This window comes from Cibotium barometz, chromosome 5 (assembly GCF_041138505.1).
Source record: "Cibotium barometz isolate CiBa-2024 chromosome 5, ASM4113850v1, whole genome shotgun sequence".
In the NCBI taxonomy this organism is placed as follows: Eukaryota; Viridiplantae; Streptophyta; class Polypodiopsida; order Cyatheales; family Cibotiaceae; genus Cibotium; species Cibotium barometz.
Window position 1 is genome coordinate 15,569,359 of NC_141050.1, and position 72,089 is coordinate 15,641,447.

At 40.9% G+C, this 72,089-nt stretch overlaps 3 protein-coding genes and 1 pseudogene across 3 annotated transcripts in view; all 4 read left to right on the forward strand.

Moving 5' to 3' along the window:
• Window positions 1–5,377, forward strand: part of LOC147638112 (protein BREAST CANCER SUSCEPTIBILITY 1 homolog) — a 5,684-nt gene extending 307 nt beyond the window's left edge. Inside the window, exons 2-13 of the mRNA XM_086798022.1 lie at window positions 51–104; window positions 310–380; window positions 479–592; window positions 1,301–2,100; window positions 2,189–2,302; window positions 2,451–3,011; window positions 3,116–3,216; window positions 3,299–3,482; window positions 3,598–3,825; window positions 4,151–4,316; window positions 4,466–4,584; window positions 4,674–5,377. Of these exons, the coding sequence (XP_086654148.1) occupies window positions 51–104; window positions 310–380; window positions 479–592; window positions 1,301–2,100; window positions 2,189–2,302; window positions 2,451–3,011; window positions 3,116–3,216; window positions 3,299–3,482; window positions 3,598–3,825; window positions 4,151–4,316; window positions 4,466–4,584; window positions 4,674–5,009 (2,848 nt within the window). The 3' untranslated portion in view covers window positions 5,010–5,377. The remainder of the gene's footprint in view (window positions 1–50; window positions 105–309; window positions 381–478; window positions 593–1,300; window positions 2,101–2,188; window positions 2,303–2,450; window positions 3,012–3,115; window positions 3,217–3,298; window positions 3,483–3,597; window positions 3,826–4,150; window positions 4,317–4,465; window positions 4,585–4,673) is intronic.
• A 21,241-nt stretch (window positions 5,378–26,618) lies between these two features.
• Window positions 26,619–29,604, forward strand: LOC147638113 (ubiquitin-conjugating enzyme E2-23 kDa-like). Its single transcript, XM_086798023.1, has 6 exons — window positions 26,619–26,820; window positions 26,955–27,034; window positions 27,521–27,635; window positions 28,766–28,818; window positions 28,929–29,057; window positions 29,146–29,604. The coding sequence occupies exons 1-6, from the start codon at window positions 26,777–26,779 to the stop codon at window positions 29,277–29,279; spliced, it is 555 nt and encodes a 184-aa protein (XP_086654149.1). The 5' UTR covers window positions 26,619–26,776; the 3' UTR covers window positions 29,280–29,604.
• Window positions 29,605–37,803: 8,199 nt separating this feature from the next.
• On the forward strand, window positions 37,804–45,027 carry LOC147638114 (uncharacterized; annotated as a pseudogene).
• An 834-nt stretch (window positions 45,028–45,861) lies between these two features.
• On the forward strand, window positions 45,862–54,575 carry CYN (cyanase). Its single transcript, XM_086798024.1, has 4 exons — window positions 45,862–46,288; window positions 46,520–46,591; window positions 46,683–46,791; window positions 54,322–54,575. The coding sequence occupies exons 1-4, from the start codon at window positions 46,008–46,010 to the stop codon at window positions 54,376–54,378; spliced, it is 519 nt and encodes a 172-aa protein (XP_086654150.1). The 5' UTR covers window positions 45,862–46,007; the 3' UTR covers window positions 54,379–54,575.
• Window positions 54,576–72,089: the final 17,514 nt, after the last annotated feature.

Here is a 72,089-nt window from a genome sequence, read left to right on the forward strand (position 1 = left end):
ACTGCAAAATCTTACGGTCTTGGTCACTTCAAACTTTTTCCCCTCTGCAGCTTGAGTTTATTCAAACAGGCGGCTTCTCTCTCGTGCAACCATGCCTTCTGCACGTAAGCTCTTCAAATTAACGCATTGTTTTCTCCTTATTCCATAATTAGGCTTTCTTTTGAAAGCCCTTTACATCTGGAACCCAGAATATTAATCCAAAATTTAAAAAATTTATCCCTCATTTTACATCCAAAACACGTGAACTCTATCGGGAATAAAACCCAAAGTAAAAAAAAAAAAGATCATTTTACTTGTTTCTGCTTCCAGGTCCTGCATCCTACAATCTATGAAAAGCAATCCAGCTTGCCCAATTTGCAAAGTTCATACTACTCGGAGAGGTAGTGCCAAATTGAGGCCTTAATATCCTGTGAATGTAAGAAACTCAAATTGTTTCAGGATGACCATCTTCCCAAACCTTTTTGTTTCATGTCTGCAGAGGTGAGAGCAGCTCCTCAAATGGACAATTTGGTTGCGATATATGTTAGCATGGGAAGTGCTGCTGGTTTGGAAGTAATGGCATCTCAAATTGCATCAGCTAACATGAAGCCAGGTAAGTGAGCACCTGTATCAATAAGGTTTCCTAGGCTGTTTTGTTACATTGTCTGTTATCCGTTATCTCTTTTTCTTTTTAGCTGCAGCTTTATGTCCTGAAAGCAAATGCATGGTTGCACATGTAGTATTCTAGGTGTACATGCAGCTTTATGTCCTGAAAGCAAATGCATGGTTGCACATGTAGTATTCTAGGTGTACATGCACATGTTCATGTACATGTGTTAGCTTGTGCATGTGTGTATGCATGCATGCATATGCATGTGTATGATAATGTGCTTGTGGATGTGTGTGCGCGCTTTGCAGGTGTAAATGAATGTGTAGATGCACTCATGCTTGCTCTGCTTGCATGTACTTGGTTTTGTGCAGGTCTGCATGTGCTTTGCACAACTTCATACAAATGGCACGTGCATGTGTGCAGATTTTATTACTGCACCTGGTTCCCTATGGATGTGCATGCCTGTGCATGTGCCAACTTTTACATAATTGCCTGTGGGCTGCACATTCGTATGCATGCACAATTTGTGCAGGTGCATGCACCATCTTGCATGGCATGAATCCCATGGACTCCTTCCCAAACATTGCGTTGAATTATATTATAGTCATGAGAATATTTGATTCATTGAGAGATTTAGTTGTTTATTATCTGGTACTCTGCCATAGCTAGTCCCTGAAGCTAGACATCATACACCTTTTGCATTTTTGGCAGTGCATGCAACAGCCACAAAAGATAAAATTTCAAAAGGCAGAAATGCACTTTCAAACATCACAAACAGTGAAAAAAGGTCTCAAAGCAAATCAAAGCGAGTGCTGAAATCCCCAGAATACCCATTCGAAGGGTTCATCCCACCTAAGAAGAGGGTTCAAGTTCCTCAGCCCTCCTCTTTGAAAGGAGAATTTGGGTTAAACAAAGATGATATCCAATTTACTCCCAAGTCGCACCCATCTGGCACATTTGAATTTACTGCTTTCAGTGATGCTACCATACCAAGCAGCAGGAGAGATCAGAATGAAAAAAATGCTTCCCTAAATGTTCCAGCTGCAGCAGGAACTCAACTCTCTAAAGGCAGGAAAACATGTAGCAGAACAAAAGACTCAGAACTTTTAGCTGTGCCATTATGCAGTACTCAGGTCAATAATGCAGTTTCTGAAAATGGAAAACAAACATCAAAAGAAGCAGCTACTCAGGCAGAGATTAGTTTTCCTAACAGTCAGAAAGAAAGAAGGAAAGACAGAGATTCTAAGCCATTCGACTTGCCATTGGCATGCAGACCACATGCCACCACTGCTGAAATGGATAGCAGCAGAAGGGCTAGCATTGGTTTGCCTGAAAGAGATGAAACCAGCAGGCGAAAGCTCGATCCTTTCTTTTGGTTGCGAGATGAGAGCTCGCAGGACAGTGATTCTGTTCAAGTTGCCCAGCCGATGCTGACTCAATCAATGGAACAACCCAACTTCAGCGATCTCAAGGACAGTAATGAAGATCTGAGCCTGGACATTAATGACGAGGTACTCTGTTCCTTCCTCCCATAATCAGTTAATATTAATCATGGCACTATGTTGATCATGCTAAAGCAATGTCCCTGTGGATTCCCAGGAAGTTACCAAGGCTGGTGGTATTGGCGGTGCTGAAAGTTATGATAGCGATGACTTTGACTGGACACAGCAGCCCTGCTCCCCAGAGCTTAAATGCAGCCCAGCTAAGGACCAGGTACTCATTTGGAAAGCCGTAGTTCTCCTCTATTTGCCTCAAGCTATATTCTTTGTTGGGCTGGTTTGAAAGGACACTGTATATGATTTTTAATGCTCGAAGATCTCTTAGTTCTTTACCTTCTTATACCCACTTATTTGTCATGCAGGGTTTCTATGAGGATATTGTCGTTGACCTCCCACTGGAAGCTGCCCAACCTGCTACTGAAGGGCTTTTACGTGATAATCCAGATGCATGTAAAAGGCATTCTCAAGACAAGACCTTGAGTCCTCGAGAAGTTGCCTCTGTTGCCAAGAAATCCCGGGATACAGCTTTGAAAGAGAACAAAGAGAGGAGAAAATCTGGTAGAGTGAAGGCACACTCTGAGTCTAATGGGGGGCTTGAGCTTCCTGTAGGAGAAGTCAGAACCTCTAGAAATGTGACCTTGGGGTGGCAACAGGGTCTTGTAGATTCCTCGAGCCAGCATCAGAATTCAAGTTTCAACCTCATCCTTCCTGGTGAGACCAAAAGGACGGGAACTAGAGCTAGTTGTAAAAGAAAGGCTGAGGGGTCTGACAGGCTTCCCAAAAGGATGAAGTTTTCCGAGAAAAGTGAACCCAATGGTCCCAAAAGAGATAAAGTTGCATCCGAAGATTCTCGGAAGGATAAAGTCGCATCAGAGCCTTATCAGCTTGTGTGTGTTTTCTGCAGAACCTCAGAAGACTCTCAGGTGTGGTGTTATCATGGTTGAAGCCCAGCTTTTACTAAGTGGTTATTCCGAAGAGATTATTCCAGTCATCATGCAGGCTAACTTTGGTTTCTAATATAATGCAGGTTTCAGGTCCCATGATGCATTACAACCAGAGTGGGGTTCCTATGGCAGGACTTAAATCTAATGCACAAATAGTCCATGTGCATCGAAGCTGTGCTGAATGGTATGAATGTTCTAAAATGCTTTGTTCCATTCATGCTGTTTTCTGGTCTTGATTACTGATATTCATTGCAATTTTGGTACAGGGCACCTGATGTTTACTTTGTGGATGCTGTAGCCAAGAACCTTACAACAGAAGCTGCAAGAGGTCTCAAGATCAAATGCAGCAGTTGTGGCAACAAGGGGGCAGCACTAGGTTGCTGTCTAAAACGTTGCAGAAGGAGCTACCATTACCCATGTGCACGTGCCCTCTCATGTAAATGGGAAGAGGTAAGGTCTAGTTTGAGCTAAATACACTCGTTTTGCACTCAATGAGGTTTTTGGTCGTTGTCATGCTTCACTGCCTCTGAGAATACCACATTTTTTCTATGCTTTTTAACTGCAGGACAAGTTCATCATGTTATGCCCTGAACATGCAGCTGAGGATTTTCCCATCAAGCGCCAAAGAAAAGCATCACCAAGGGCTGTTCATAATCCTAGCAGTGGACACCAAGCTCATCATGCAAGTAACAGCCTAGATGTGGAAAACGGTGGAAAAGCCTGCACAAAATGGCAATGTGGGATAGCTTCTAAATGGGTCCTATGTGGATCAGCTCTAGACTCTGCAGGAAAGGTGCACAATGCATATAGGGCCTTAACATATCTTCAATGCTTTTCGGGCCTTAGCATTTGCTGATTCAAATAAATAGGGTGTAAGCGTCTGGCCTGACGTAGTGCATTGCTAACATCATTATGCATATAGGGTGTAAGGTGCACAATGCATATAGGGCCTAAACATATCTTCAATGCTTCTCAGGCCTAAGCATCTGCTGATTCAAATAAATAGGATGTAAGCATCTGGCCTAATGTAGTGCATTGCTAACATCATTATGCTGATGTGCATATATGCCTTTGTGGATGTGCATGATGAAGTTTTGCGAACCCATTTGTGAGTGCAGGAGCAGCTGGCCTCATTTGGAAGGCTCACAGGTGCTACAGTTACCAAAGCTTGGAATTCCAATGTGACCCATGTGATTGCTGGCACTGATCAGCATGGCGCTGCTCGCAGGACATTGAAGTTCTTGATGGCAATTTTGGAGGGAAAATGGATCTTGAAATTGGAATGTAAGAGCAGCCATGTACTCTGCTACTCTTCTTTACTGTTGAAACAAATCTGAGGCTGTAGAAACACATCTAGAATGTACCCAACCTGTTATCCTATGGGTTTGTCCACTCTGTTCAACTAAGAAATGGCTACTGCTTACGTGAAGCAGGGTTGAAAGCATGCACTGAAGCATGCAAACCTGTAATCGAGGAACCGTTCGAAATTAGCATGGACATCCATGGTGTGTCTGAAGGACCAAAACAAGGTCGATTGCTAGCAGCTGGCAAGGTTTGTCAGCATCTGGACCTTGTGTATTAGCTATCAAGAGTCCTTAGATATTGCACATTTAAAGGCATTTCCTGTGTTGCTCTGTGCAGGTGCCCAAGCTGTTTAAAGCTCTGCAGTTCTACTTCATGCCTGACTTCCTGGCCTCTTACAAGGTGGATCTGCAGGCATTGGTGGTGGCTGGTGGTGGTGTGGTTCTTCACCGAAAACCAGTGATCTCAGTGGCTGATGCAGGTCAAAAGCGCACTATTGTTGTGTACAACAATGAGACTCCAACTAGCACTGACAGTAAGGTTGACATAACAAAGGTAATGAATAAAAGGCAGACAGAAGCCAGAGAGGTGGGCACCCTGGTGGGTGCCTATGTAGTTCCCCATTACTGGATTTTAGATTCCATTGCTTCGTCTAAGGTGCATCCTTTGGGATGAACCCACCATTTGAACCATCTGCAATAGTCCCACCTCACTTTAGCTGCAGTTGGCACCCAAATTAGCTTGTTTTGTACCGCCACCTGTCTGATCTTTTGTACTCTAAAGGCTTATTACCATCCGCGAAAGGTTGTGCTTTCTACCATACAATGTTTGTTAGTGTTGATTGTTGGTTTCTATAATGTCCAATTACAAGGGATCTTGCCATTTCTGTACTTCTGAATATGAAATCCAATCTAGGACTAATGCCAAAATCCTCAAGAAGCCTGTCTTAATAGTAGTGCATAATAGAATATGGGAATTGCCCAATAGGCCACCAGAATATTGTTTTACATTTCCATTGAATTTATTTTGTGAGTTTTTTTAAAGAATAAGAGTGTTTTTATTTTAGTATCTAATGATAAATGCTTGAAAAAGTCAAAGAAATGATGACCCTCCTTGCCTTTTCTATTTGCATGCATTATGTAATATGATTAATGTTTAAAAAAGTCAAGAAATGTTGATCCTCCTTGCCCTTTTTTTTTGGGGGGGAAGTAGATATATATATATATAATTTTAACATTGAAAGATAACTATCTTCTTCCCAAATTTGGGCTTTATTTGGTGATCTTGTGGTCCCCTAATTTTAACCCTCCTTGGCCTTTCTGTTTGCATGCATTCATCCATTTCCTTCTTATGTAAGGTCTCACAATTCTCTATAAAAGGCCTCAAAGGCTCATTTTTTGAGTAGAGGGATCAAGAGGAGGGGGGGAGGGGGGCTTATGTACGAAGTATCTCTTAAAAGATACTTCGTAGAGGGATCAAGAGGAGGGGGGGAGGGGGGCTTATGTACGAAGTATCTCTTAATTAAAAGATACTATGAATAATTTGAGTGACTAGATCTCTACTAATAAATGGAAATAGAATCTCTTTAGTTTATTAATTAAAGAACCTCTTATTTATTAAATTGAAATCTAAGTTATGAAGAACGATCCACACTCAACCTTAGTGTGGGAATAAAGTAGATATTTTTATTAGCATAGCCTTTTATGTTGCATGCACATTTTCTTTGCTTTCTAGATTGGAGTGTTTTTGACACCCTTGTTTGTGTTGTATGTGGTTGTAATGCTTTGCTATGTTTATTGGATGGTTCAAAGATACTACGAATAATGTGAGTGACTAGATATCTACTAATAAATAGGAATAGAATCTCTTTAGTTTATTAATTAAAGAAAAACCTCTCATTTAATAAATTGAAATCTAAGTTATGAAGAACGATCAGCACTCAACCTTAGTGTGGGAGTAAAGTAGATATTTTTAATAGCATAGCCTTTTATGTTGCATGCACATTTTCTTTGCTTTCTAGATTGGAGTGTTTTTGACACCCTTGTTTGTGTTGTATGTGGTTGTAATGCTTTGCTATGTTTATTGGATGGTTCAAAGATACTACGAATAATTTGAGTGACTAGATATCTACTAATAAATAGAAATAGAATCTCTTTAGTTTATTAATTAAAGAACCTCTTTTTTGACACCCTTGTTTGTGTTGTATGTGGTTGTAATGCTTTGCTATGTTTATTGGATGGTTCAATTGTATGCTCTTCCCTATTTGTTGCATGTGATTGTTCCTATATTGGTTTACCTCTTGCACTTTACTTATTTATATTTTTGTGCTTTGCCATTTCATTATGTTAAAGTTTGGTGATAATTCTTCACTTATGCCTTCAAAGAGAAGGCTTGCTATTTCATTATGTTGAAGTTTGGTGATAATTCTTCACTTATGTGTTCAAAGAGAAGGCTTTTGGTGAATATCGTTAATGGTAATGGTGAAGTTGGTCCTCTTGTTTTGCCTCTCATGTTGTTATTGTTAAATTGAGTAATCATGTTGCATTATAGAACAATCTATGCATCATAGAAAGTGGGTAGCTATGGTTGATTATCCCAATATTTTCACGCCTCTTTATGATGATTTTGATATGAAGATTTTGCATGGAGTTAGGAAGGCTCAACTCATTTGGAATCCTTCTCTTTACATCTTTTTCCCTCAATTTTTGTCCATGTAATTTGTGGCCTTCTTTCATGTTGTAAAATGCTTTAATTAAATAGAAGCTTTTTGATTGTTTACTTTTTCTCTTTTTTTTTCTTGCCTTTGTTTCTTAGTAGATTCTTGTGAAGTACTTTCTTGTAAAATGTGGGTTTATCTTCTTTGAACTTGTCCATAGAAGATTGTCAAGATGGAATGCATAAAGGGATTATTCTCTTAATAGAGAAAAGGACTTTGCACCATTTGCACTTTCAAATGGTAAAATTAATGATCACATTGTTAATGGTCGTAGGTGAACTTGTAAAGGGATGTTTTTGTAAATTTGTTGGTGGATTAGTGATATGTCATGGGCTTAGGCAAATTTACATGCATAGGATATTGTACGAAGCATCTCCATAAGTCTCACTTTCGTTTTCCTTATTATATAGGATGCTATCAATTGTATGCACTCTATGGCTAGGAAAGCTTGACTAACTCTTGTTAATTTATTTGAAAGAGACTATGTTTACATAGAAAACTACATCAACTCTAGGTAGGATATTACCTTGAGTGTAACTTTGGTTCACTTGCTTCCAACATGGAAGTTTAACCCCATGACTTCTTGGATTATTCCCAAGATTGGGAATTGCATGGATAGAGCAAGAGAACCTAGTGACTCCATGGATATCGAGCAATTTTTCTATAAGAATATGGCACAGCGGAAAGAGATAGCAAGACAAAGCACAATAGACAACGCAATAGATACACAATGGAGAGAATTTAAAATTTTGATTATACTAAAGAGGTACAAGTGATGGTGTTGTCCACCCGTGGGCTCTCAAGTAGAGCTTAGATGGCAATCTAGAGACTCTGGATGGAGTATGTACGAAGTTTAGAAGGGGGTGGATACTTACAAGCATTGGATGCCTTAGCTCATGGCAATCATGTCCATATATAGTATTGTAGGCAGTGTGGTAGACGCGTATACAACGAGGGCGGTTACATTACATAGACACGATCATCGCCCACATATAAAAAACGTGGACCATCGACCATCGACCATTGACCATCGACCACTAATGATGGACTTGGTATTCGAGGGAATATTTTAGGGAATGTTCCTCCTACTGTCGCCTTGGGGGATCTCGCCCTCGTACTCCGGACCTTGGCTAACGCTTGTACCCCTGAGCATCTCCTAACCATCATCAATGGTCACAATAATGACCCCATCGGTTCTCCCACTAAAGACATGCACCATGGCTACTCCTCAATGGGGGCCTAACAAATGTGCATTATCCATCAAAGTGAGATACATGCTGAGAGGTGGGCATTGAGTGTATACTAACACCCCCCCTCAAATGTCCACTCGAAGATGAACTAGGTTTTTGGCCCAACGCCAAGTCGATGAAGAGTTGGTCCTTCCCAAAAGCCTTGGTGAAGATGTCGGCGCAGTTTTTCTCTGTAGAGAAATACTCCAGCTCCACTATCTCATCCTCTATCAACTCCCACACATAATGATACTGAATCTCAATGTGCTTCGTGCGAGCATGAAAAATAGGGTTCTTGGAGATAGCCATGCAACTCTGATTGTTGCACCACAAGATTGTAGCCTCCTTGATCTGAACTATTATGTCAACCAAGATTCTCCTAAGCCATACTACCTCACATGCAGCAAATCAAGCTGCCTTATACTTAGTCTCTGTCGAAGAAAGTGCCACTGTAGGTTACTTTTTGCTGGTCCAAGAGAAAGCACTGGAACCAAGCAAAAAACAATATCCAGAAATTGATTTCCTAGAATCACAATCTCTTGCCTAATCTGAGTCACAATAACTTGTCAAAGTGTCACCCATGTTGTAGGTGATGTCATTCTCAAGAGTACCTCTGATGGACCTAAGTACCCTCATCCCTTCCTTCCAATGACTCTCTCGTGGCTTGTTGGAAAACCAATGACTAATTGTGAAGCTGATATCAAGTCTAGTGCTAGTGGGGAAAATCAAACTCCCCACCAACTTCCTGTACTTCCTGATGTCAACAAGTGATGAAGAATTCTCTGCGGAAAGCTTCATGTTCACTTCCCCATTGGCGTAGACACAGGCTTGCAGTTTGTCATCCCAAATGCTTTGAGAATCTCCTAAGCATACTTTTGCTACGAAATGAAGATTTTACCTGGACCTCAATCCCCAAATACAAATACATAAGCCCTAAGTCTGTCATCTCAAACTTATGCCTTAGCATATCCATTGTCTTCTGGATCATCTCTTCATTGTCACCTGAAATGTTTAAGTCATCTACATACAAGACAACCAAAACAATCTTGCCATGACTTTTTAGAACATACAAGTTAGCATGAGAAGCACTTCTTATAAACTGAATCTTTTTGAAAAATTGGTCTATCCTGTGATATAATGCCTTTGGGGCTTGTTTCAGCCCGTACAATGTCTTCTTTAGCTTGTAAACTTTGTTTTCTGATTTGGGCATCTCAAAACCTGGTGGTTGAGCTACATATACCTCCTCCTTGAGATGGCCATTCAGAAATGTTGATTTGACATCCATGTGAAAGACTGGCCACTTTTTGTGAGTAGCCAAGGCAAATACCACCTTGATAGTTGTCATATGAGCTGTGGGAGCAAAGGTTTCATCAAAGTCCAAACCCTCTACCTGTGCAAATCCTTGTGCAACCAACCTAGCTTTGTATTTTTCAAGTGAGCCATGAGCCTTATACTTAGCTTTCCAAATCCATTTGGTACCAATTACCTTCCTGTTTGGTGGTCGGTCAACTAGCTCCCAGGTGTTGTTCTTTATGATGCTGTCATACTTAGACTGCATCACGGTTTTCCACTTTGGATTTTCTAAGGCATTATCTAAGGTGGCTGGCTCCTCAACTGTTCCCATTATCTCAGGCATCAAGGCCATATTGACACAATGAGATCAGATGCTATTCTCTACTCTATTCTCCTTGATCTGCGTGGTCCATTTGCTGAAGATTCTGGCTTCTCAAGTATTGGATTACGCTCATCAAAGAGCTGTTGTGCCCACTTTGGAAGTGGCTTTCCTTGTGGTGTAGCAGCATGCTGTTGTGATGATGATGGTGTAGTAGCATGCTGTTGTGATGTGTGAGAGTCTTCATCCTCTGAAAACTCCTCCTCTTTGAGAGAAATTCTGATTGGTGGGTTGGGCTCATGGTGGACTATTTCTCTGGTTGATGATAAAATGGACGGACCTCCTTCCCCCACTGAGTGTGGATGTTCTGCAAATACCACATCTCGACTGGCCACAATCTTAGGCTTTGCCTCTGTATCATAGAGCCGATATGCCTTCGACTCTTGACTATATCCGAGAAAGATACACTTCTTGCTTTTGGCATCTAGCTTGGTCCTGAATGCATCTGGAATATGCACGTAACATTCATAGCCCTATGTTTTGAAATGAGAAACTGAAGGTTTCTTACTAGAGTAGGCCTCTTGAGGTGCAACATCCTTGAGTGCCTTTGTGTAGCTCCGATTGAGGACATAAACTGTTGTGTTGATTGCTTTAGCCCAAAATGTATTAGGCAAACCGTTTGCCTTCAACACGAGCCATCTCCATGATAGTTCGATTGTGGGGTTCTACAACACCATTTTGCTACTGAGGTGTGTGAACAATGGTGAGTTGGCACTCGATGCCATTCTCCTGGTAGTAGCTGTCAAATTCCACATTGAAAGGAATTCGCCTCCTCGATTTGTACGAAACTTCTTCACCTTCTTTCCTGTCTCATTTTCCACAAGCTTATGCCACTGTTTGAACTTGCCAGAAGCTTCAGCCTTATCCCGAAGGAAATAAACCCACATCTTCCTACTGTAATCATCGACTAACAGTATAAAGTAAGAAGATCCCCCTAATGTAGTAGTAGACATTTTACCACAAAGTTCAGTATGTACCAGCTCTAGACGAGTCTTTGCCCGATTGTTGCTTTCCTATGTTGCTTGCCCATCATACAAGCTTCACATGGTTCTTATCTAATATACCCTTTTTTCTTCATCTCCTTTAGCATGACAAATCCAATGTAACTAAATCGCTCGTGCCAAAGCTTGCTTGTGCTCTTATCTGTGCAGACATACACTGTAAGGGCACTTAGCTCTCAGAGACATTGTTGCGCCTCGCTCCTTTGCCGACTACCTTGCCAACAACATCTAGAATTTCAACTTCAGTTTTCTTGAAGCGCACTTCAAGCCCAGGATCTGTCATTGCAGCAACTGATAGTAGATTTCTCCTTATCTGGGGTACATAGAGCACATTTGACAACTTCTTCTCTTCACTTATAGTTGCCACAAAAGACATGGTTCCAGACCCTTTGGCTGGACATTTAGCATTATTCCCAACAACAACACTGATGGATTCCTGTAGAGGCTTCCACGAACTATACCAGCCCTTCTTACTGGTCATGTGTCGGGATGCTCCACTATCCAAAATCCATGAATCATCAACTCGAGCTTGAGCAGATGAACATACCTCTTCAATGGCGCCCAAAGTTCAAGCTCGGTCTCGACATTGTTGACTGAATCCATTCCCTTCCATAAAGACTTGAAGGTGCTGTTCTTCTCATCAGCCTGCTTCTTTCAGTCTTCGACGGCATGACCCTTCTTGTCACAGTAATAACAGCTCCCTTGAAACTTCTTCTTCTTCTTCTTCTCATCATAAGATGCCGCGCCTTTGTTTTTAGAATTGGCCGAAAAGGTAGCATCACTACCATCGCGGGTCTTCAGCCGCATCTCCTCCTCAAGTAGCATAGCACTAAATTCTTCAAATGATAAAGATGGCACTCTAACTTGAGTGTTTAGTGATATAGTCAAGCCATCATACTTTTGTGGAAGAATTCGGATGCACCTTCGGGCCAACTCCTCATCACTAGTGTGTGTAATCTCTACAGCAGCCATTTGATCTCGCAGATTTTTGATTCGAGATATAAATGCTTCAGGAGCTTCTCCTTCAGTAAACTTTTTAGCAGCAAGCTGATTCTCCAGGTTCAAAATCCTGGTCTAATTGTGAGTCTCATACTGATTTCTCAGTATGATCCAAGCCTCTGTAGCCTTGGTAGTATGTTGAATCAGAGTGAGATTAGAATCACTTACGCTGGTGACGATGGCACAAAGTGCATCAGAATTGCGCCTTCTCCATGCCCGAAGAAGTGTAGCATCTGGCGGAAGCATGTTTGCAAGGTTGTTGGGATCGGGACTTCCCACTGGTTCTACATCCATTCCTAGAATAGTTTCTGGGAGCTCATAAGAGTTTAGAATGGCATTGATTTTGAATTTACAAAGAGTATAGTTCGTCCCATCAAGCTTAACTTCCGTGAAGGCAGGTGGACGAATGCGTAAGACTGGTGCAGCAGCATAGTAGAGGTAAAAGCCATCACTCCTAGGGTTCTATGTAAAGAAAGACTAAACTTTATGCACTATTCTTGCTTGTAAGATTCCTCCTCGGGCTGAATATTGATTAAGCCTCTACTTCAATCCCTTGTAATCATTCTATGTTTCTGAATACAAGAAAATATTATTTTTCCTTGTTTTACTTAGTGAGATAAAAAATTCTAGAGAGTGGTAAATCAATATTGGGATATTTTTGGATAAATAAATTCTATAAATATCAAAAAAATATTTTCCTGAAATAGAAAATCAAAATAGATTTTCTAAGGTGCAATTGGAATTAATTAAAAATGATTTAGAAGACCTTAGCCTAAGGGTCAAGATTTTTAAATTTTTTTTGATTATAGTCCAATTAAGGTTCTTATGGACTAATAAGATTAATCCAAGTGTTGGGACAAGATAAATCCAAAGAATAAAAGAAAATATCCAAAAATTAGTAAATGCCCACATAAGATGAAGAGTTGACTAAGTACTAGGTTTATTAGTTAAAAATTATGAAGTATTAAAAAAATTGAGATATTTTGGGGTAATCATTCATTTTTGACACATGGGTAAGGAAAAGAGGGCCCTTCAAAGAGGTGCCTATTTCACATGTGTGGATGAGTTTTTAACTCAAAAATAATAGGATATTTTTATCTCTCCTCTCTCCTAGATCAAACCAAATAAAAAAAGGAGCCAAACTGGTCCAAATCTTGTCCAGCTTCAGCCAAACTGAAGCTGAAAAATTCTAGAACTTAGTTGGACTCAGTTAGTGGCCTCCCTCACCTATAAATAGACCCTCATTCCTTTGTATCCTCATCTATGAACTAAACTATGCCGGTATTACTCTAAGTTAAGCTTATTTTCTATTATCCTCTAAAAACGCTCTATGAATTGAAGAGATTGGAGCTTCTCTCTCTCTTCAATCTTCCTTGGAGACTCCAACAACATACCAAACCAAGTGATTGGTTGGGGGCCTCTACTGTAATCAAAGAATCAAGTAATTTAGGGAGGTAAAGTGTAGATTATGGTCTTCTTTTTCTTAAATCTCCAAATGTTTCTCTTCTCAACTCCTCTCAAGCTTGAGAAGCATTAATTTGAATGGCTTTTGAATACTATTGAAGTTATTTAATATATTGTAATGAAGAAACACATAACTTTCCATTTATGCTTAATTTATAATGGTTTTTAAGCATTTCTCTCTCTCCCCCAAAGAATGGTCATTCCTATGACCTATTCTCAATTCGAAAATGAAGCTTCTCATGAAGCATTTCTCTAATCTAAAAGTAATTTCTATGCTTGTCAGATTGGAGGCCAAAATAATGGCTTTTTAATACTTTTATGCTATTTAACTTATGGTAAAACTAAGAATCAATCCATAATTGGATAATGATCCAATTAGTGGTTATTCTAATCACATGAATAATACTAACCTTTATTCTTTCAAATTTATTGAGAATTATCAGTAATAGCAGCGGAGCTATGGTAGAATTTCTGAAAAATAAACATATAAATTATTTTCATTTATATTATGAAAAGAGGACTTCCTACCATATTCTAGGATTAATCATCCTAGATTAATTGAGTGATTCTCATTATAATCATGAAAAATTAATTTTTATGTTTATGCATAAATACTTAATTAAGAAAAAGAGAAATTTCTAGTTATCCATTTTTATGTTAAAAGAGGAAATCCATGTATTTCAATGAAGTAAGAGAAAAATTGTGATGCTAATATATTTTATCTAAAAATTAAAGAAGGATTTTAGTTAACTTTATCTTTTTGTATAGATAAATTTAAATGATGAAAGAGAATTTTCTACCATATTGGAATTCAAATATTTAAATGAGGAAAGTGTAATTTCTAGTGTAAAGGAATTAATGGAGATTTTTATTTAAATTTTAAGAGAAAATTTAGTTAAATTTATCTTTTTATATAGATAAGTTTAAATGTTGAAAGAGGAATTCCCACCATATTGGAATTCAAATATTTAAATGAGAAAAGTGGAATTTTTAGCTTAATGGAATTAATGGATATATTATGTAATTTTTAGCTTAATGGAATTAATGGATATATTATGTAATTTTTAAGAAGAATTTTAAGTAGATTTAATTTATGGTAAAAGAGAAATTCCCATGATAATTGGATAATTTTTAGCTTAATGGAATTAATGGATATATTCTGTAATTTTTAGCTTAATGGAATTAATGGATATATTATGTAATTTTTAAGAAGAATTTTAAGTAGATTTAATTTATGGTAAAAGAGGAATTCCCACGATAATTGGATTGCACTCATTGAAATGAGAAAAAGAAGAATTTCAAGTTTATTAAAAAAAATAGGTATTGATATTTTAGTTAAAAGAAGAATTTTTATGATATTTAAGAAAAGATGGATTTGAATTAAATTTTAGTGTCAAAAGATGAATTTCCACCATAATTCTACCTAATGAATTAAGGCTGAGAAATTATGTGGCATAAAGAATATCATTGGATATTTTAATTGGTAAAATCACTAAATGTATATTTACCCAAAACTAGATGTTTATCTGAAGGGAATCCTTGTAGAACTAAACCAAATGAATTTGGTTAGACTACGTGAGGGAAGGACAGTAAACCTAATTGTCCTCTTGATCTGAATCAGACAAAAACTTCGTGACCAATTCTAGTTACTAAGTCCAAAGAATAGACTACCAAAACTAATCTAGTTTTCCCTTGACCAAACTCACCAAGAATCTAGTTAGACAAATGGACAAAATGATGGGTAGATTACCCTCATGAGAGATCAAGGATCCTCATTATGTAACTGGGAATTATGGAAAAAGGGTTTTCAGAACCGATCTCAAACTGGAATTTTACTTGCATTGGAACCTCTGTTTTTTTCATTCAAAGGGCTGTTTTACACCAGAATGCTGGAGGAAGCATTTGGCTTATGTTTTTCTAAGAGGAGGTTCGTTGGAACAACTGGCGAGGAGTCGTCAAGGGACGTTGCTCGCAGCAAGGTCTACCGAGGTCTTGAACCAGCCTCGGTATGGTTAAAATAGTGCGCTTCTGGTATGATGGGCGAGGACCGACGAAGCGGTCCCTGAGTGAAGTGCTAGGACACCTAAGGAGGATCCTAGAGGGTTCTGACCAGGCGATGCACGGGCTCGCGGTTGCTAGGACACCCATGCATACGTCGAGGAAGATTTTGGATGGACAAAAAGGAAAGATTCTTGGGAACCAAATTTTGATATTGGATCTCGTTGGTTGGCCAGCTGGTCTCTTCAACGGAGAGTTCAAAGGATACATTTTTGTAATACAATGGCCAGCTGGTCTTCAACGGAGAGTTCAGAGGATACTTTTTTGTAATACAATGGACTCGGAATTTTGGAAAATGATGATCAGAAATATTATGATTTCTATTGAAGGATTGTTTTTAAAGCCAGCCGAATTTGTTATAAATGGCAAGTTCATACAAAATGATGTTGGCCATAAATTACCTATATGTTGTCGGTGAGGAGAAGATAGCCTGTTGTTGTCGTACATTAACTCACACACTACCCCACTAAGGTCTCCCACACACAAAATAATAAAACATAAGAAATTAATGCAAAAAAACGATGTTGGGTGCCTAGCACAAACCCACAAGGAGAAGATATCCCACAGCCATGCATTAATTCACCCATTGCCCCACTAAGGTCTCCCCACACACAAAATAAGGAAACATAAGAAATTAATGCAATAAAACTGAAAGAAAGTAACATCGAGGTTAACATTTGATTAGCCTAATTAGCTTGGATTAAGAAAAGCTTGAGAGATTAGAACTAAGAACAATAGAAAGTAAGTGTAATGATAGTCTAAAGGTCAAAAGGTTCAAAGGGTACAATAGTCCTAGAGCACATGCCTTTTATAGTCCCAAGGCCCATGTGCCCTAATCCCACATGTAAATTATCCTAAGCCCATGTGCCTAGTCCCATCCCATGTGCATGTGCATCTTAAAAACACTGTGTTACAAACCATTCCCTCCTAACATGATTTGGTCCTCAAAATCTAAGGGTGGTCGTGCATGAAAATACACATACAAGAGGCTATATACAAAAGCAAAAAAAATTGCACGATCAAGGACTTAGATCTTGTGCCACTTGGTTGAAAGGGTAGGTCGTATCTCCCCTCACCACATGAGTGCGTGGCCACCTAGGTCAAACGTGAAGTAATGCCGCCCCACCATCAAAAGGTGATATCTGACAATGCCCGAATTGAATAGAAAGGTCAGTGGAGTCCCATCGATGATGAGACTTAATAAGCTCCCACCTGGATCAAAAGGGAAATCCAAGGCACTCTAAATCCAAGACAGTGGTCCTGTGATAATCTGGTGTGAATGGAGAGGCTAAGAAACCACCGTCGATGGCGAAGCTAGTCGTCGTGTACCCTCCAAGGTCAAATTGATAGGTGAGGTACACGTCTTTGATCCTCGATATCGATGTCATGGTAGCACTAGGGGTCGAAAGGAAAGCTCATAAGTCCACATGATCTAACTCACGCATATCACTCTCCCTATCACTATCACATACATCAACATCATGTGAGTATGTGTCAATGACATCATGTGCACATGTGTCACTATCATTGTGTGTGTGTGTGTGTTTGACATGCGCGTGATACATCAATATCATCATGTGTATGTGTGTGTGATACACCAATATCATCATGTGTATGTGTGCGGAATACATCATCATCATCATCTGTGCCGATGTGTCGATGCGGTATACATCCTCAGTTACATACTCATGACTACTCAAGAATGTAGGACACTCAAATAAGTGACCATAGGAGTCATCCCAATAGATATAGTTAATATCTTAATTAAATATCTATTCATGATATATATTGTTAATTCTCTCTCTCTCTCTCTCTCTCTCTCTCTCTCTCTCTCTCTCTCTCTCTCTCCTACTGAGTGAAAAGGGGTGGTTTTCTAGGTTCGGGATCACCAGTTATTAGTAATACATTAGGAAGTGAACTAATCTAGACTAAAAAGTCCACTATAGTACACACACGTGGAAAAGATATGACAATGAAAGCATTATGTATCATGAAAAATATAAAAGGAGATAACTGATTTATTTTCATAAGGGTTCCAAGAATTGTGAAGTGATTGTGTTTTTTGACATAATTATAAGTCAGTGGGGAATTATCATATGCATGTGTAAGATTGATTTCTATCTATCGTGTAAGATTGTGTTTTTTGACATAATTATAAGTCAGTGGTGGGGAATTTCATATGCAAGTGTAAGATTGATTTCTATGTATAGCTATCGCATAAACCACATCTTCCACAATCTTCCTGCCTAGGAATAATGCTTGCCCATTATTGATCATTACTTATTATATCAAATTATCAAGACTTATTACATTACATGGTTGGACTCAATGTTTCTATGACCTACTAATTCCAATTCATCTCGGTAGGTGCCTTGACTGCTGCGAGATCCTTGATTTTGGTAGTGACTATTCTCACTACTTTTGACTATGGGCATCCCTCTTTTTTTGCTTGTATTTGGTTTTGGTCATATTAGGGGTGAATTTGACTAAGAATTAAGCTTATTTCTTAATGTATCTCCTAATGAACCAATGGGAGGGAAGATGGAGTGCACATTTTATTTACAAGATGAAAAGTAGTCTCAAACCTCATGGGTTCTTTTTTTTTTGGCTTATCTCCCACTCTCTATGTTTGTCCCGTACCCCCCCTCTCATTCCCCCACCTACGCCCTTCCCTCCTTTTTTGTTCAAATAGCATATGGAGCCCACAATAGCAACAAAAGTGTCCAAAAAATAGTAAAACCCCCCCTCCCCCCAAAAAAGGTAGCATAACCTCTCCAAAAGCTCTCTTATACCTACATATGACCAAAACATGTTTTTTAATGCTATTAGCTTCAAATTATGCTCCTTAATCTCTTTTCAACATTGTTTGAAAACTAGGGAAGGTCACAATGATTGAGATGAATCCATTAATGTTAATAGCATTGGTCATCTTTATTATGTCCATAGTCATCTCCCAAAAGACTTATATCTAGTTTAATATGTATGTCCATAGTCATCTCCCAAAAGACTTATATCTAGTTTAATATACGTATGCTGTGGTTAGTATTAGCTTCAACTTATGGTCAATAATCTCCTTTCAAAAATGTTTGAAAACAAGGGAAGCTCACAATGATTGAGATGAATCCATTAACATTGATAGCATTGGTTTCCTTTATTATGCCCATAGTTATCTCCCAAAAGGCTTATATCTAGTTAAATATGTGTATTCTTTGATTGGTATTAGTTAATGTCCACACTTTTTCTTTTGCTTGATGCCTTAGGGGTTGCTCTACATTGTCTTAAAGTTACCCATGAGGCTGATGCAAATGATGCTTTTTCGAGCTATATGCTCATAGTTTCATGAGGTTGATGATGCAAATGATTTTTTTTCAAGCTATATGCTCATAGTTTCATGAGGCTAATGCAAATGATGTTTTTCAAGCTATATGCTCATAGTTTCAACCTTGGGATTCTAATATTTTTCATTTTGCCCATGGTAGTATAGTACATAGTGGACCTAACATGAGTTTCCTCTAGGTACTCACTCAAACCTTGGGATGGTATTCATTTTAACCATGTTTAATAATGAGGCTTTGCTAAACCTACACTTATATATTTCTTGATGTACTATATGTGGTTATGTTAATCACCATTGTTATCATTAGTCTATAAAGAAGTGACACCAATGGTGGTAAGGTGGGTAGATGTTGACACCTGCCTTCCCATTAAACTTCAAAATACTAATTTGTGTTTTTTCTTGGATGGTGAGATGTAAGGACCCTTTCTTTCTAACTTTGTGGAGTACATGACATTGGGTGTTTGATATAGCTAATATACATGACATTAACATCATATGTCTCTCTTATTAAATTGATGTTGGTTTTGAATAAGCACATGGGATCATTGTCGATGCAATGGTTTGTGTTCCATGATTGATTAAACTTCTAGTTGTTGTTGAATTGCAAAGGAATTAACATGTGAGCATAAATTTGTTAATAATTCATTGATTACAAAGTAATTGACAAGCATATTGTTAATAACTCATTGATTGTTTTTTATTAAAATGGAATTTATGCAATTTGTTTATGGGATTGGTTCACATGTCATCCACTCAATTAAGTGGTAGTGTCTGTGTATAGGGACTACTAGCCTTGCATCTAGTGTGTCTATAAGATGATTGGTAGACTAGCACACACCTCACATTGAGATTGTACTCAAGGAGTCATGACACTCTAGACCATTGTGTGAATTACATTACCCTAAATTATTTCTTACACATATTTTATCACGTGGTCTTCTCTGGGAAGTAGTGAAATCGTCTTTAAGACTAGAGACAACGAAGCTAATGACAAAAGTGTTTCTCTGTTCGAGTCTCAGAACGAGCTTGCTCGTTTCTGACCCCGGCTTGAAAAACAAAACAAATTTTATCCCATGTTTTGTGCTCAATACACAATCATAGTACCCTTTATGGGTGGATTGGTTTTGGGATTATGATGCATAACCTTCTTTGAGATTACATATTGGGATTATAATGCATAACAAACTTGTCTCATGATTGCACGTGTCAAAAAACACCCTTATATAAATTTGGATATTACTTTGGCTACACCTTGATACAATGATACCCTATTTTTGAATGGGAACTTCCATGTTTGTTCACCTTTGATGACATATACCTTGACCCTTATTATTAAGAGCACATAGGAGCACTTGTGAGTGAGTGGCATACACCTAGCTCAGTAGCCACATGCAAGTATTGAGAACATGTTGACACATAACCTTTCACTTGTTTATTGCTTAGGTGGGGATCTACTATTTGTATTATGGTTACTATTGGACTCTTTCCTCGGGCAAGCTACTAAAATGGTACACTATTGTTTTTGTATTTTTTAAAAGTGAATGCTAAGAACTTTCCCTCATATTAATCTGTGGCGCGTGCATTCCTATATTTTTCTCTTTAGTGTTGCCAATATGAGATGTGTACATTTCTATGTTTTTCCCTTTGGTGAAGTAGGCCACCCACATGGGTGGTGGGCCTACTCCTAGGGCTAGATGTGAGACACACACACACTTATTATGTGTATTGTGATTGGGGTGATGTGTGTGTACATTTGAGCATTTAATATACCTTAATATATTTCATATTTGCTGGAAATTCACACATACATACATTCACACTAATGGGTATATAAGATATCTAGGTAAGTAATAGGTTGAGACACCTAATGCAAAATTGAGATCAACCTTCAAATTTATTAATAGCTTTGAGTGAGATCTCATAATGCAAAAATTATTGGAGGATCTCACTCTCAACTTTGACCAAGTCTTGCATTAGTGGAGGATCTCACTCTCAACTTTGACCAAGTCTTGCGCATTAAAAATTTATTAGCATGGTAATTAGAGAAAATCAATTATATATTTTGCTCTCTTCCCACCCAATTTACATGGAGTTTGTTGTCTTTATATCAAGTTTTCCTTTATCTTTATGAGCCCATCTTAATGACTATCATTGCACTAATTTTACACATTGCTTATTGAATTACACATCATCTAATCTTTATAATAGTTTCTTATGAGCCCATCTTAATGACTGTCATTGCTTATTAAATTAACACATCATCTAATCTTTATAATAGTTTCTCATGTATTAATTTGCCATCTCTCAAAAAGTATTGCTCGCCCACCTCATTGTGGCCGAGAGCTATGCCTTGTTTACATCATTGACCTTGATGGATTTTGTTGCTCACACTGACTTGCTTGGTCTTGTTGATGGAAAAAATGGCAACACAAACATTATCCTCTCCTCTCCTTTCATGTGGGTACATCAATAAGTGACAATGATGGCCTCCCTAGCATCATCACTCATAGGATTAACAATGTGAACACCATCAATGATGGGTCTCCCTAGCATCATTAAGAACTTCTCACTCATAGGCTTAACGATGTGATAACCATCAATGATGGTCTCCCTAGCATCATCAAGAACTATTCACTCATAGGCTTAATGATGATCACCATCAGTTCTTTCTATTTTTTTATTTTAAGAATCTCATATGTTGAATTTTGATAATTCCAAACTTGCTTAGTTCAATGCAATCTTGGTTATTTTAATCATTCTCTTAGTTTGTTATATACTAATAATATGTTCTACAATAATGCTAAGCCTCTTTCTTATTCATTTGTTCTAAAATAATCGTAAGCCTGTTAAGTTGCTTCCCTTTCCTTCATGATGTTGACCTTTATTTTAAGTTGGTGGTGTCTGTGTGCTTCACCCTTCACATTATTCTCTTAAACCTATTGCCCTTACTGTCAAAACAACTAGCTTCTCCACTGCTAGTTCAGTTGTTCGCGTACTCTTTAATGGTACTATCTCCCCATGTCTCTTCTATTAGATATTCTACTCTTACCCAAGGTGGTGTTAGTTTATCTTATGCTAACATGCTAGCCTTGTTATACATGAGAACACTACCAACCATCTTGCCTTGTGTTTAAAAAAAGGCAAGATGTTGGATTTTAATATATAAATAAATTATTGTTAACTATTAATACCATTAAATTCATATTACAAAGTTAAATACTATAAGGTGGCATAGTTGGCCCCACCAACCTCGCATACTCTTGGTGCAACAATTAGAGTAAGAGTTTGACTAGTTCACTATTGAAAAAAAAGGAAAGCGATGAATCCACTAATGTTAATAGCATTGGTTTCCTTTGTTATATGCCCATAGTCACCTCCCAAAAGGCTTATTTCTAGTTGAATATGTCTATGTTGTGGTTACTATTAGTTAATGAAGTTAGACTCCATGCTTGTTCTCCCCCTTGACACCTTAGGGTGATTCAAATGTAAAATTTCAAGCTATTTGCTTATAGTTCTATGGTTTGAATACATTATTAATTTTGAAGTTACCCATGAGGGTGATTCAAAAGTAAAATTTTCAACCTGTATGCTCTTAGTTTTATGGTTTGATTACATTATTAATTTTTCCTATTGTAGTACATTATGGACCTACCTCTGGGTACTCACTCAAACTTTGGGATGTGAAATCTTAACTTTGGTTTTTCTTAATCACAAATTTATAAAGAATGAGACTTGCCTACTAATTTGTGTTGTTTTTTATATGGTGACAGGTAAGAACCCTTCCTCTTTGGCCTTGTGGAGTGCATGAAAATGTGTGGTTGACATAGCCAATCTATTCCACATTGACATACAACTCTCTTATTCATTGATGTTGGGTTTGAATAAGCACATGGTATAACTTTCAATGCAATGATTTGTGTTCTATGATTGATCGATATTCTTAAACTACAAAGTAAATAACATGTGAGCATATTATTAATAACTCATTGGTTTACGTTCTTGAAATGAAATATTTGTAATTTTTTTATGGGGTTGGTCTAGATGTTATAAAGTTGGTTAAGTTATAGTGACAATTTGTAGAATAGAACACACATACACACATGCACACACCAAATTTACATGTTAGTCCTTGGTCAGAGTAAGATTATGTTAGTTCTTGTTCAAAATAACATTGACAAAAGTTGGATATTCTAACTTGTTTGTAGATTATTTGATAGGATTCGAGTATGGCATAAACCCTAATAGAAGCTATAGACCCTTTAACTATTACCATTTAAACCATTTTTTCTTGCTTCAATGACACTAACTTTCATAACAAATTGAGGGATTTTGAAGTTTACTTTTTTTATAAGGAACCTACTATGCTCTTAATGGCTAGATTGATCTCCTTGTCATTTATAGAAATGACCTGCTTAATAGTCTCAATTCTCTTGACAAGCTACTAAATTAGAAAGTCGTACCTTCCTTCTTTGGTTATAATAATCTCCTTAAGTTCAATAATTTCCTCTTCCATTTAATGAGACTTCTTCTATCCCTTTCTTAGATGTCTATCTCCTAAAAATAGTATTACTATGAAGTAGTCGTCGATACACTTTGCAAGCATCATGCACTGAGCAAGTTTCCCAAGGGAGATGTTTGTCAACACTCAAATATGGTGCTTATTTGAACCTTGTCCCTTAACCCAGTGCTTGCTCCCCGTACTGTAGTGAAAGATGTTGAGGAAATTGTCCATCAATTGGTCTTCCCAACGATCAAGGATGTATATATATCATCCAGTCGCATGCTTTCTAGACTAGGGTTTGCCTTACTACAACGGAGTTTTCATATGAGTGAGTTGAGCAACCTTGAAGTCAATCCATGATTGACAGATTCGAGGTGTGTAGGACATTAGTAAGGATGATTGGGAGTTAATTTTTACGTGTTCCAAACCATACAAAGTGTGGAAAATCAAGACCTATCATGCCCATAAGGAGTTTCATTTGGAGCTTATCCTCCTCCATTACAAAGTATATCAATATTTTTATGAGGAGCTTAGTCTCCTATAATACAAAGTATATCATGCTGCACCACCAAACAAAGAGGTGTCACGGGGAGAGATGCACTTTCTCTCATGAAGAGAATTAGAAGTGTCTAGGTTTGTTGTGTATTGGGTAAATTCGACTACAAGTGTCATGGCCAAAGTTGAAAATCATGGAGATATGAAAGAAAATATGGTAGCAATAACAAAAGTCGGAGTAAGAGGATGGCTTGCCTTTGAATACAAAAGATAATTTAATCACTAATTTCAAAATTGATGTGGTGAAGGTGTTTACAAAATCATGAGCAGTACAGAGGAACACTTGAGTGAGCTGAAGGAAGGTGTAGACAATGCTTGAAGTCGCCTTGCCCAACTTGCCCTTGAACATGCAAGTCGGGAATTACATAGGGTGGGAGGGATTTTCCATGGCATCCCCAAGTATTAATATTTTTTAAGAAAGTTATATTCTTAGCATTAGGATTTGGAGTGCAAAGATTGGTAAGATACAAAGGGATTTGGAGCATAGAGACTAGCAAGAAAAGGATCCAAATGCCTTCAAATTAAATTTGAAGTAACACTCTAATGTTCTCAAAAAAACATTGCAGTCAAGGAATCCTTACAAGAAATGTTTAGGGATCAAAGCTATGAACAAGTTTCCTTGAAAAAATGTTGAATGAAAAAGATGGTAGAGTACAATCGACTACCATCTTAGGTGCATATATCAACAAAGTTAACAAGTCTCTTTTTAATTTCTTGGTTGAAGTTGAGAGCACGGCATGGGGGGTCCGGGAGATGTCACTTTTGTGACACAAAATTAAGCACACAAAGTTGGGAAGTAAGTTTGCTTGATGCACAACACTTAAGGTGTGTTATAATAGGTCTTCTAGTACTTGGTTTTCTTGATCAAGGGAATGTGCCAAGATGATTGCAAACCTAGATTTGCCTTCACATTAACCTATAAATTCCAATTACCTCTTTCAAATCCACCTCTTTGTTTGAGAGGATATTATCTTTGGAACTCTTATAAATCTAGAAGGCACTGTAGCCACCTTGTCCAAGTGATTTCTCTTTTATGCATTGCTGAGGTGGGCATTCCCAGAAGCTAAGGATCCAAGTCATACCCTTGATGCTATTCCTCAAGCATGGTTAGAGGTATATCTAGAAAGACAAATTCATCTTTGTAGTCCAGTTGAATATTTGGTGCAAGTTAGTTTGGTGCATGGTGAAAATATTTTAATATTTTAATAAATCTTCTTGCATATATAGGCAAAGAAGGCCATTGAATCATCCCAAATCTCCATAATGCCTTCAATAGCCTTCCCATGGAGAACACACTTAGATGTGCCAAGTTGTAATGTTGTTAGTATCTCCCACTGAAAGTTCACAAGTTCCACTTAGCAAACATGGCATGCCTCTATATGAACGATCTTGTGTTGCTCCAAAGTCTCCACCATCTTCCTTATACCATATTCATGATCTTATCTCCATGGCCCAAGAAATGATACCCCATGGTGAAGGTCGTGGGTCAAACGATGGGGGTCAATCTTGTCGTCTTGCACCAAATCTACTAAGCACATAATGGTAATATTTTTATATCCCTATGCTTCTCATCCGATGCACCAAACTAGTGAGATATACTTATACCGCAAAGCATGCTCTCAAAACTATGATGCTATGTTGCAATAGCTAAAGGAATGTCGTCCCATCAATGCTACAAGATGTTAGTGAGCACTAACACTTGCATCCTTTATCAGATAATGTGCCATATATGACCAGGTGTGTCCATTTAACAAACTGAAGAATTTTGTTTGATCCTCACAGTTTAGTCAAAGAAATAGGTGTGTGAAAGTTCAAGGTAATCATGGGGGACTTGCAAGTGCCACACCATTGCCTATAGATGTAGCCACAAAAATATAGATAACCAAGGGAGAGGATTAATGTGCTAACAATATTCATAGAAACTATAATGATGACTACTTGTAGAGATAAATAGAAGTCATGATCTTGTGCCTCAAAAGTAAGGAGCAATGTGCTAGTGGTGGTAAAGACTAAGGGAGACAACTCCTTTTGAAGTCCCAACACCTAAAGGAGAATGTCTCAAGAGGGAAAACAATAGCCATCCAAATGGGAGGACATGGGGTAGAATGAGACCATCTTGGGGTGTGCCACTCCCCTTGGATGATGGCCCAAATAGTGAAGATTGCATTATTGGTGTTATAGACCTTGAATACAGCGCTCTTCCTCCTCTATGAACCCTCCCTTAGCTCACTCAAGGGGAGGAAGGATACTTTCCCCTTAAAAGGGTGTGGTATGAGGACTTGATATGCATTGGCATTTAGAAGGGGTCATGCACATGCATGTCTGATGTCAACGAGAGTCCCTAGATGACAAAGTAGAGTCCATGTCCAGGAGACAATTATGGAGTAGATAATAGGAAGAATATACAATCATTAGCAAAAATGGATGATGATGAAGGATTTCTAGTGCCTAGTTTGACTCACATCTTTTGACTTCCATTGCCTAGTTTGACTCAACGCTCATGCCTAGTTTGACTCACATCTTTTGACTCACACTGATTGCAAGTTTGTAAAGGTGCTCAGGGCATGTACATAGATGCATTTGTATGGCATATTACACATTTTTGGGCAATGGCTATCTGGGAGTCAATTGTAATAACAATAGTAATACTTATAATTGGTTGGAATCTACCCTCGAATCTACCCTATTGGCATAGTTATATATATATATATATATATATATATATATATATTCGAGTTTTTAATCTACTATTATAATATCTGTTATATTTTAGACGTAACTTTTTGGCCTCTTAAAGAAAGACATGGGACTTTCTCTCTCACAGAAATGCAGTCGATTTTCTAACCCTTCGCTTGCAATTTGCCCTCGTTGCGGAAGAAAACCCTAACTCGAAGAATTCTACCCTTATAAATGTCCTCTCCCAGCAAACGGCGCGAGATGGATGTTATGAAATTGTAAGTCCCTATTGTCTATGGACAGTTTTTATATCTGAAGAGATTATTAGAGCTTAGTTTGATGATTGATTCAATTGATGAGGAGTAAGGGTTAATAATCAGGGTTTGAACAATTAGGGTGTTTTTCTCTGCAGAATGATGAGCGATTACAAGGTGGAGATGTTAAACGATGGAATCGGCGAGTTCTTTGTGGAGTTTCACGGGCCGAAGGACAGTATGTAACGTTATCTATAGAAACCCTAATCGTTTCCCACCATTGTTACTGTGAAACCCTAATGGTTTTAGGATTGGATCTTACATCTGTAATTTTATTTTTTCGCGGGAACCTACATCTGTAATTTTATTTTATTTTTTCCCGGGAACTTACATCTGTAATTTTATAGACATTGCTCCTTAGCAACATATGTACACACGTACATATAAATATAGATGCTGCTCGTATGTACATGTATTTACATATCATACATATGTAAACATTGCCAGAAGGTACATGTATCTACATCTCATACATATGTAGACATTGCCCCTCAGCGATACATGTGATTCTGTGCATTTCAATTTACCCAGGAAGTAAGGATTCTGTCCAGTGCAGGTAGAATTTGACATTTATGCATCTACTAGGTTTTATTGATGGATTTCTGTTATTCAACCCTTGATTATGGAGCTGAATGCCCCTTGGCATTGTCTGCTGTTTGCTCAGGTCCATATCAAAATGGGGTTTGGAAAATACGTGTGGAGCTTCCTGACGCTTATCCATACAAGTCTCCTTCCATCGGTTTTGTGAATAAAATTTATCACCCAAATGTGGATGAGATGTAGGATTTTTATCAGCTCACTGTTTTGCTTCTCAAACATATATGCATGGATTGTCCAACCTGTATCTTTGTGTGCATGTGCGCGAGTGTGTGTGTTGCATGCATCCACACAACCTTATTTAATTTTGAGGGATTGCCACAGTGTATATATTGTATTTAATTAAGCTAATGGTTAATGGCTCTGAGATCTGCGCTTCCCGCCTTCCTTTGGTGCTTGAATGAGGGTCACAATCTGTCCTGAAACTGCCCAACATGCCCAGGACAGGTTGCAGGCATCCTTGAGGGGAAGACACCACTAGAGAAGACCTCCAGGAAGCGGTAGAAAACTGTCAGGTGGATTGAGAGCGAATTGACCAGCCAAGATGTGTCCCAGAGAGCTTCAATTCATTTGGCACAGCTTTAGGGTAGCTCCAAACAGCGGTGTATTGCACTTGGGTAGGCTTCATACTAACGGGTAGTAGCACATGAGCCCTGGGAAGCTTTCAAAGGTTCATGCAGTCCATGAACAGCAGCAATACAGCCCTGGTCCACTGAAAATAGCTTGTAAAAGGTATTGGCAGACATTAAAGGCTGGAATCAGAACCTTATGCTTTTACCCTCTTTGATGTGGCTTCTCCAGTAGATGCTTACTGTCACAAGTGCAACGAGCTTGCCTGATATAAGAACCACCTCACTGATACAGTGATACCTTTCACCACCTACATTTTGGCCTTGTGTGTTTTCTCTGCTGGAACAACTCCTGTTTAACTGTATCCTATGAATGGGATGGAATTGGTTACTGAAGATCAGTCACACCCTTTGTGGGTCTAATTTTTAAGGACACCCTGGTATCAAATTCTGTGCGAGTGCTTCATCTGTAGGGAAACCCAGGTGAGGCCTATGGCTAGACTGGAGGAACTTTGGTCAGCAATACAGCTGGTTGGGGAGCCTGCCATTTCATGTGTGTTTAAGTCACATTTCCCTCAAGCTTTGAAGCTTCACATTTTGTTGGCATGCATGCTATTACCACCAGTTATCAGCAAGTGTGCCTGCATGCAGATGCTTATATGTTTGGCTTGGAAGTTCTATAAAGAAACTCAATTAACTAAAAACATCAACCCCATTACATGGTATGGTGTTCAATGATGCAGGTCAGGCTCAGTTTGCTTGGACGTTATCAATCAAACTTGGAGTCCAATGTTTGGTAACATGCACATTTGAACAGTCAAGGTTTAGAACTTCAGATTCCTTTCATGGATGGAGGATTTTTTTCATGATTTGTTTAGGGCCTTCCTTTGAAAACCCTTTTTGCAGAGCTTGTAAATGTTTTTGAAGTGTTTCTTCCGCAACTGCTCCTGTACCCCAATCCGACTGATCCACTAAATGGAGAAGCTGCAGCGCTGATGATGAGGGATCGGGAGCAATATGAAAAGAAAGTGAAAGGTATGTCACCATTGTTCTACCCAAACACGTGATTTTTTCCTCATGAACATATCTTTCTTATCGACAATTGCAATGGGATGATACGCAGAGTATTGTGAGACATATGCTAAGGCAGAGGACATTGGGAATAGGCCTGAAGAAGATAGCAGTGATGGAGAAGTGAGTGATGATGATGAGTATATGTCGAGCGAAGAGGAAGTGGCAGGTCGATCAGACCCTTGATGGTCAGGCCAATTATGGGTCAAATATGAGGGCATGCCATGGCTAGATTTTTTATCATGACTTTCCTCTAACCACTTAAGTGTTCTCCATTCTGTACAGATTATTTTGTTTCAGTGTTTTTAGAAGTCTTTCAGGGAAGTGTATTTTAAGATCAGCCTGCTTACCGGTAATGGTCATTGTACAGCCTATTGTTTATTTGTAAAGCAAAAGGAGTCATCATCATGCTTTTTGTTGAAAATTTTGATGTCTGAGCTCCTCAGATGTTGTCAATCAAAGTGCAGTGTAAAAAATTATTGAACCTCAAGCCAAGTTAAGTTTGCACTGTCTTTGTTGAGTTATGGAAATAATCTGAGCTTTCCATTGGTATATGTCTCTGCCGAAGTAGCAGGCATGCAGATATTTTTTGATATCCTTGGTCTAGGTGCGTGTGTGAGCTCCTCTCATGTTGTTAAAGTGTAGTGTAAAAAGTTATTGAATTTCGAAAATAGCCTACTAAGGGTTTTGTTGAGTTTTGCGAATAGTATGAACTTTCTATTGGTATATGTATCTGTCGTTCGTATTAGCAGGCATGCATATTTTTTTTTGTATGTCCTTGTCTGAGTTGATGTAAGTGTGTGTGTGCAGATGCTGCCCATCGCCGGTGGGGTTGGGGGGGCAGGCACGTGCCTTCATCATGGCTCAGTAAAGTGGACATATCTTTTTGCATGAACCTGCACCCACTGTTGGGACAATGAGCATATCAGTGGGGATGTCATAGCACATAGTCTATGCCATGCATGGTGGAATTGATGGTTTGAAGCTTTGGGAGTGTCTGAATCTGGTTCAAATTTGTGAGGAATTGTTTCATATCACATGAAATGTATCAACATGTTGCCTGTTGTTCAGGATAAGAAGTTGCTTGTTGATATGTTTTAGGTTGTTGAAAGTTGCACATTGGAAAAATTTAAGACCCCGTCTTCCCATGATCAGATTTAGGTCAGTAGCAGTTGATTTTAGTTTCAACAATTAAAATAGAAAGTGCGTGGAGACTCAGGTTAAAAGCTTGAGTGGATATCCATTTCCACAATTATTTACCTTTGTACCTGTCAGCCAGTGTTCCTAGAGGGGGACTTCCGCGTGTTGTGTTCCCATTTCAAAGCCTCCAGCCAGTCTTTTGGACAACTTGATTGAAATGGTTAAGGTGCAAACTCATCACTACGGATTTGCTATATTAGAGTTTGCATCCTACTTGATCCTTAGCCATAGGGGTTGGTGGCACCCTCAAATTATTTCAGCTGTGCTCTCCTTGAACATTGGTTGAAGCTATTGGATGGTTCTCAAAATAATCAGTCAGTCAAGCTTCTCTGACTTCTTTTCCTGCTTGAGGAGCAGAGTGTTCGGTTATGGTTGGTTGTGCTAAATATGGCTAAACCAAGAGTAGAATACTCATCAAAATATTTAAGCACGAATGCAAGAAAAGTCTGATCTTACTTGCATAAAAGACAATTCATGGTGCAATATAAAAAGGGTGGCATTAAGTGGGAGAATTTGAATGTACAAAACTATAGTTTGAAACCCAAAGCCAACATGAACTTGACCTCAATTAGAACAAAGTAGTATTAATGTGATGCATATCCAAGTGTATCAGGATGCAAAACGTTTTGTTTAATTGCAACATATAAAACTCTTGCATGGCCAGTAAAGAGGGATAACCAAGGATGGGTAGCCACACTAATATGAGACGAGTAAGAAAGAAGAGGAAATCTGATGTAACTCAATTCACTTTGCTTAAAGCTCAGTATGCTTTTTATCATGCCTTTGCAACTATGCTTTTGTTGTGTTCTTTACTTCTTACGCTTGCTGTATCTTGTCTTTTTGGCTTGCCTTTGTAAAAGATAGGACTAAGAGATACTTCCTATTCTCTTGCTTAAGGAGCCTTAAAAGTTGAAAGGTGAAATATATATATATATATATATATATATATATATATATATATATATATATATATATATATATATATCCCTTCCTTCAATAGAGGCAAGTCCCCTTGGAGACTTCTTCTGTTGTTTCTTCTTACCTTTTGTCACACCCCAAGGATACATGGTTTTGAGGAATATACATTGTGTATGTATATATATATGTATACATACACACACTTGAAAGTTGAATACATTTCGTGTATGTATACATTTTTATCATGTAATTATATATATATATATATATATATATATATATATCACACACTTAATAAATAGTACATCTCTAATTGTAAACACTAAGATCACCCTTAAAATGGTATATTGTGCACACATGTGATATCATACACTTCACATGGTCTACACTTATCTTAGGGTATGTGGAGAACAGCCACAATGCAGAGAAGCAGCGTAAAAGCTTTACAAAAATATATTAAGCAATAATATAAAGTTTTAGGCCTACCAAAAATATAAAATACTATTTGGTATGTATAAAAGTATGAGGCCTTAGCCTTATAAAAATATTGATACTTAAATATGAAACCATAAAAGGTGTTCACATGTCTTATAAAATATCTCATATTGGTCTAACACATGTTCCATCCATGATTAACACATAATCTACCACTCAATCTTCGTTTATATCCAAAAAATATTAATCAGTGCGCACACAACTGATTAAACACATTAATCTTGATCATATCATACCAGCGAACAGTTTATTAAACACATTAATCCTGGTAGACATCATACTAGGACACATAACTTGATTAATCCTGGTAGATGATATAAATAAACACATTAATCTTGGTAGATAGATGATATAAATAAAAGGTGCATCCATAATAAAATATCTTGAAAATAAAATAATAAGAGTCCCTCCAATCAGTACACATAGCTTAATTAAACACATTAATCTTGGTAAGATTATATAAATACACATTAATCCTAGTAGATGATAGAAATAAAAGGTACATTCACAATAAAATATCTTGAAAATAAAATAATAAGAGTCTCTCCATTATTTTATTTTCGAGATATTTTTTTGGATGCGTCTTTTATTTATATCATCTACCATGATTAATGTGTTTAATCAAGTTGTGTATGTTGGTATGATGTCTACCAAGATTAATATGTTTAATCAGCTATGTGCGTTGATACTACTGTCAGGACCTTTATGACACTTGGAGAAGAAACTCTAATTTTCAATCAAAAAAATTAGAGCATAACATATACTTGCATAAATTAAAAGTATAAATCTTAATAAACAAAATTAAAATAAACAAAGTGAGATGGAGAATAGAGTAGAGGTCATAGTCAACACAAGATTGGGTTGAATCTCCCTTAGGATGAGTGTGGCCCTTGTACCACTCATTGATATTTATATGTATTAGAAAAAGCTTGCTGTTAACCTATGGGTGGCGGACATTGAGACGTATTACTTTTTACGTCATATAATTATTTTACGTATTCTGAGTTATGGGCCGGGCTTGTCGGCACCACATGTAAAGGGTAAGGGAATTGGGTGATCGCCGATGAGAGGCACACCTCTAATTTCATCAGGATAAGGGTTAGGATAGGCCGACCATGTGTGGACGCCCATGTGTGAACGGCCAGGTCACATATAAAAATCAAATGTAACCTAAAACCTCTCATTCTCTAAGTGTTGAATACAAGGAGTGCCCTTGCTTCATCTTCTCCATCTCCTTCTTCAACGTGTGTGTGTGTGTGAGAGAGAGAGGGAGAGAGTGTGTAGCGATAGAGCATTGTGTGGCGGCACGGCAGCGGCGAGGCGGCTCCTTCTTCATTGCGGCGCGAGAATCCTTCAATCACGACGGCGGTCTAAGCGGTGAGTGACACACCATTGCTCCTTGTTTTGAGCTTGCTGGTTTCCTGGTTGTGTGCTTGCAGCCATCTGTGGCTCGCACACGGTGCTTGGCAAGTCCCTAGCTCCGACGACACGTGCAACAAAAGTGCACATTTTTGGCGCTGCTGCCAGGGAATTGCCCTGCACCAAGCTCCAGATGCAGCTCGGGCTGCTGTTTGAAGTCTATTTTATCCTGCAGGAAAGGCAAAGAGAGGCGTGTTTGTGTGTTAGCTGCTGTTCTTCAGTCACTTTTCAGTTCTGTTCTTCAGTCACTTTTCAGTTCTGTTTTCTTCATTTTCTGGTGTGTTAGCTGCTAGACATAGAGGGAATCTACACCTTTCAAATGCTTTTCGTAAACACATCAAGTGCTCGTCCCAAGAGGAATGAACACAAAGATCATCTAGGAAGGCTTCACAAAAGTCCCTTAGATATTCCTTAAAGGCTGTGTTTATCAATCGTTAGAATGTTGCAGGTGCATTGGTTAAGCCAAAGGCCATGACGCGAAAGGCAAACACTCCAAACTCCGTTATAAAAGTTGTTTTAGCTTGGTCCTCTACTGCAATTGTGATCTGATTATAACCAAAGTACCCGTCTAAAAAGCTATAAGCCTCCTTGCATGCAACTCTTTCAAGCACATGTTCCGAATACGACAAGGGGTAATGATCTCTTCTGGTGGCTGCATTAACCTTTTAAGATCAACACACACTCTGATTTTTCTTTGGTACAATGACTATCGGAGAAACCCATTCTGAGTGCTCAATAGGGTATATGAATCCACATTTTATAAGATTTTCAATTTCCTCTTGTACAGTCTTTACATACTTAGGATTCATTGGGTAGGGACGTTGCTGGACTGGTTTAGCAGTGCTAATCATTGGAATTGTGTGTTGCACCACAGAGGGTGGAACACCCTTCATATCATGGTATGTCCAAGCAAATATGTCCTTGAATTCTTTAAGAAGCATCTTAAGTAGTGTAGCTTCTTCCGTCTTGGTGAGGTCTTGAGCAATAAAAACTGGTTCAGACTCCTCACCTGGATCTGCTAGTTCTATCTCCTTAACTACCGCCGGGCCATCGTAGACACTGCTACTCCCATTGGTAGGCGTTCATTGGGCTTTTGTGTAGATGACTTTACGTTCCCCCGTGGTGGTAAAAGATTTGAAAGGCTCGGGTGCGGGGTGTAAGTCTACCGGTTCTTGTTGTGCCATGCTCTTTTCTTTAAATTCCGCTTCCTTTTGTTGCTGAGCTAACTCTCGGTTTTGACGCCTTCTCGGAGTACGACTTAGTTTCAGCTTCTCTTCAATTTCTAATTGCGCGATGTCATGAGGTTGTGGACTACACCACATGACACTTTGGAGGTATTCTCCCCAATTATCCACTAACTTCCGCGATGAGCGTCATATGCTCCTACATAACTAAGCCATTCTGCTCTTTGTTTATTCTAGCTCGTACATTAGCTCGATAGCGTTGTCGCTTATGTCTCGTCTTCTTCTTACCTAGTTTCTGATTTTTGTTTATATCAGATTCAGACTCACTTGATTGATATTCACTTGTGTCCCCCCCTCACTTGGGTGAATATTCAATTCATACCCCCTATCAAGCTCAGAGTCAGTTTCTTCTTGAGATTCAGACTCGAAGTCGCATTGGTCAGCGTCTTCGCTACTTTCAGTGTCAAGGGAGTTTGCCACTTTCTTGCCATCAGAAGTCAAGTGCATAACACCTATCATGTTTACTGGCACTAATGGTGGCATATCTTGCCCCCCAGGTGTTACCCAACTTGTGCCTCTATTTCCCCATGTGTCTATGGTTGCCGCTAGGTGTACCCAATCTACGTTATATCTGACTCAGTCATGCCCGGTAGGACATCAATATAAGGAGAATCTTTCCCATCATCGGTCTCTTTTTTGCATGTATAGCAATACTTTAATGGGACTGAGTGAATAGTGGTATCCGATCGATTATCAATGATAACCTTGCTTCCTAAAGGATGCGCGGACCACTCTGAAGATCAACTCGAATGACAGTCCTGGAATTGTAAGTAGACATGGTTTTTCAACCAGTCATGCACCATTTGTGCTTCCCTCATAAAGGGACGTCCCTCATGAAGGGACGTCCTATGATCATTTGATATGGCATAGGATGCTTAGAGAAATCCATTACAATGAAGGTATGCCTTACCTTGTATATCCCAGAACCTTGATCTTAAGGTCCCTTAGCATTCCAATAGGTTTAGCTATAGTTCCGTTTGCCATCTTAACCACTATGTTTGTGACTTCTAGGTGAGGTATTCCCATAGATTCCCAGCAGTTTTAGTCATAATGCTCACTCCAGCACCACCATCAAGGATTCCCTTTAGAGTTAATCCCTTGGTAGTAATGGGGAGGGTTGCATTAGATTCGTCACCTTCAAAGTACTGTCCCAACTTGTTAACAAGTATTTCAACGACCGAGTCTTCATCTAGGTTGGGCTGTTCAGAGGACATGAAATCCATTAGTTTGGACACATTCAACGGTACTTTTTGAGATATCGGCCCCTGACTAGGGGCTGGTGAAGATGGAATCACTTCCCCTTTGATGGGGTCAGGCATTCCCTCACTAAACATTCTTTCAAGCAAGAAGGGTGTCTGCCCACTTTTTGATGTCCTATCCTCACTTTCTTCCCGAATGATAATAGGTATAGCTAACGGTTTATGGCTCCTGTGAGGCTGAACTTGCGTAGGAAACATTGTGTCTGGAATCTTGATTATTCTAGGTTATGGCTCCAGTTCTCTTTGTGTTTCTTCCACCAAACCCTTTTAAGTGTTGTACTCGTTCAATCTCCTCTATTGGGTTTGGGTAAGTCCCAATCCTTTTCTTGAGGGTTTTTGGCCCACGTGGCTTGTCTTTGAGAGTCTCAGTCAATCTGGGTAGCCGAGAGGGCATGTTGTGGGGCAGGAGGAGTTTCCTTTTGTTTCCCCCGATTTATGTCTTTGCTTGATTCTCCTTCGTTGCGCTCCCGAGTGGGTTCCTCCCTTAAAGTAGTGGCTTTAGTCCCCATGGTTTCTATTGAATCAGAATCATCTTCAGGATTATTCATATACACAGGGTCATCTCCTATCCCTATATTAGTCTTTGAACTAGGTTTGGAGCTTGTGGCATTAAGCGATCTCTTCCGTCGCGTTTTCTTTTTCTTTGCTCGAGCAATTGATGCAGTATCCCTCTCTTCAAGAATGTAGTTTTGATTTTGAAGCATTGACCGTGTGACTACATTTGTGGGTACAACAGGTGTGGTTCCTAGTGCCTCATTGGTGACCTCAACCAAATTCAATGGCGTAATCTTGCTTGGATTATGTGGACATTGAGGAATCAAATGATCTATGCCACAACGATTACATGTAAGTACCGGCATTCCCGACGTGCTCCCTTGATTTGGTTGCATTTGAGTAGCGATCTTCTGTAGCCTATTAGGGCACTCCGCTACACGATGCCGTCCACCCACAATCGTAGCATTGAAGAGGTGGTCTCCTGGCAAAGGTATTAAGGTTTGCCCTCTTGTCGAGATGATATACAGGCTTGATTGATCCTCCATGTAATACTGGGGAGTCATTTCAAACGTATCAATCCCCATATGGAACAGTGGGGTCTATATCTTCATAATCCCCACACACACTATGTGACTCACAACCCATCTGGTTTATAGGGGTAACCCTCGGAGAGAGGCGGAGGTTGTGGTCCTAGCACTGGCGGTGGTAACGGCACAGACTGGACTAAATTTGGGTTCCTTGGAACTATGTGTTGTGACGGTTGCTCGACAGGTGGTGTAGGCATCAGTGCGGGTACTTGAGGTGGTGTGTTTGACCAGGCTAGTGGTGCCTAATTTGCTATCATACGCTTAAGTACTAGGCAATCCTTAGATTGATGGCCATATTTACCACATGTATTACAAGTCCCATTGAATTTAACTCTGAATGTGGGACATTCACTTGTGCTATGTGGTCCTAAGCAAACCGAACACCATTGTTGCTCTCTTCTTGGGTATATATGACTATTTTGAGAAGCTCGATTACCCCTAAAGTATTCTTGGAGAGCCTTAGTATTATAGACATTTCGGATATCTTGGGCTCCTTGGCAATAGGTTTTACAATCATTGGCTCGTGCCCAGATTCTTGCAAACTAACAGACTTTGTCTCCGAAGATACCTTTTTACCTGCAATCATCAAGTTGTCTTCTAATAACTGGATTGCATTAGCAGTGACTGCTTCCCACGTCGTAAGACCTCTAATGACTAGGCCATTGTATATGTTCTCGTGGCGCAATCCGGTGAATCTATCAAGAAGTTGGTTATTATTGAAGCGCTCATCGGGAATACAACGAGAATTTAGATGCTTTAGTCGACTAATAAAGTCTCTCACTGACTCTCCTTCCTCGCGTTCAGCTTTTTGGAGTTGAGATGCTACACCCCAAAGCACACCCTCACGTATGTATTCTTTCAAGAACAATCTCTTGAGAGTGGGATAGTGAGTACGCTCTTCAACCCTTAAAGTTCGATACCAATCTCTGGCTTTTCCACTCAAGGTTAAGCCTAAGGTCTCATTGTGCTCCTCCAAGGAATCACACACGTGTTCAAAAACTTCAATGTGCTTCCTAACATCTTTGTCACACCACTGAAGTTCTGAGTAAGCTTGGCAACTTGTACCGCCTTGCTTCTAGGCTCTCTTTCAGGTATGCCACACATGTTTTCCGCAAAAGATCGTCTGATCTTTGAGCAAACGCTGCTAGATCACCTAAGTGAGCAGGCATAGCTGGTGGAGGCACTTCTGGGATGGCCTGGTTGACAGGAGTTAGCGTTGGTCTTGGTATGTATGTAGCTGACGCAGGATATGATATGTAACTAGGCATAGCTCCTCTTGGATAAGGGTTCTGATAAGGCATTCGTGGAGCATACGCCATTGGCATAACAGGAGGCGTAGGAGCTACATAAGCATGAGTAGCGATAGGTACATATGGTCGATATGCACTGGTACGCACTGTTGTAGGTACTGTACCACTAGATAGCGGTGTTGTACTAACTACAGTGGTAACGAGTGCACTTTCCATCATGCTCATCATCGGAGTAGGCATTGTGGATTCCCTAATGGAAAGTTGAGCCAAAGTTGGAAAGCTAAAGTTACTGCTCGTGGGCTCAACCTGCATTGAGACTCCAGGCAAAACAACATACGAAGGATCTACGAGACTCACCGAGTCTCCAATTGTGACAGGGTTGGTTGTTTAGCCTTGCCCGTATCCAAAAATCTCATAGGGTCAATTGAAACTAGGTTCACTCCCCTATTCTGCCTCTCTCGAATTGGATAATTTTATGGATAACTTCACATATCATTTGTTGTTGTTCATCTAGATTGGTGGCACTAGATGTAGATCGTATGACTTCTAACCAACCTACATGGTATGTGTAACCCGTGTATAGGTCAGTCAGAGTCTCCGTGTGTAGGTCATATTCCCAATTTTTATTGAGAAATATCCCATCCAAACTTGGTGTGCCAAAAGGTTCTCTCGAAGTGGGCGCAATGTCACTTCTTGTGGTTTGACTTCCAGGGGCCTCTACTTTAGGAAGAGCATCAGAAGGTGGTAGCTCAGTAGGGCCTTCATTAAATGAAGTGGGTAGAATATCCACATGGACACTCTTTGGGAGGGCAGGGTCTACATGAGATGTGAATGGCGAATCTACTTCCCCACCTCCTTCGTTTACTTCACTTGTCATCACAGGTTCAGAGCGCGTAGCTCTACTAAAAGTCTCTATTAGACGATTGAACATGCTAGATCCGAGTTGTGGGGCCCAAACTGGCACGTTTTGGCTTGCTTCCTCAGAGTTCTGGGTAGGATGCCCTTCCATGACTTCACAGTCAGAGGAAGACGAGTCACTAGCCGCTATTTATGGATCTTGGGTTGCACTTCCTTGGGTTCCAACTAAAGGCCAAGATGCTAACGTGGAGGGATGGTGTGAGCCTACGTAAACTGAAACGCTTTCTAGTTGCTCAAACTCTAGCACCCGACTAGAGCATAGATGCATGTGACGTGGGTAGCCTACGGGCGTTGGTAACTACCATTGAAGCCCACACAAGTGGTCTCTCAGGTGTTTCGCACCTCGTTTTTACTTGTTTTTGTCTTGTTTTCAACTCGTTTTTACCCCCTTACTTATGGTCGAAATTGGACTAAGATGTGTGATAGCTCAAGACACAAGCGTATCGTTCAAGGGGTCCTAGCATGCTTTACAGCACAGTGTTCGCCTATCCGGAGCTCTCGTGGCCCCTCAGAACACTCTATTTGTGCCTGTGGGGGGAAAGGTGAAGGCTTTGTCCCACATGCCCACTCCACTCCTTGAGGGATAGACTATATAGAGAACTTCACTCCCCTTAAGCTCTCACTTGAAAGAAAGCTATGGAGGCTCACTCTCCTATATTATATATTAAAAGACCGAGGCCGGGGTCGGGGGTCGGGGTCAATTGGGGGTTTTTTCTTTTTCAATTTTTTTTTCAATAAAAATTTTATTTTCACACGGGTTGGTTTTTTTTTTTGCTTGGAAAATATTTTTAGAAAATGTGCACCTCGGGCGCCGCAGCACAGCGCGCAGCAGCAGCAGCTCTTCTGCATCTCATTGAATCCTTTCAAATGCCAATTCTAGGTTAAACACGGAGTTATTCTAGGGCATATAGTGTCCAAAAATGGGATTTCCACCGACGAAAGTAAAATCAAGGTCATTCTGGAATCGCCCCCACCCACAAACTATAAGGGAGTCCAGCGCTTTATGGGCCATGTTGATTATTATCGAAGGTTTATTTTATTCTTTACTAAGATAGCTCGACCATTGTACAAGCTTCTCATCGAGTTTATTTGGACCGAAGATTGTGACTGTGCATATGAGTTATTAAAGAAGGCCCTGGCGAGTGCTCTAATCTTGCGAATGCCTAACTGGGATTTAATCTTCCATGTGCATATTGATGCATCAAAATTTGCTATTGGGTGTGTACTAACTCAACCTGGAGAACATAAACTAGACTACCCCATTAGCTTTGCCAGTCGCCCCCAGCAGTTGAATGATGCTGAAATGAACTACGCCACTATGGAGCGAGAAGGGTTGGCAATGATATATGCAGTAAAGAAATTTCGTTATTACCTTCTTGCCAAGTTTGTTTTCTATGTGGATCATCAAGCATTGTTGTATTTGGTGAACAAACCATGCTCCACAGGAAGAATCACACGATGGTTATTGATTCTTCTTGAGTTTGATTTCACTGTTGTTTTGTGAGACCTAGCAAAAAACATGTCATGGCTTATCATTTGTCTTGCATACCTAATGGTGAAGCTCCTACGGGAGTTGATGATGACTTACCTGACACTTCCTTGTTCATGGTGGTGGAGACAATGCTTGAATGGAGTGAGAAGATTGTTAACTTCTTGGTTAATGGCTTTCCACCCAAAGAGCTTCATAAAGATCTAGATCGAAGCTGATCAAGAAATGCGAACCCTATTGCCTAATGGCCGGGACTCTTTATAAAAGAGGGAAGGATGACGTTCTTAGGTGTTGTGCCGCCCGAGAGGATGAGTATCTATATATTTTGCAAGAGGCACATATGGGCGTAGCCGGTGGTCACTTTTTAGGAGACTTAACTGCGCGAAAGACATTGCAATCAGGGTATTGGTGGCCCACTATGTTCCGAGATGCATCACTTTTTGTGAAGGGTTGTGATGAATACCAATGCTACAAGAAACCCCAGCGGGGGCGGAAAGATCAGATGCCCCTACATCCAATTAAAGTAAACCAACCATTTGAAAAGTGGGGTTTAGACTTTGTAGGTCCAATTAGCCCAGCGGCTTGTAAAACACAATCTCGCTATATTATTGTGGCCACTGACTATGTGACCAAATGGGCTAAAGCGAAAGCGACACGTAAGGCAAATGCGAGGACAACAGCCAGGTTTCTCTTTGAAAATATAATCACACGCTTCGGTTGTCCTTTTGAACTTGTGAGCGACAATGGTACGCATTTTATAAATGAAGTGATTAAGGAGCTCACAACAAATTTCATGATATCCCATTATAAATCTACTCCTTATTATCCACAAGCGAATGGCCAAGCCGAGAGTACCAACAAGACCTTAATCTCTATTCTGACAAAGACAGTTGAGGCTCATCGCACGGATTGGGATCTAAAGCTTAAGGCTTTATGTCCCTTAGTAGAGTGTTTGTATATCCTTGAGCGGTTAGACGAAGAAAGACAATTGGCGGTGTACAATGCCCTTGTAGAGAAGGATAGAAGGAAGAAATGGTTTGATCGCCACCTGAAAGACAAGGACATCAAAGTTGGGAATAAATTCCTGATGTATGGAGTGTGTAACGAAAAGAAGAAGCTAAAATATGCTGGTAATAAGGGACCGTACAGAGTATGTGAAATTACCCCGCAAGGTACCATCCGAGTGGAGACTCTCGACGGAGTTGAAACCGTTGGATTCCTCAATGGGAGTAAATTCAAAAGATACTATGACCCCCTAAGCCAAGAGGAATTACATGCAATCCATCAAAAGAAGGCAGCTAAAGAACAGGATGAGCTTAAGAAGATATAAGCGAGAGTTGAAGCTAAAGAACGTCAGCAGCGTGTTAGGCGCCAACGAGAGGCCAACTTGGAGATTACGCAAGCATTTTTTGAGGAGGCAGAGGAGGATTCACTAGAATCTGACCCGCCTCTACGATACCCAATTGAGCTACAGAGTCCTTATGGCGGGGAGGTGCTATATAATGCATTATTGGATACGGGAGATCGACACAATTTGCTATCATATTTATGGAGTGTGGTGTCAACTTGGAAAACCACCCTTATCCAAGAGTACCATCCAAGTTAAGGGTATCAATAAGAAGAAACCACTGTCTTGGGAATTCTGCACGCTCTTGTTGCCTATGACAAGGGGACTGTGGTTCAAAGCTTTTTGGTTATGCCTGCTGGTACCATGGAGGGAACTGTAAACTTAGGGCGCAAATGGATGTTAGCTACCAAGTGCAATATTGATTGGGCAACCAAACGAGTTACAACGCAAGAACCAGCTCTCAGCCTGGCCACTCAGGGTCCCACACCTAAGCCATCAACTCTGGACAAAACGCTAGATAAGGAAAAATCACAAAGTCAAGTGGCTACACCATCTTTGATTGTTTGCCACCCCTCTAATGCTTCAATGCCAAGAGTGGAGACAGGCAGTGTGGTCCCCAAGGCTCCGCTTACTTTACCAAAGCATACAAATGGGTCCTAAAAGCTTCGTTTTAATGGCTACCTCTACTGCTCAATCTCATTCAGACAAGAAGCCTCATAGTAGTAGGAAAGTAGCTACCCGCCCCCCCTAGAAAAGGCAAGGTAACATCACGTTGGATTCCTAAAATATTATTAGCAGCCCAAGGGTACTACGAAGGGAATGACCAGATTTGGGTCCCTAAACATAAGCTGAATTCCTCTACATCGCCTATAAAATCTTGTAAGCCAAATGTTGCCACCCCAATGACAATTCAAGACCGAGGTAAGGGAAAGGTAATGGAGTACTCCACACCACTTCTTCCAGAGCTAGTTTGGATTCCCAAACGATATCGATCGATACCACCTAGCTCAGGAAGGGGGGAGTCACAGGAAGCTTCTAGCTCCTCATGCCATTCACACGTTGATATAGAAGTTTCTGCACGCTCTACACCTACCCTTGTCAATACCCACCAAGAAACCAATGAGTCTACGTCTCCCCTTGTAAATGTATCGTTGGAGGCCATATCCTCCGTTTGTTCATGGGAGCGTACACTACCATCTCTGCAACTTGATGTGGCCACAAGGGTCATAAAAAGCTATCTGCCCACATCACCACCTATAACCCACTAGACAAATTGGTTCCAAGGGGCTAAAACATCATTGCAAGAAATATGATCTACCCAAGGAAGGGGGGAGCATGTACTCACGTTCGACATTCTATTGCTTCCTCCCTAACCATCATTGTTGCAAGAAATATGATCTACCCAAGGAAGGGGGGAGCATGTACTCACGTTCGACATTCTATTGCTTCCTCCCTAACCTTCTTCCTGTTCATGTAACTTCCAAATTCGAGAGAATGTATATATATAGCTTCATACACAAAAAAGAAAAAAAAATAGTAAAAAGAGCAAGAGCACATTAAGAGGAGACTTATCCGCACACAATTAGAAACAAGATTGACCTGTCTTCATGAACCTACTGATGCTATATCTGTGTTTGCAGATATGGCAAATGCACGAGCATCACACACTTCATCCACTCCCACCTTTGGTGAGAGGTATCATCTGTACCTTTCTCAAATATTTCACATGTGCTATACCCTAGCTCCGACATGTGCAGCAAAAGCGCACACTTGCTTTTCAAAAAAGATAAAAATAAAGCACATGTGCTTTTGAGTTGTTTATGAGCATAAAAGCTCTACAAAAATAAAGCAAGCAATAATATAAAGCCTTGGCCCTACCAAAATATAAAATACTATTTGGTATGTACAAAGGTATGAGGCCTTAGCCTTTTAAAAATATTGATGCTTAAATATGAAACCATAAAAGGTGTTTACATGTCTTCTAAAATATCTCATAGTAGGGGCAAACACATGTTTCACCCGCGATTAACAGATAATCCACCACTTAATCTTCGCCTATATCCAAAATAATATTAGTCAGTGCACACAACTGATTAAACACCTTAATCTAGACCATATCATACCAATGCACATAGCTGATTAGACACATTAATCTTGGTAAATATCACACTAGCGCATATAGCCTGATCAAACACATTAATCTTGGTAGATGACATAAATAAAAGGCACATCCAAAATTAAATATCTCAAAAATAAAATAATGGGCGTCGCTCCATTATTTTATTTTCAAGATATTTTATTTTAGATGCGCCTTTTATATCATCCACCAAGATTAATGTGTTTAATCAACAGTATGATGTCTACCATGATTAATGTGTTTAATCAGCTTTGTGCGTTGATACTACTGTCAGGACCTTTATGACAATTGGAGAAGGAACTCTAATTCTCAATCACAAAAAATAGAGCATAATATATATATATATATATATATATACACAAATTAAAAACATAAACCTTAATAAACAAAATTAAAATAAACAAAGTGAGATGGAGACGATAATAGAGGTCATCGTCAACACAAGATTGGGTTGAATCTTCCTTGGGATGAATGGGACCCTTGTACCACTCACCCATGTTAATATGTATTAGAAAAAGCTTGCTTTTCAAAAAAGATAAAAATAAAGTACAAGTGCTTTTGAGTTTATGAGCGTAAAAACTCTACAAAAATATAGCAAGCAATAATATAAAGTCTTGGGCCTACCAAAACTATAAAATACTATTTGGTATATGACACATTAATCTTGGTAGATGATATAAATAAAAGGTGCATCTAAAATAAAATATCTTGAAAATAAAAGAATGGGCGTCCCTATAGAGGTTATGACTAACATAAGTGTTTAGAAAAGATGTAGTTGGAGGTAGTTGGAGGATGTGTTTATAGATGCAGTCATGGTTGTTTACAACAACTGAAAAGCATTAGAAGCATGGCAAACATTAGTAAGAAAAGATGTAGTTGGAGGTAGTTGGAGGATGTGTTTATAGATGCAGTCACGGTTGTTTACAACAACTGAAAAGCTTGTAGAAGCATGGCAAACATTAGTAAGGAACAAAAATACAACAAAATTTTGTTTCACAACAATGATACTTATGTTAGAAGCTCATTGATGGATTTTTAGGCGAAATGTGCCTTACTCATTGAAGTGTATGAGGTATTATACAAGCATCATTTTGAGACGTGTTTTCTTGGAGTGCACTCTCATCTTTTAGGCTATGCTTAGCTTGGGTGTGGTGATGATACACTATTTGCATTGAGACACTCTTCTCACACCAAATGCAACCAATGTTTTTGAACTAACAACACATTTGCAATTGGCAAGCATATATATAGTATGGCTTGGGATGGAAAGCCCTAACATGGAGTCCTCTCTCTCTCTAACAAGATAAGGTTGATGTGGATCTGAGTAAAGAGATGATTGAGGCCATGGAGAGGCCATGTTGTCAAGGATGTTTTTGATGAAGAAGGGTAACTCTCTTTTTTAATTCTTTTAATTCTCTAAAAAATATTTTACATTTTTTAAATTATTAATCATTTTGTTCTCTCTCTCTCTCTCTCGTCTTTTAATTTTGTAATAATTTGTTGTATTTTAACATCTTTAGGCATTTGAGATAGCAAGAAGGAACTACGTGGCCAATAAAAGGCATAAAAAATAGTAATGAGTTCGAGCCTATGACATAGCATACAACGCTGTGAAAAAAAGGTCTATTCTCTATACTTTCAACATTGAAAGTGATTTTCTAAATAGGGTGAGGGAATGTTCCCCTTTTTTTATAAGTTTAAGAACAGAATTGTGCTAATTCTCCCTCATACCCTGTGTATGGTCTTTGCGCCCCCCCTCCCCCCCCCACACACACACTTACAAATACAACTAGAGAAGATGAGTTGTAGTTGAAAAGATTAACTTAATCAAAGACTAATGTCGATTAACATGTTGTGCAAGGATTGTGTGAGAGGCTTCTTCTATATTCAAAGATAAGAGCATCTTCATTGTTCAAGACAATGAGTCTCAAAGTTCAATCAGGTGCACTCCAAAAAGTTGTCAGAGACTTGGATTGATTAACAAGAACTTGTACAATTTTCAAATATTTTAAGAACTAAAAAGTTTCCTAATAATTCAAGCTCAGTGTACCCCCTCTCTCTCTCTCTTTCTCTCTCTTGGTCTCTTGACGACGTTAAAAGAGCTTCTTCTTCTTCTTCTTCTTCTTCTCTCCCTCGAGGTGATCTTTGTGTAGCCATGGCGACGGAGTTGTGCGAAGATAAGGCGCCGCTTGTGAAGAGGCTGCTGGAGGCGAAGGCGAGGAGCGGGAAGACGTTCACGCAGATCGGGGAGGAGGTTTGTCTCACCAACGCTTACGTAGCGCAGCTCTTCCACCGCCAGGCCCCCCTGCCGGAACCCATGGAAGAGCCCCTGCGTAAGGCCGTCCCCGACCTCTCCGACGACCTCCTGCAGGCCATGAAGGCCATCCCCCTGCGCTCGTACGACCCCAATATCCTCCAGGATCCCACCATCTACAGGTAATTGAATGCCCACATTCTTTCTGTGTTGCAATTAGGGTTTCTCGCGTATACAATCCTCCCTCAACCAGAATTTCTTTTCTTTCTGTGTTGCAATTAGGGCTATTAGGGTTCCTGGTGCTGTGATTAGGGTCCTCAGGTTTCAGGGAATCAGGGTTTGGATCTAGATTTTGTCCTCCCATCGTTTTTCCAAGTTGTTTTTCAATCTAAGTTTATCTACCCTTGGTGAAGATTTCATGAAGCCACAGCTCATTATGCTGAAAGCATAAAGGCGATCATCAATGAGGAGTTTGGTGACGGCATGTAAGTAACAGATCTTCTTTGATTCTATCTCCATTGCTGGCTAGAGCATCACTCTCATTTGACTTGGGTTCCCCTTGCATGTGGTTCACAGAATGTCTGCAATTGGCTTCTATTGCACAGTGGATAAAGTCAAAGGAAATGATGGGGAAGATCGAGTAGTCGTGGTTTTTAACGGAAAGTTTTTGCCACATGTTGTGCAGGTAAAACATCTCTTTTCTTGTTGTTGGAATCACTGCTTTATGTGGAAGTGGAGCTAAGTTGGTGGTGTTCACTGATCTTATGAGAAGATCATTTGTCAATGAGGCAGAGGGTACTGTTTGCATGCTTTTAGTTTAAGGATTTTGTTAGGTTGGCTGCTCCATCTTTTGTCGGTTTGGTTGTTTGTCTTTTTATGTTTTGCGTCAGAGCTCTCTCTCTCTCTCTCTCTCTCTCTCTCTCACACACACACACACACACACACACAAGGGAGGGGAGGTGTGTGTGTGTTTATGTTAGAAGTCATCTCTTGTCTTTATGTTGACACCAGGGCCTTTGTTGTGGGTGTGCCCGCCCTTGTAGGTGTTTTCTCATTTTTTCGCACTCCCTGCATATTTTTTTCCTAATTTTACTGTGGCTTGGGTGGCAGTCCTATGTTGGCAAGAGGGCCTATGAGCTGGCCGACTGTACCTTCAGGTCTACGACCTCAGATCTGTACTGGCTGACAGAGGGCTGCTGGCTGACTGGTGATCATGGCTGGTCGTGGAGGTTCAAGCCCTGTCGGCTGCCCTACAGCAGGCCGACTGCTGTTTGGGGGCCATATAAAATGGCCCCACAGCCCCTTGTCACTTTGTATCGTATTCGGGATCTTCTTTGTGTATATAGAGCAGAGTTACTGTTAGAAGTCATCTCCTGTCTAGTTTTATACACCAGGGCCTTTGTTGTGTGTGTGCCCGCCCTTATGAGGTGTTTTATCATTTTTCCCCACTCTCCGCATTTTCCCCCTATTTTTGCTATTTTTTCTGTGGCTTGGGAGGCAGCCCATGTGCTGGCCGACTGCTGAACTGGTCCACGACTCCATCTATGAGGTGGCCGACTGCTGATGATGTGGCCGACTGGAGATGTGTGCTGGTCGTGGAGTTTCAGGGCCAGTTGGCTGCCCTACAGCAGGCTGACTGCTGATGTGGGGGCATATAAATAGGCCCCCAGCCCCCTTGCCACTTGTGTATCATATCGGGATCTTCTTGTGTATATAGAGCAGAGTTACATGCCTACATCTCTCTCTCTCGTGCTGTATTTTTTCTGCATGCGTTTTGCTCTTGTGTTCCCAGATCTGGTCATCATCTCCGTTGCGTATTCTGACATGGTATCAGAGCCCTAGGCTCTAGATAGTTCTTGGGATTTGTGTGAGCAAGAGGGGGACTGTTGTGTGGCTGATTGGTGGACTGTTTTGGACTGTTCGGGAAGAGGAGAAGCAAGAGGACGGCGGGCTGATTTTTGGACAGCCACTTGCAGGTTTTAGTTTTTCTTTGTTCCCACCCACCCACCCTTTTCAGAGTACATCCCCGCAATGGTAGATTTGTTTGAGATGGCCGAGAGACATGTGAAGATCCCGACACTCCCCACGTTCCCGGTGGACCGTCAGTTGGATGGGAACAACTACGGCATATGGAAGGTTATGATGAAATCTGTTCTGGAGTCTTACGACCTCGCTGATTTCGTTGTTGTTGGTGTTCCACGGCCAGAAGTTGAGGAAGGGGAGTTACCGTCGACCCGAAAGGGAGGCTCAGACACAGATGTGGGATCGTGTCAACGCTAGGGTCCGTTCGTTTATCTTTCTCAAGTGCACACCGCAAGTAATCAATCATGTAAAGCATATGACGTTGGCCAGAGGTATATGGCAGCATTTGGCTTCTCTTTACAATAGGGTATCGCCCATGAAGAGGATTTCCTTGGAAGTACAGATGCGGGTTATGAACCCTGCAAAGTCGTCGACGATGTGGGAGCATATCAACAAGCTGCAGGCTCTTCAGCAAGAAGTTCTTCAGGCTGAGAAGGAGATATCGTCAGAGGACATGGCCATAACGCTGTTGTCACATTTGCCCTCTTTGTACTCAGCATTTTACTCGTCTTTGATTACCAGTGGCAGGCTCAGCACCATCATGTGGGAGGAGCTTGTGCCCATGGTCCTGGACCAGGAGGAACGATTCACGAACCCTCCTCAGGGTGGAGGTTCGGAGGCCTTAACTGGCCAACGGTCGAAAGGCCGTAACACAGGCAAAGTGAAGGCTTCGTCGGAGAAGGCTTCTGAGAAGAAGTCCGTTATTACTGACCGCGAGAAACTAAAGGCAGAGAGGACCTGTAATGATTGTGGCGAGAAAGGCCACTATTGGAGACAGTGTCCCAGGCGGAAGACCGAGAAGGGTGAAGATTCCTCAGCAGCAATCATGAAGACTCCGGCTTTTGTGCACCTGGAGGTGGTGGACACCGATGTTTCATTTTCTTCAGGCAGGGAGGAGATTGGAGGACTCTCCGCAACGGATACTCGGGAGTGGATTCTCGATAGTGGTGCTTCCAGGCACACGACTCCTTCCCGTTCCGGTTTACAGGATCTCTGCAGGCTTTCTGGTCACATACTTACTAGGGATACATCCACTATCCCAGTTCACAGTGAGGGCAAGATGGAGATAGTTCCCGATGGCAGAGGGGGGAAGCATTTCTCTCAGGTGTTGTAAGTTCCGTCACTTGGTTTTCATCTGTTGTCAGTGCTTCAGGTTTGCAAGACTGGCGTACGGGTGGAGTTTGATGAGCATTTTGTTGCTCTCCGACACAAAGCAACAGGCCAAGTGGTTTGGGAAGGCGGAGTGGAGAATGGAGTTTACAAGCTTTCAGCACTCTCTCTCCCAGGTCCTCAGGTTTGTGATGAGTGGCAGTCTGGTAATGGCCACTTAAGTGTGGATACGTTGCAGGTGCAGGCTTTCCGGGATCAGATGGTGGATAGCTTGCCAGTAGATGGCAGCAGTTGGCAGGAACTTTCCAGTACTGATGTTGGTGGTTCTTGTGTTCGTGAGTCAGAGGAAACTGAATAGGTCACTTATGCTTTGATGTCTCGTCGTGTTCGGGACACAGAACCTCCAGTAGATGAGGATGTTCTTTCCACGGGGACCTTTTGGAAAGCCAGGCAGGTGGCAGTTGATTCCTTGCAGAAGGAGGTGGTTTCTCCAGGCTTTGTGGTTCCGGATTCAGAGGGGGTGGTTGACAGGTTTCAGAAGGCCTTGCGTGGTCTTCAGCAGGTTTCCAGGACTTGTTTTTGCACTGTAACAGGTGTTGATCCTTGTGAGCAGTGTGATGCCTCTTTGACTCAGAAGCTGTATGGTTCATGGATCTGGTTGATGGACACCAGATTGGACGGGAGCTTCCTGATGAGGCAGTTGAGCTCATGGTTGCGGATGACTCTTTGGGAGGCAGGATTGCGTTTCCTGTGGTTTCTGCGGCATGCGAAGGATCATGGACTCTTGTACACAGGAGGGGGATTGTTGGATGGAGTCCGACTCCACGGATGGAGTGACTCGGTTTGGGGAGGAGATCCGGACACGAGGAGATCTACTTCAGGCCCAGGAGCAGTTTTATGGAGCAGTAAGAAGCAGTCATGCTTTGCCTTGTCGAGCACAGAGGCAGAGTACTGGGCTGCTTGTGATGCTGCTTGTGAGGTGGTGAGGTTGCAGAGGTTGCATTGCAGGTTTGGGCTTCCATTGGAGGAACCCATGGTCATCCAGAGGCACTTTGTTCGTGAACAGATCGTTGTTGATGACATCTTCCTAGAGTTCTGTTCGACGGAGGACAGTACGGTGGACCTCTTCACGAAGTCGCTCTCTCAGGATTTGCTCAGGCGGCACCCCAGCTCCCTGTGGTTGGTTTCACAGCCAGGAGCTGAGAGGGGGTGTTAGAAGTCATCTCCTGTCTAGATTTATACACCAGGGCCTTTGTTGTGGGTGTGCCCGCCCTTATCAGGTGTTTTATCATTTTTCCTCACTCCCCGTATTTTTCCCCTATTTTTTCCCATTTTTCCTGTGGCTTGGGAGACAATTTTGAGTTGGCAGGAGCATTGAGTAGCTGGCCGACTGACCCAACAGTAGTCGTGTGTTGTTGGCCGACTGGGCATACTCAGTCGTGGGCTTCATACAGTGCTGGCCGACTGATGCTACAGTCGTGGAGGACTTTTCAGCAGGCCGACCGCCTATCTGGGGGCATATAAATAGGCCCCCAGCCCCCATACCATATTTGTATCATTTCGATCTTCTTGTGTATATAGAGCAGAGTTATACGCCTACATCTCTCTCTCTCTCTTGTGCTGTTTTTCTGCCTGCGTTTTTGCTCTTGTGTTCCCAGATTTGGTCATCATCTCCGTTGCATATTCTGACAGAAATAACGCAAGGTCTGATGATCTGTCTGCACAGTGAAATCAGCCCCAAGCAAATTGTGTTGCTGATTGGTGGACTGTACGGGACTGTTTGGGAAGAGGAGAAGCAAGAGGATGGCAGGCTGATTTGATGGACAGCCACTTGCAGGTGTAAGTTCTTCTTTGTTCCCACCCCCCCACCCTTTTTCAGAGTACATCTCCGCAATGGCAGATCTGTTAGAGATGGACAGCCACTTGCAGGTGTAAGTTCTTCTTTGTTCCCACCCACCCATCCTTTTTCAGAGTACATCTCTGCAATGGCAGATCTGTTAGAGATGGCCGAGAGGCATGTGAAGACCCCTACACTCCCCACGTTCCCGGTGGACCGTCAGTTGGACGGGAACCACTACGGCATATGGAAGGTTATGATGGAATCTATTTTGGAGTCTTACAACCTTGCTGATTTCATCGTTGTTGGGGTTCCACGGATGGAAGTAGAGGAAGGGGAGTTATCGTCCATCCGAAAGGACCAAGAGGCACAGGCACAGATGTGGGATCATGTCAACGCGCCAGGGTCCGTTTATGTAATCAATCATGTAAAGCATATGACGTTGGCCAGAGGTATATGGCAGCATTTGGCTTCTCTTTACAACAGGGTATCGCCCATGAAGAGGATTTCCTTGGAAGTACAGATGCGGGTTATGAGCCCTGCAAAGTCGTTGACGATGCGGGAGCATATTAAGTTTTAACAAGCTGCAGGCTCTTCAGCAGGAAGTTCTTCAGGCTGGTAAGGAGATATCGTCAGAGGACATGGCCATAACGTTGCTGTCGCATTTGTCCTCTCAGTACTCAGCATTTTACTCGTCTTTGATTACCAGTGGGCAGGCTCAGCACCATCACGTGGAAGGAGCTTGTGCCCATGGTCTTGGACCAGGAGGAACGATTCACGAACCCTCCACACAGGGCGGAGGTTCGGAGGCCTTAACTGGCCAACGGTCGAAAGGCCGTAACACGGGCAAAGGAAGGCTTCATCGGAGAAGTCTTCTGAGAAGAAGTCCGTCGCTAACCGCGAGAAACTAAAGGCAGAGAGGACCTGTAATGATTGTGGCGAGAAAGGCCACTATTGGAGGCAATGTCCCAAGCAGAAGACCGAGAAGGGTGAAGATTCCTCAGCAGCAATCATGAAGACTCCGGCTTTTGTGCACCTAGAGGTCATGGACACCGATGTTTCATTTTCTTTAGGCAGGGAGGAGGTTGGAGGATTCTCCGCAACGGATACTCGAGAGTGGATTCTAGACAGTGGTGCTTCCAGGCATATGGCTCCTTCCCGTTTAGATTTACAGGATCTTTGCAGGTATTCTGGTCACATTCTTACTGGGGATACATCCACTATCCCGGTTCACGGGCAGGTTGGAGATAGTTCCCGATGGCAGAGGGGGGAAGCATTCCTCCCAGGTGTTGTATGTTTCGTCACTTGGTTTTCATCTGTTGTTGTCAGTGCATCAGGTTTGCAAGACTGGCGTATGGGTGGATTTTGATGAGCATTTTGTTGCTCTCCGGGACAAAGCAACAGGCCAGGTGGTTTGGGAAGGCGGAGTGGAGAATGGAGTTTACAAGCTTTTAGCACTCTCTCTCCCAGGTCCTCAGGTTTGTGATGAGTGGCAGTCTGGTAATGGCCACTCAAGTGTGGATACGCTGCAGGTGTAGGCTTTCCGGGACCAGATGGTAGATAGCTTGCTAGTTGATGGCAGCAGTTGGCAGGAACTTTCCAGTACTGATGATGGTGGTTCTTGTGTTTGTCAGTGAGAGGAAACTGAACAGGTAACTTATGCTTTGATGTCTCGTAGTATTCAGGACAAAGAAACTCCTGTAGATGAAGATGTTCTTTCCACGGGGACCTCTCGGAAAGCCAGGCAGGTGGCAGTTGATTACTTGCAGAAGGAGGTGCATACTCCAGGCTTTGTGGTTCCGGATTCAGAGGGGGTGGTTGACAGGTTTCAGAAGGCCTTGCGTGGTCTTTAGCAGGTTTCCAAGACTTGGCTTTGCACTGTAAAAGGTGTTGATCCTTGTGAGCAGTGTGATGTCTCTTTGACTCAGAAGCAGAATGGTTCATTGATTTGGTTGATGGACACCAGAGTGGACGGGAGCTTCCTGATGAGGCAGTTGAGCTCATGGTTGCAGATGACTCTTTGGGAGGCAGGATTGCGTATCTTGTAGTTTTTGCGGCATGCGAAGGATCATGGACTCTTTTACACAGGAGGGGGACTGTTTGATGGAGTCCGACTCCACGGTTGGAGTGACTCGGATTGGGGAGGAGATCTGGACACGGGGAGATCTACTTCAGGCCCAGGAGCAGTTTTATGGAGCAGTAAGAGGCAGTCATCTTTTGCCTTGTCGTCGACAGAGGCAGAGTACCGGGCTGCTTGTGATGCTGCTTGTGAGGTGGTGAGGTTGCATTGCAGGATTGGGCTTCCACTGGAGGAACCCATGGTCATCCAGAGGCACTTTGTTTGTGAACAGTTTGTTGCTGATGACATCTTGCTAGAGTTCTATTCGACGGAGGACAATACGGTGGACCTCTTCACGAAGTCGCTATCTCAGGATTTGCTTAGGCGGCACCCCAGCTCCCTGTGGTTGGTTTCACAGCTAGGAGCTGAGAGGGGGTGTTAGAAGTCATCTCCGGTCTTTATGCTGACACCAGGGCCTTTGTTGTGGGTGTGCCCGCCCTTGTAGGTGTTTTTTGATTTTTCCTCACTCCCCGTATTTTTCCCCTATTTTTCCTATTTTTACTGTGGCTTGGGTGGCAGTCCTGTGTTGGCAGGAGGGCCTATGAGCTGGCCGACTGTACCTTCAGGTCTATGACCTCAGATCTGTGCTGGCCGACAGATGGCTGGTCGTGGAGGTTCAGGCCCTGTCGGCTGCCCTACAGCAGGCCGACTGCTGTTTGGGGGCCATATAAAATGGCCCCACAGCCCCTTGCCACTTTGTATCGGATTCGGGATCTTCTTTGTGTATATAAAGCAGATTTACACGCCTCTCTCTCTCTCCCTCTCTTGTGCTGTTTTCTTTCTGCATTGCGTTTGCTCTTTGTGTTTCCAGATCTGGTCATCATGTCCGCTGCGCATTCTGACAGTTTACCCCCCCTCTCCCTTTCTCTCTCTCTCTCTCTCTTTGAAAAGGGGGGGGGGGCTGGTGGTGTGCATGTGCATGCACATATGAGCGTGTGTGTGTGTGTGTGTGAGAGAGAGAGAGAGAGAGAGAGAGAGAGAGAGAGGGAGAATCTTGCATCATGTTGAGGGCTTCAAAACTTATGGCTTTTAGTAGTACATTTAACAAGAAAGTTTCCTGGTTGCAGAAAGCTGAAGACAATGTAGCTAAGTTGCAAAAGCCGAAGTGCAAGGTCATACCTTGAAAAAGTTCACACCCGATGGGTAGAGGTTGCCAGTAGGTTTTACCTTAATCTGCACAGAGGGACATGAAAAGTACCATGCATGCATTAGCTGCATTTGGTCAACTTGTACATTTAATATGCTGAACCATACGTCTCTGTATTTTGTGTGCTCCTAATTCCAACAGATCACTCGTGAAATGAGAGAATGCATTACTGAATGATTGTCTCCACAGGAGCCTTGCAATGTTGGAGTCCACTCTAGACATGAGATTTCCCATCGGTCGTAGGAAATCTTAACCAAGTCGAAGAACTTAAGAACTTGCAAGGAATGGTCGTAAGCTTTGAAAAGGAAGTTAAAGACTCATATAAAAGTTGAGTCTATAGCTCTTCAACTTTGGGTAGGAGGATTGTTTGATAAGTGTACACAGCATAGGCAAGGTCTCACCCTTTATAGGACGATGTGATCAAGGCAACACTAGATATGCAATGCATCATAGTAAAAAGTAGGGCAAGAGCCATGCAATCATCACCTAGTGGACAGTTGAAGAATAGAAAGGGCACAAATTTATGGATGCTTACAAAAGCCTAAATGAAGTAGAAAGAATTAAAAGCAGCTCATAAGGAGGGTAAGTGTACAATAGTGGTTGTGAGTGATGAGCAATCTAGCGATTCGCTCCACGAATTTCTTCTATTGTATTAGAGAAATTCTCTAGTTTGTGAATTCTTGGCTTAATAGAGAGAGGGACACACAATCAATTTGAATAGGAGTACTAGAGATTGTGAGACGACTCTGCAACATTGACTTTGGAAAGATCTTAATCAACAAGTGAATGTTTTTACAAATTCTTTATCAATCTTGGTGGTCTTATCAACATCATCAAAGTTGAAAGCAAGAAGTTCATCAATTTTCTCCAAATTTTTTGAATTCAAATCTCAAATTAGTTCTTCATCAACTCCGATGGCAAGTTCTCTGTTGGGGACTCCATTAGGGATCCTTGATATATAGTCTGCTAAAACATGTTGTTTCCCCTTCCTAACTATGATGGGAAAATCAAATTCCATGAATAAAAGCAACCATCTTGTAATTCACCTAGTTTTGCATGGTTTGTAAACAAGGTATAACAAGGCTTGGTGATCTATAAAGAACGCAAATTTATTGGCAAGTAGGTAATGCATGTACTTTTTCACCACATAAACCATTGCTAATCCATCTCCCTCTATAGTGATGTAGTTCATTTTGCCTCATTTAATTGTCAACTCGCAGAGCCCACCATGTAGTCCATCTTGAATTCACCTGGTTGTGCCAACACACAACTAATCACAAAATCAAAGGCATCGATGTGGACATGAAAGATCAAGTATCAATTAGGTGGTCTCCAAATATGAGATTCTCGACAATCCATCCTTGGAGCATTGTGCTCTGAAGTGGACGATGCTCCTCTCATTGATGTCAAAGGTCTTGAAGTGTTCGGGAACCTTTCGTAAGTCTGATTCATCATCATCCTTCTAAGCTAGAATCTTCTTGGCTTCTTTCTCAGCCTCGGCTAGGGTGCTTTGTTCCCTCTATGTCTCTCAGATCTAGACAGTTTAGGCTCTGTTTTAGGTTCATGGTTCCTTACTACCTCCTCCTCCTCTTACATCATTACTTAACTCAATTCTTCTCTACAATTCTTAGAGAACTCTTCATGAACCTTGGTAGCCTCAACATATCTTAGCCATTGAGCATATATGTGGGTTGCCTTCGTAGTGCCTCCTCATGTCTAGCCTTGTAGCATTTCTTCTTTAGCCATTTTTAAACCTTACGTTTAAAGACATGTTTCATTCAATTCATTGCTAGATCTATCATCGTTTGATGTTCATTGGATGTTGATAACAGTAGGCTCATCATTCTTAGATTGGTAATCTCACTTGGAACCTTTCACAATGTATTCTATTCCTACCCTTCCCATCACATCTATCATTGCCAATAGATGCATCCAATTCTCACAGAAATCATTTGAGGGAAGAGAAACATATAACATTTCTTCCTTTCCTTGTATTTACCTTAGAACCATAATTTCCATATCCCCAATGTCACATACATGATAGTTTGATGTGTCATTTCAGCACCCTCTCTCAACAAAATATCCATGGCTACTATGATATCAATGCTAGCTCTAGTTATTGTTTTACAATGCTAGTTATGATGACCATCCAAGTGCTCGTAGGTCTTACTCATGGTGGTTTACAATGCCATTTATGTTGACAAACGCCAGACTTATAGTTATGATTACAATTCACTTAGGATAGAGGGGTGACCATAGGTGGGCTAGTTCTAGTTGGTCTAGAAAGCCCAATTGCCTTCAATGTAGTTGGCCCTGGCCTCTTCTTCCTTGCTTGAAGATATTTTCTTCTTTATGTTGATCTTGTTAATGTAGCTCTTGATCTTCTTCATATCGATTTAGCTCTTAATCTTCTTCATCTTTGATTTCATTGTGTTTTGAAATCCACCTACGCTTTTAAAGTAATGATTTCCAACGTGTTCATAAAGCCTTACATGATGATGATGCCCATCTCTTTTAAATGATAATACAATAAATATGCTTAAGGGGGTCTTAGCCTTATTAATAGCAGTGTCTTGCTATTGTACAAGTGATTATAAGCATGATTAATAAAATATATGATGCATACAAGCTCAAAAATCATGTTGTCCTTCTACATATTTATTTCTTGTTTTGGATTAACAAATTGACCACTCAGATCTAGGCTTTGATATCATGTTGGATTTCATGGTGGGTCATAAAATGGTGATTAGTGGCAACATAATCACCAAGCAATAAGGTTAAAACTAATCACATGATGTTAAGAATAATGATAACATATGGGAGCATAATGACAATGTGAGCGAGAGAATAAGAGTGTACTCTTCCCGTAGATGAGCCTCTTATATAGGCATGAGTACAAGTGATTAGCAATGAGATTATGTCGTAATCTCTCTTGGATTTAAGCACCCAAAAGTGAGCACCCACTTGCCTAGTTTTGACGGCAGCCACCAAGATCTTCCTCCACTTATAATCGGTGCCTTTCTTCTTATGGATCTGTGAAGCTAAATGGACCATATTGTATGGTCCATTTAGCTTACACCATATTGTATGGTGTAAGATTGGCCTAAGACCTTAGAACCATAATGCCGATATCCCCAATGTCACATGCATGATATTTAGGTGTGTTATTTCAATAGACCTTGGTAAGTGCACTTATCTTTAGACCCCCAAACTTCCATGTGCATATTAATGTGTTGAATTTTCCCATTGGGTGTATGCTGGCACAAATTGGACTACACTATTTGTTTTACTAGTAGGCAAATCAATGAAGCCAGAATAAAGAATGCAGCCACAAAAAGAGAAGGATTAGCCATGGTTTATGTGATGAAGAAATACAAATACTATCTTTTGGCCACAATTGATTTTATATTCTTTGTGGATCACTAGGCATTTTTATATCTTGTCAACAAGCCTTACATCAGAGGATGAATTACACGATGGTTTCTCTTAATCTTAGAGTTTGACATTACAGTTACTATAAGAAGAGGAACACAACATGTTCTAGTTGATCATATGTTACAAATCCCTAATGGCAAACCCACCCGTTGAAATGATAATCTTCTCGATGCATGCTTGTTCAAAATTGACATGATTCTTGATTGGAGCAACGAAATATCTCAATAACTTACTTGCTTATGGTCTTTTGTCAGATTGACCCCTGAATGAAGAGAAGATGCAATGTCTTATCAAGCTAGTGACATCATATCAAACTGATAATAAGACAACTATATAAACTAGGTAAAGATTATGTTTTGGGTATACTCCATTTTGGTTAATCTATGGGGTTGATGTGATGCGCATGGAATACCTAGTTCCCAGTTTGTAGTCAACAAGAGGTTGACTAAAAATGTTATGGTTGGGAGACTAATTTATCTTAAAAAAATGGAAGAAACTAATTTGTTAAACCATGCATGGGCTAATGGTAGAAAAGCTCCATAGAAAAATGGTTTGACCAAAATGTGAAAGATAATGAGCTTAAAGAGGGCATCTTAGTGTTATTGTATGGAACGACAGGGAGAAAAAAAAGGTTGAATCTCTGAGGCATGGAACCATTCACGATCACCGAAATTACTCCACAAGGGTTGATCGCAATTGATACCCTTGTGGCTTTGAGACCAATGGGTATATCAATGTGAGCTGAAAAACTATTATGGACCCTTAACCCAAGACGTGCTTGCTTAAATCCATGAGAAAAAAGAGGAGAAAAAATAGAAAGACAAGGTGAAAAGACTTGCCCAAGAGGAAGCTACGTCTAGGATCAAAAAATCTAAACAATAGATCAGAATGGCACTGTCAAAACCAATATGGCTATGATATCATCCATGGAGGATGAAGACCTAGATATTGAGCCTACAAGGGTCAACATTCAAGTGTCTATGCATGGAAACAACGGCATAAGCATAGCTGTAATTGACACAAGAGCAAGTCAAAACTTGTTGTCTTATGAAACATGGGAACCTCTAGGTAAACCAGACTTAGAACCAACAAATGCAAGTGCTTGTTGTTCCTATGCTAGTATGGTAAAGGTTGAAGGCTATTTAAAAGTTCAAGTCCTTGTCAACAATAACCCTATTGCTAGAAAGGTATATGTTATGCCTGCAGTGCTATAGAAGAGCACGTACTGCTAGGGAGAGCATGGATTGGTGCAACCAACTACTCCATACAATGGAAGAAACCAACCATTCAACTGTAGGCAAAGGGGGGCCAAATGACGTTGACACTTTGGTCTCCAATTCTTGAGAAATTCTCATATTTGTGGTAGAAATTTACCCCATGTCATAAAATAATTGAAGGAGCCATGAGGTCTGCATTGAGGAGAGCCTGATCATAGTAACCTCTCCAACCACTCCCAAGAAATGTCACCCTTCCAATCAACCAACCAGAAAGTAGTGAGTTTTTATGAACCACCTAAAGACCCAAGGTTATTATGAAGGGAAAAATAAATAGGTTTGAATACCTAAGAAGAAAGAGAAGAAATACCTAGCACATATCTAGAAAAGTTAGTGACATCGATGACCAGAGTGTGGGAAAGTGAACAAGCAAAAAGAAGCCAAAGCCATTGGGTGTAAGGCTATTCTAATAGCATAGGAATACTACAATGGAGCTATAAAGATCTAGATACCCAATAGAGCCCAAGAGCCAAAAAAGTGAAGGTTAAGAACACTCGAATACCAAAGATCAAGTAGTAGAAAGAAGGAGTCAGACCTAGAATAGAGAGACCTTAGAAACATCTGTGTGGTCGTGAAAAACCAACCTAGTTTTACATGACGTGAAAAACCAGCCTAGTTCTTGGCATGAAAACTTAGTGACATCGATGACCACAGTGTGGAAAAGTGAACAAGAAAAAAGAATCCAAAGCTATTGGGTGTAAGGCTATTCTAATAGCATAGGAATACTACAGTGGAGCTATAAAGATCTAGATACCCAACAGAGCCCAAGAGCCAAAAAAGTGAAGGTTAAGAACACCTAAATACCAAAGGTTAAGTAGTAGCAGAAAGAAGGAGTCAGACCTAGGACAGAGAAGGTGACCTTAGAAACATCTGTGTGGTCGTGAAAAACCAATCTAGTTTTACACGACGTGAAAAACCAGCCTAGTTTTACACAACGACGTGAAAACCAGCCTAGTTTTATATGATGTGAAAAACTAAATTGGTTTTTCATGCCTCTTCTTCCAGATGCTGTGTCTCTGATTCTACCTGTTGGAGGTTGCCCCGCATCTTTCTATTTTTCTTTGACTTCTTACTACACTTCAACTCTTGTACTAGCTCCTTAGTCTCCTTCAGGACCGCTTGTCCCTGTTGCATCTCTTCTGAAATGAGGGAAGAACCACCCTTCATCTCTTGTACTAGCTCCTTAGTCTCCTTCAGGACCGCTTGTCCCTGCCTGCTATCTGTAGCTCTTCTAGAATGAGGACAAATGGCTTCCTGGTTCCTTCAGTAGCCTGAGGTACCTCTGCCTCTCCTGAGTTCCTTGGGGAATGGGGAGATTTGTTGTATGGCTGATTACTTTGGTCAGGAGTAAGGATTACACACCTTTGGTGTGCGACTTCAGGTAATTCTCCATTTCTCTATGTATATAATACCAAGCCCAATCCTCCCATTTCTCCTCATGTACCTTTGCTATGTGATTGACAAGGATATCCTGTTATATTTGTCCATTGGCTTTACTTGCATGAGCATTGACATTGCTCTGCAATCTCTTTCATCTGCTTCATCCCTTATATTTTCGTACTCTACCCCATTCGAGTTATAGGAAACCTTCTTCAACATGTCCTCCATGGGCATCTGAACGATTGTATGAACATGTGTTGTATGGGGGGGCAACTGTAGAGCTTCCCGTATCATTTCCTCCGTGTGAGGACTTGCTCAATTGATCCATCAGACTTCGTGACTATACCTCGCTTGGTATTTCTATCGTAAGACTTCAAAAATTCCGCACATAAGGTTGGTTGATGGTGCGTGGGAGGACCTCTGGCATTCTGCCAAGCCCTACCTTCTCTCGCTTGTACTTAACATTAGTATCTTCCAAAATCTATAGACACTTCGGGCTGTGATATTGGAACATGATCTTCCCTTGAGTTGTCTAGACATCGGAGTGGATCATCGTCCCTTGCAGTTCTTGTGCATATAGACCAAGGTAAGTGAGCTTGGTGCCACATGGTGCTCTTTTCCTCTTTTCTGTTGGTGAACCTGTGGCTCTAGTCTGAGTCATTGTTGGGTTCCCCTCAACCTCTGGGTCGGAAGTAGTAGAGGAGGCCATCTGTAACATTTGAAATGTGAACATTAGTCATTTTGACTGGTAGGAGCTTGCAGCCCCTTTTGTGTGTGTGTGTGTGTGGGTGGGTGTGTTAGTTATTTTTATGCATGGGTGTATGATGAGAAGAGTGTTAGTGTGGTGAGCAATGAATCAACAAAGGATGTGTATGAATTAGTATTGCCGTGAATTAGTTATTTTTATGCATGGGTGTATGATGGGAGGAGTGTTAGTATGGTGAGCAATGAATCAAGAAAGGATGTGTATGAATTAGTATTGCCGTAAATTAGTTTTATTCCATAAAGTGTTAACCCGTGTGAAGTAGGAGTGCACGAGATAACAGTGCATGAGCTGCTAGTTTGTGAAGTGGAAGGGTGTGAAATACTAAAACATGAACTAGTAGTCCATGAAGTGTTAACAAGTGAGAGGTTAAATCGTAAAAGCTTAACCAGTTAAGGGTTAAAGCGTGAAATGTTAAATCATGGAATCTTAACCCTTAAAGGGTTAAAGTGTGAAAGGTTAACCCATTGAAAGGCTAACACGTGAAGTGTGAACATGTGAAATGTTAAAACGTGAAAGCTTAACCCGTGAAGGGTTAACTCATGAAATGTTAGTATGTGAGATGTTAAAATGTGAAAGGTTAACCCGTAAAGGGTTAACTCATGAAAGGTTAACCCATGAGCTAGTAGTCCATTAGTTAGTGAAATAGCAGATTGTGGGGTCACGATTAACAGTGTGGAATGAGTGTTGGTGGTTTGCGCTTAGTGTGAGCAAGTGAACTTTAGCGATCGGTGCATTATTATCCAAAATAAGATTTTAGTTTGGACTCCGTGAAATAGCAGAGTGCTATTTCACAGATTAATTTCCTAATGCCTTTGTGAGGGGATTTGGTGGGAAATGTCACCTAAAAATGCAGGTGGAGTGTTGATGGAATTGGAAAGATGAAAAGGAATAGATGCAATCGGTTAAGGTATGCAAAAACACAGAGATGTGATCAATGTTTCACAAAAGAGCTTCAACAATGGTTCTATGCTTAACGATTGAAACAAGCGAAAGTGCGCGTTGAGCTCCTACCTGAGAATCGATGGTCGCAAAACAAGCAAGCAAATGAGGATGAACACCGACGACGAACGCACTTCAGAAGATGATGATGATCACAAGACGATGCCAAGAAGGAGCTATAGGACAATGAAAAATGCACGAAAAGGGAAAAAAAGAAGTATTTATCATCTAACTATTGGTGTCGGCGGTGGCTGTCTTAATTGGGTATGCCACGTGTCCGCCTATGATTCATGGAGGTTTTTTTTTACCGTTTCACGACGTGAACTGGCATGAGTCGGTTCACGACGTGAAACTAGATTGAAGTGTTTCACGACGTGAAACTAGATTGAAGTGTTTCACGACATGAAACAGCCCTGAGCGTTTCACGACATGAACTAGCCCCCAGATCGGTTCACGACGTGAAACAACCTATTCCCTTATACATGCAAATATTGATACCCTATATATTCCTATATGCTCAAACACTCCAAGGCCACATGTTATGCATTCAGAGGAGTAGAAGTGTACACGTGAAATGAATGAACATGTTTCACGGTATGAAAAACATACTTCTTTACCTTGTACGTAGTTGCTTGGATCTGGGTACCCCTCGTCATCCTCCTTCCTTTTATTGCCACAGGAACCAATGTTGTACTTTGGAGCCTGTGGGTATGTGTTGTTACCGCTTAAGTTCTGAGTGAGAACTTCTGATTCTTCCTTCCATCTAGTGGAGGATTGAATCTTGGTGAATCTATTTTGTTTATTGTGCATGTGAGTGCACGTCTTCTTTATCCTAGTCCATAACTTGGTTCAGCTTTTTCTCCTTGATGGATGACATTGGCAGTGTCGCACTCCCTTGTTTACTTGGTTGAACTCGTTTCTTTCTCCAGACCAATTTTGGTGCTTGCTTAGCACTTGCTTTAGCTGGGACTTGGTCCTCACTGTGCTTATGGATCTCTTCTATTCTTCTCGAGGTACATGCAGAATTGGGTCTTGGATTGGTTTTTGGTACCCATACTATTTCATTTCCTTGATAATAGCCCTATGTGCTGCTCATATATCTTTTCAGACCCACCGCTTGTTGAATGTTGAGTTGTGTGTGGGCTTGCTTGGAATACGACTTCCTGTCCTTGGTTGGATTTCCTTGTCTCTTGCATGTAGCATGGTTTTTTTGCCTTGATACCCACAAGGTTTTGTCATATCATAGTATTCTTGGGCTTGAAGATGGGTTTTAGGAACCAACTGTTGTGTGACTAGATACCTTTGCTGCCTTTGCTTTGGTTCTCTTGAAGAGGGATGATTTTTTGATGTGGATGCTTGTTCTGTTAAGCCCTCTACTTTTCTTGGCATTGGTGGAGACTCCATGTCGCATGCCACTGCCTGTTTTCCCTTATTTAATGGACTCTAAAATGGGACGGTGATGGTTTCTTTGCCATCATTGAGTTGTACTTTTCGTTTTGCCCATTGGATGATGTGACCGTTGTTGGCATAAATCCAGGATTGTCCAAGAAGCATCTCCTCTTCCATGGTTCCTCTGCAGGCATAACAAATACCTTCCCGACCAAGGGATTATTTCTGATTGAGATGTTTATATTCAAAAATCCTATTGTTTGTGTAACAGATGGATGCACACTACGAGCATGTGCATTAGTAGTTGCATGTAGGGCGAATTTGTTTAAGGCTACCCGTGTCTCATAGGAAATCAAGTTATGAATCGACCCCGTATCAATCAATGCGATGCTTGTCGTGTGACTACCCCTTGTAGAGATTTTTACATTGAGTCGTGCAAGTTCAATATCCAGGTCATCCTTGTTAAGAAAGGTGAGTGAAGCCATGTTCACGTGTAGCATTCTCCCTTGGAGTCTTTGTTTTGCTTTGGCTTCCCTCACCTTAGATTCCTCTTAAGCTTTGGCTTCCCTCACCTTAGATTCCTCTTAAGCTTGTTTGATCTTTTCCTTGACTAGCTCTTTCTTTTATGTTAAGAGATGCTCTTGTGTGAGCATTTCCTGGGTCAGGGGTCCATAATATTTCTTGAGTTTTCTTCTGTTGATATACCCTTCCATTTCCACTCCATCGATAGTTTCAATTTAGACTGACCCTTGAGGGGTGATTTCGGACACTCTAAAAGGCCCTAACCCTCTGTATTTCAGTTTCTTTTTCTTAGTGCTTCCCACACCATACATGAGGAGGAGCTCCCCCATTTCCAATTCTTTGTGTTTCATGATATGGTCAAACTAGAATTTTCTCCATAGTTTTTCAACCATAAGCCCATGCGATGCAATCAATCGGGTTTCATCCAGTTTTTCTAAGCTAACCAACCTCTTAGCTAATGCATTTTCAGTAAGCCTTTCCTGTACTCCAATACACAGGCTTGGAACTAAGAATTCCATAGGCATTAGTGCATTAATGCCATAAGCTAGACGGAAGGGAGCATATCCCATTGCTGCCTCATATGATGTACGATAAGCCTGCTGTTGCTGCAGTCAGCTTGTGTTCCCAAGCCGTGCAACTGGCTTCTAAGGTTTTAGTTGCTCAATCACCTCATTAATGAAATGTGAACCCCAGTCACTAACTAATTCAAATGGGCAACCAAATCTAGAAATGATCTGTTCATATAAGAACTTGGCCGTAGTTTGAGCATCAGCTCTTTTAGAGGCTCTCACCTCTGCCCACTTAGTGAAATAATTTGTGGAAATGATCACATAATAGGTTTATGAGACAGATGCGCTCTTGGACTAATGGGTCCAACAAAATTAATACCCCATTTCTCAAAGGGTTGTCTCAAATCATGGGGGTGAGTGGCATCCTGTCCTTTTGTTATGGAATAGCAAATCGTTGACATTCCTCGCATCTCTTCACAAATTCTATGGCGTCCCCAAATAACATAGGCCACCACAATCCCACTTGAAGTACTTTGCGAGCTGTAACTTCTCAAGAAAAATGTCCTCTGGATATTCCTGAGTGTGCTTCTTCTAATATCGTTGACAAACTCATCTTCTCGCACACATGTCCTAAGGATATCATCCTTGCCTAGCTTATATAGTTCACCCGTAATCAATTGATATGGTGTAGCCAGCTTAATAATCTGATGCATTTTATCCTTGTTCAAATGTCGATCATGTAGGAAACCATGAGCTAGATAGTCTGATATTTCCTCACTCCACTCAGGCACCATGTTAAGTTTGAACAGACAAGCATCTGGGAGGTCATCGTCAATGCTGGTTGCAAGTTCTCTGTTTGGAATTCTAGACATATGGTCTGCCAAAACATGTTGTATTTTTTTTCTCACCTCGTGACCATAAAGTCAAAATTAGGAGTAGAAGCAACCAGCGTGTGATTCTTCTTGTGGTGCAAGGCGTGTTCACCAGATATAATAGGGCCTAGTGGTCCACAACGAATACAAATTTGTTGGCCAGTAATATCTGTATTTCTTTACAGCATAAACCACTTCACACTCAGTGGTGGTGTAGTTTATCTCTGCATCGTTTAGTTGATGAGACTGGCAAAACAAACTGGTAATCCAATTTGAATTCCCCAAGTTACGTTAATACGCATCCTATAACGAAGTTTGGTGCATCGATGTACACGTGGAATACAAGATTCCTGTTGGGTGGCCTTAGAATTGGTGCAATAGCTAGTGATTTCTTCAACTTGTCATATGCCTCTTGGCATTCCTCAGTCCATTTAAAGACAAATGAGTAGTCTACACAATGGCCTGGCAATTTTAGCATAGAATATGATAAATCGTTCGATAGTACCCAATGTGTCCCATAAACCGTTGTACACCCTTGTAGTTTGTTGTTGGTGGGGTAATTCCAAGATTAACTTCACCTTTCTCTCGTCAGTGAAAATACCTTTCTTGGACACAATATGCCCTAAGATTATGCCATGCTTGACCCATAATTAACACTTTACAGGGTTTAAGGATATACGATATAATTGATGTCTCAAACAACTTCCTTAAGTGGTTAGTCCAGCGTAACTGTGCACATAGATCGTCAATGAGAATAGCTTTAGCCACTTTTGCAAGTAGTCTTTGAAGGCCATGCACATTAATCATTGGAAGGTTGCTGGGGCATTGGTGAGGCCAAAAGGCATAACCTCATAACCATAGGTTTCCCACATCGTGTTAAAGGCCGTCTTGTGTTATTCTTATGGCGCTATGGACACCTGATTGTAACCTGAAAACCCATCTAACAAGTTGTAGGCTTCCTCACCTGCTACCCGTTCTAACACATGTTCTGTGTATGGCAGTGGGGTAGTGGTATTTCCTGGTGGCTGCATTGATTTTTTGAGATCAACATAAACTCTTAGCTTTCCATTCTTCTTTGGCACAATCACAATTGGTGAAAGCCAATCTGTGTGATCAATTTCATAGATGAAATCTGCAGAGCGGATGAGTTTATCAATTTCCTCCTTTACAATTGTTGCATATTTCAGATTCATCTGATATAGTTTTTGCATGGATAGTTTCGATCCTTCCATGATCATAATAGTGTGTTGAACCACCTTGGTTGGTACGCCCTTCATTTCCATGTATGTCCAAGCAAAACATTCCTTAAATTCTTTTAAGAGAGCAATGAGCTCTTCTTCTCCAACCATCGCGTTAAGTCTTTAGCAATGTAGATAGGTTTGGTATGTCTACCTCCTTAACTTCCACTGGTCCATTGGTAAGACATGGATTGGCCATTTTCCTTCACTCTTTTGGCCGTCAATTAGACCACCTTTCATTCATCAATGGTGTAGGTTTTGAAATGGTCCGGCACTGAGAGTATGTCTGGCTTGTTGCCCTCCTCATCTTTTTTCTGAGCCATCGCCTTCTTTGCCTCTGTAATAAAATCAAAATGCCCATAAGGGAGCTTTCACATGTCCAAATAAATATATCTTTTGTCAATAAATATAAACGCCACCCAAAATTGAATAAATAGCATGCGTCACACAATATCAAGTAATAATCTGTCAACACCCAAAGTCAAGTGTCTCAAAATCTTCCTAACCCACCACTAGGTCACCTCCATTATCCAACCCCAAGGATCTACACTTACATTAACTATGCCAATCAATTAATCAACTAATTGATTAAAAATACAAATAATCATATGAAACTCAACAAATCACGAGATGCTGTAATCCATACTCTCATCTATGTATGGAATCACCCACGTACACACAAAAGAAAATAGAATATTTAGGTCACATTCTCAACTAAAGGTATTAAGATAGACCCCAAAAAGTTCAGACTATTAAGACTTGGCCTACTCCTAAGAATGTTAGCGAGGTTTATTCTTTTCTGGGTCTTTGCAAATATTACAAAAAATTTATTCACAATTTTTATTTGATTGCACTATCTTTAAAGAAAACCATGTATACTTTCATTGTTGCATAATAGTATGGCTAAAATGCACGGGCACCTATGTTGCATGAAATTATGGTTAAAATCCATGGACACCTAGGTTATTAAGATGGTTCTTTTTATGTTCTAAATTTCTTTTTGAATCATCTTATATGCAAGATCACTTGTACATTGAAAGGCCTCAAGGAAGTTGGCCAAGTAGAGGTGTCTTCTAAGAGTAAAACCTAACAGAGACATATGCACCATGGCTACTCCACATAATGGGGGCCTACCAAATGTGCATTATACATCAAAGTGAGATACATGCTGACAGGTGGGCATTAAGTGTATACTAACAGCCCCCCCTCAATGTCCACCCGAAGATGAACTAGGTTTTTGGCCCAACGCCAAGTCAATGAAGATGCCGAGTGAGCTGGTCCTTCCCAAGAGCCTTGGTGAAAATGTCACATATTTTTCCTCATTGAGAGGCACATCCGTTGATTCTTTTCCATAGAACAATTTTTGTCTGGAATTTACTTCATCTATCGTACCATAACAGAATTAAGTCACCTTGCAGTGGGATGACAAGTGTGAAGAAGTATTTCAGAATGTCAAAGAGGTTTTAGGGACAATGCCGGCCATGCAAGGGCCTGGGAGTAAGTTTTTTATGTGAATCCATCAGTGGGAGAGGATGCTATTGGGGTTATGTTACTACAAAAAGGGAAAGGAAGTCAATGCATGAGACCGGTGTATTGTGCTAGTAGAGTGAAAACAGTGGCTGAAAGAGCCTTGTCAGAAGTGGAATTGGTAATGGTCAGTGTTGTTTTCGCATATCGACGTTTTCACCATTATCTTTTGCCTGCAACCATTTGTTTTCTTGACAACTATGCTTTCTTACCTCAACTTGTTAATGGGGTGAACATGTCAAATGCAGTGAAGAAGTGGGTGATAGAGCTGCAGGAGTTTGAATTTTCATTCTTGGTGGTGGAAGAAAGTACAAGGGCGACACTTGCAGATTTGTTGACATATAAGGAGAGTCGTCAACTGATCAAAGAAGATGCTGTCAACAAGAAGGAGGCGAAAGATGTGAGAGAGATCAGCAATGCACATGCTTTATTCTTTAATGGTTCATTAGGAAAAGTCATGATGCGGCCTCTGGTGGCATAGTGTTGTATGACCCGCAGGGAAAGCTAGTTTGCAAGTAGGGATTCAAAGTCAATGCTCATACTAATAATGAAGCTGAGTATTCTACATTGGAGGCAGGGCTACATATTTGCATTAAGCATGGTGTAAGGAGACTATGCATTAGAGGTGATGCTCGACTGGTGGTAAAGCAAGTACTGGGAGTATGGAAGAGTAAAAACCGTGCATTAAGGGACAGGTGTTTCAAGATCAAGAGCTTGTTGAAGAAGTTTGAAGCATGGAGCATTCAGCACGTGGAGCGTTCTCTTAATGCAGAAGCACATGAAGCAGCACCACAGGGAATGATTGGTGAGCTATATGTGTTAAAGGCTGATCTGCCACTTTATCGGGGTCATTGACACTAGAGGAGGAGTTTTTGTTGACAGGAGTCATCCCCAAGGTTATTGAGAAGGCAAAGAAGTATGGGTTTGTACACAGAGCTTGCAAATACAAGCTCATTGGTGACACCTTATACATGCAAGGGGCTGATTTGGTGTTAAGGCGTGTGCCGTGGAAGGAAGAGCTATACAAAGTGCTCGAGGAGAATCATGAAGGAGCATGCGGTGGCCACTTTGCATTGAAAATTACATTGCACAAAATTTTATAGGAAGGTTACATATGGCCGACCATACAAAAAGATGTGCCGTGGAAGGAAGAGCTATACAGAGTGCTCGAGGAGAATCATGAAGGAGCATGCGGTGGCCACTTTGCATTGAAAATTACATTGCACAAAATTTTATAGGAAGGTTACATATGGCCGACCATACAAAAAGATGTGCATCACTGGTGTAGCTCATGCAAGAGGTGCCAGGCATATGGGAAATGAGTTCTGCCCAAGGCGAAGGAGTTGATGAAAGGAGGCGGGGTCGCAAGACAATTGAAGGGGGCCAGGGTAGTGCCACGAGAACTCCATCTCTTGGGCGGTCTGTTTTGCAGGAGGTAGGTGAGGAGGGGATGGGAAGGCGGCAGGCTTTGAAGAAGAGCCTGTGCTCTCCGTTCACTCACACCGGCACGCACCCTTTGGGCACCTTCTTCTTCTTCTTTGCCTTGGCATTATAATGGGCGTATTATTTCTCAAAGAGTTAAGCGCCATCGTGGAAAACAACATGGCTTACTCATACCATTATGTACTCCTAATGGCCCTTTTGGAAAGAAATTTTTATGGATTTTGCTACTATTTTACCTGTTACTTTTGCACGAAATGATATGCTTTGGACTATTGTTGATAGATTTAGTAAGTAAGCATATTTTATTACATGCAAATAGACATTGTCCTCTTCACACAAGCTACACATCATGTTTTTAAGCATCTTTTCAAACGACGAGTGGACATTGGCTTTTTATATGCTGGCATAATGGGACCCACATGAATTTTTTTAATCGTAACTTCACAGGTAAAAGAAGTTGATGAGTTGTGTGGCTCCTTTTTAGTGTGTGCTAATTTATAATTAATTTCGGCTCGAACCTGTTAAGCATCGATCAAATGCAGAGTGGTGATGGCGCCCATGTCACGGATGCGATGGTGGCCGACTTCACGCGCTCATCATCATCACCACGGAGCAGGCTTTAAATTTGGCACCTAAGTCTAGGTTCCATAGAAAATCTAGTGGCACTTTTGCCATCAACCATGGGTGTCAAAATGTCACCTTTGGCTAAAATTTTGAGTGCCCCTTTTAATAACAAACATAGCTGCTGCTCGCAATCGTCCATAGCTGCTGGCAGCAGCTGCTCTCGAGCCTCGCTTCTTGTCACGCACAGAGATACAAGCAGCCGCGCGTGCTCTTTGCCTGTTTAAACTTTGCGTAGCTTAATTCTTTTTGCCCTATGTATATTATGTTGGCCTTTTCATATTAGTCCTGCTCCAGCTTGTGTATAATATTTGGCCTTTCCATATTTATTATGTATTGTGTACTATATTATATATATTTACTATATTATATATATTATATAGGATATATACCCCTGGTCACTTAGACCCCTAAGGCTAGGTGCCATTGGGCACTTCCCTTGTTTTTTCAAAGTGCCACGTTGGCACTTTAACCAGAAAACGGAGGTGCCATTTGGCACTTGAAATTGTGAAAGGCTCCCGTATGGGTGCCAAATTTAAAGCCTGCCACGGAGTCAATGGCCATCTCCAAGACCTCGCAAGGGTATATAATAATAATAATCTGACAAATAGTTCTTTGACAAATCAGAAATACCAATTCACAAAGGATGGGATCAATGATTGCATGCACGAGTATGGGCCCCTTGGAGGCCAGGTGTCGGTTCCCGTCGGAGGTGGTGGCAGCACCTACAGGGTGTGCGGAGGCCATTGGGCCAGAGCGTGTGGGGGCCAGCTGTCGCCCTTCAATGCTACGCTCTACTCAATGTGTGCATGCACATGTGTGTGACCTTCAAGGTATGCTCTACTCGTGTGTGTGTGTGTGTGTGTGTGTGTGAGAGAGAGAGAGAGAGAGAGAGAGAGAGAGAGTATGCCAGCCTCTGAGGAATCCTGAGAACATGAGTGGTGCTATGAACGAGCAGATGGTATCACTGTCATCAAAGCAAGAAATGCAGATCTCGTGTCCTACGCAAAATGATTCCTTGCCAATCCACACTTGTCAAAGCGATTCTTGCTCAATGCTCCCTTCATCAAGAGAGTGTATTTCTATGCTCATGAGCTCGTTTAAGGTCACACGAACTACCCCTTCCTCGATGAAGCAAATTAGAAAGCTGAATAAAAGTCAAGGTGTGCTTGCCCTAAAGCAAAGCAAGTGATCTCAACGAATATATATACACAAAAGTAAAGAAATATAGAAATCCACTAGGATTTGGATCCTTCATGATGCAAGGGTCTTGGGCCAGTTGAATGTTTCTTTCTTTTTAACTGCTTCTCAATTGTATGTCTATTGTCCTTGTTCTCAATCGCATGCACGTTTTCCTTCTTTTATTGATCATGTCTCATAGTTCTAAGGCTTCTATTGTCTTGGAATTTAAATATTAGAATCATAATATGTTTTTCTCTCTCTTATCTCGATGCACATACATTCCACCCACTATTCCTTTACCTATAGAAGGTGGTCAACACAATGCAGAGGGAGAGACAACTGAACCAGAGGTGCATACACAACTCAATGTGGACTATACGTCGAAACACCTCTACACAGTAAGGTAACTTGCCAAGGATGGTTAGGTGGCCAAGATGGTAAGTGTAAAAAGAGCATCAAGAACTACGGGTGGAGAGAGAGAGAGAGAGAGAGAGAGAGAGAGAGAGAGAGAGAGAGAGAGAGAGGATGGGAGTAAGATGAGGTGAGATAAAGAGAGAGTATGGAGAGAGAGACATGGCAGAAGAAAGAGAG

Excerpts from the sequence above, each read along its gene's own strand:
- LOC147638113 (XM_086798023.1), top strand. The coding sequence starts at position 26,777 with ATGTCCTCTCCCAGCAAACGGCGCGAGATGGATGTTATGAAATT. Across the intron at positions 26,821-26,954 it reads GAGATGGATGTTATGAAATT|AATGATGAGCGATTACAAGG; the intron begins GTAAGTCCCTAT and ends TTTTCTCTGCAG. Across the intron at positions 27,636-28,765 it reads CACCCAAATGTGGATGAGAT|GTCAGGCTCAGTTTGCTTGG; the intron begins GTAGGATTTTTA and ends TCAATGATGCAG.
- CYN (XM_086798024.1), top strand. The coding sequence starts at position 46,008 with ATGGCGACGGAGTTGTGCGAAGATAAGGCGCCGCTTGTGAAGAGGCTG. Across the intron at positions 46,289-46,519 it reads CAGGATCCCACCATCTACAG|ATTTCATGAAGCCACAGCTC; the intron begins GTAATTGAATGC and ends CCCTTGGTGAAG. Across the intron at positions 46,592-46,682 it reads GAGGAGTTTGGTGACGGCAT|AATGTCTGCAATTGGCTTCT; the intron begins GTAAGTAACAGA and ends TGTGGTTCACAG.